This window comes from Gopherus evgoodei, unplaced genomic scaffold (assembly GCF_007399415.2).
Source record: "Gopherus evgoodei ecotype Sinaloan lineage unplaced genomic scaffold, rGopEvg1_v1.p scaffold_38_arrow_ctg1, whole genome shotgun sequence".
Classification (NCBI taxonomy): domain Eukaryota; kingdom Metazoa; phylum Chordata; order Testudines; family Testudinidae; genus Gopherus; species Gopherus evgoodei.
In genome coordinates, this window is record NW_022060059.1 from 425049 (window position 1) to 496208 (window position 71160).

A 71160-nucleotide genomic window follows, 5' to 3' on the forward strand; every position below is an offset into this window, starting at 1 on the left:
TGGTTTTGTGCTGCTCAAAGATTGGTGCTTAAGGCAACAATCAGGTTCCTGACTAGGGAACCTGCCAGCCCAGGATATACTCACACCATAGATTAGAGCAAGACATGCTCTATAGGGGGAGCAGTGGGCGTTTCCTTTGTTGCTTTTGCCTCACCCCTGGCATGACCCTGGTATGGAACCAGGAAGCTTATAACTGTGTCATCTGCCAGCTGAGTGGTCTGCTGCAGGCCTAGCTTGCTCCTGAGGCTGTCTCAGCTTTGGATAGTAGGACAAGTCTGTATCTTCCTGTATCTTTTAAAAGGATTTGGTGCCAGATGAATGGAGTCATCTATCCTTGGTGTACAGCACATTATTAATAAACATTTCTACTGTATAAGTGCCCAGAGGTCACCCATTCTGGGCCCCATCGTCGATCTCAAAGCACATGCAGAGGCAGGGATCAGCACCTCACAAGATGGAGCTTGAAGGTCCCCTCTGTTTACTTCCCTGAAGTTATGCTGATTCACAGCACCTGAGGATCTGGCCCCTGGCCTCCAGAGCTCTTTGTAGTCTCCATATTTTCAGGCTGAACATTTATTTTAGACAAATGATTGTTCCCCTGAGAAACTGTGCAGAGAGAGAGTGGGGATCTCCCGCTTCCAGCATGCTGCATGAGTTCTGCAATGCATCCTGGCAGACAGCAGAGCTAGAGAAATTTAAAGCCACAGTACACCAAAGTTGCATAGCTACAGATACCACAAAAAGTGTTCATTAGTAATCCCAAGCTCTCATGTAGGGCTTTTCACCCATAGATCTCAATGCACTTCACAAAGGAGGGCAGTATCACTATCCCTATTTTACAGATGGGAAAATTGAGGCAGAGAGGCAAAGTGACTTACCCAAGGACACTTGCAAATCAGTGGCAGAGCCAGAAGTAAAACCCAGATCTCCTGAGTCCCAGCCCAGTGCTTTATTCTCTTAATGTATACAGATGATCAGACCACCACACTCAGATAGCTAGGTATATGTAACATGTTTATTGTACATCAAGAATTATTTTAGAGGAACTTAAAAATAAATATATGTACATATACACATATACACACCCACATATATAGCTAATCAAAAGCATGCAAATCACTTTAAAGCACAAATTAGACCAACCACTGAATTCTAACAACTTGTGCAGGGACATTCAAGAACTTCTAGGGATCCTTAGTCTAGGACATTCCCAAAATCTCCTTCTCTGACCCCTCCTCTATAGATTCTGTGGCCCAAAGTTTTAGAAATGCTTTTGTTTTCCAAGGCACAATTTTTCACTTGCAAATCGTGGGTGCAAAAATCAGCTGTTAGAGAATAGGGCTTGTCTATGTGGAAGTTACTGCATGGCAAGTCAGGGGGCTGGTCTACACTACGGGGGAAAATCGATCTTAGATACGCAACTTCAGTTACGTGAATAACGTAGCTGAAGTCGAAGTATCTAAGATCGAATTACTCACCGTCCTCACGGCGCGGGATCAATGTCCGCGGCTCCCCCTGTCGATTCCACAACTCCGTTCGGGTTGGTGGAGTTACGGAATCGATATAAGCGCGTTCGGGGATCGATATATTGCATCTAGATGAGACATGATATATCGATCCCCGAGCAATCGATTGCTACCCCCCGATACGGCGGATAGTGAAGATGTACCCAGGGTGTGAATCCATGCACATTCTGGGATTTTTAATATGCTGTAGCAGTGTCCACATAGGGAGGCTGCACTGTGGCAAGCTAGTGTGCTGTAGAGTCACACCTCTCCTCGCCATGCCTTGCAGTAATGTTCCATGTGGACAAGACCTAAACATCCCTTTGCACCAACAAATCAAGTAGTTAGATGACTAGCTGCAGTCCTGGAGCACTGCAATTCCACCTCTCCTGCTGGAAGGGAGTAGTTTATCTTGTTGACAGGAACCCAATGCCACTCAATGGAATTCACCTGACAGGGCAAGATGCCCAGCAAGATGAATGGTATTTTAAGGGTTTAGTTGCCCAAATGTCCTCATTCGGGGATACGAAACTCTTGTAGACTTCAATTAGGGAGTAACACAAATTTCAGTGGTGGGGTGTGGGGAGAGGTTCTGTACTAACATGTGCATCCACAAAAACAAAAGCCTGGGTTGAAACCCAGCTGTGCATGAAGCCTTTCACCTGATGTTTTTCCTCTTCTTGAGCTGATTCATAGATTGTAAGCCCAGAAGGGACCATTAGACCTCCTGCATAGCATAGGCCAGATAATTCACCTAGGTACACCTGTGCTGACCCTAACAATTTGTGCTTGGCTAAGCCAAATCTTCCAGAAAGGCTTCCAGGCTTCTTGTGATGGCACTGAAAGCTGCAGAATCCACCACTTCCCTTCGGAAGTCTGCTTAGGCCTGACCCATTGGTACACAACCTCCATCATCAGAGCCTTGTGCCAAGTGGATTTTGCTGGGTTCTCGGTTTGAATTCTTGGCATTATCATTCTGTGCTCCCCCAGGGCACTCCTATTTAGCAGGTGTGACACACTACACCCCAGGGGAGCGCCTTATAACCTACATATTAATCATTTTGTATATAACTGTGATATTGCATATAAAACATGCCATGTAAGGTATCATGGGAAAGGTTATGATCTGCTGAAACCCACTGTTCCATCTATCTATCTATATCTCATTGGTGCATATGAAGTTATGAGAATTGTGTTGTATGATTGTCACTAAAATATGCTGTGGGTTTGGGAAGCTCCCAGATCCTAGCTCTCCAGAGACAATAACCAGGGTGATAACCAATGCCTGGGCGAGTGTTGAACAACCATCAACAGCCATTGTCTAGCAAGGGAGCTACAATGCAATGACTCACCTGCATAAGGCCATGTCAGTGGAATTGCTTAACTTTGTCAGGTGGTAACTCAGCAATGCCCACCAGACATGCCTGGACTTGTGTTCTCCAAGCACATGGACTAAGAGTATAAAACAGAACACAGGGCCACATGCTTGGCCTTTTCTCCTTCCCCCACCTATGCTGCAAGCAGCAAGGATGCTCAGAAGACTGAAGACTCCAACAGAAGAGACTGGCCAAGGTTTCAAGGGTGAAACCTGTGTACTGCAATATCCGGGGAGGGTGAGAAAAACTGCTTAATCTAGATAATACCCAGTCTAATAGAATTGAGAGTTCAGACTGCATGCTTATATTTATTTTATTTTGGTAACTAACGCTGACTTTTTGCTTATCACTTAAAATCTATTTTTTGTAGTCAATAAACTTCTTTTACTGTTTATCTTTACCAGTGAATTTGCTTGAAGTGTTTGGTAAATCTGCTCAGGTTTGCAAAGGCTGGTGTATATCCACTTTCCATTGATGAAGTGGCAAACCAATTAATAAACTTGCACTGCTGCCTTGAGCAGTGCAAGATGGTATATTCTTGAAGTACAGTGCTGGGAACTGGCTGCTTTTTTAAGTTTTGTAGAAATATTTATAATTGCTTTTTTTAATTTAGCTATTTTTAATTTAGGAATGAACGCACGGAAAAAGGAATGAAATTTTGTTTGCTTAGCAACTAAGGGATTTTTGGTGCGCTTGATTTTAGTTTTTATGGAGGGGGTAAAAAGCTTGTGAGAATAGCTTTTTAGGTTGAGGATTTGATTAGAATTTAACGTGGTGTTAATTTGCATATTAGGCAATACCCAGGCCACACCACACCGACCCCGCCAGCCGGGAGGGAGAGCTTTATAAGCGCTATGACTACAGATAAAATACAAGCCAGGGGTTTTTAAATAGAGGGTAAGGGTATTACCCGCAACTCGGTGGCGTTGGGTTACTAATACATTTTACTGCTGGGAAGTATTTACCATGCGGTTTTTGCACTTTTAATGGGAGATATTTAAGCGTTTTAGGGCATGGGTACCATTTAGGATGCCCCTACAATACATAACAGCAAACAAAGTAGCTGTAAAACTTGCAAGTGATTCTATGGGCTGTGGGCATTTTGACATTTTTTGAAGGGATGGGTGAGGCAACACAATGCCAGAATAAACATTTATATAAAAGTTATGAGTACTATTTACAGGGCCCAGCGGGAGAAACGAGGGGATCCATTTTTTTTTATAAAGAATGCTTGTTGCCTTTACAGTAAAGGCTCCATTTAGGAGGCAAGGGAGTTTTTGGGCGTTTTTAGAAATATTTATAGGGGGAAATGTTTTCGTTTTAATATTAAATTGAAGGGTTTGGTTACAGGCCTTAAGGGGAAGGTAGCTTATTTTTTTTTTAATTTTTTTAGTATTTTTTAAATAAAGGGGCAAGTTATACTTAATTTTAAGGATATTAAAAAGAGGGACTCTTTTAGCTTTTTAGCAATAGTACTAAATTTTAGATTTTTTTTGTATTTATTATATTGGTATTTTTTTGTTTAGGCCCGTTCAGTTTTTTGTACTACTTGCAAGGAGAGTACTTTAGAGAGATTTGCAGGAATAGCCCACAATTTTATTATTTTTTTAGAACGAGTTTGGTGGCACAGCCAGCAATTAGACAGGTGTTTTAATATAGCTAGTTGCTGCAAGGACTTAATTGCTGGGTGGGGATTGGCATGTATAAAGGGCAAACGGGAAGCAAGTAACTATTGTATTATTTTGTTAAATCAAACTTTAAAACTTAAACTCTCTAAACTGTGTGCTCAGACTGGGCTAAAATGGCTTCAAGCCTTGCCTCTGGCTCTTTTGGCAGTTCGCACTGCCCCCAAAGACTGGCTCCATCTCTCACCCTTTGAACTTTTATTTGGCAGGCCATACACCAAATTTGCTAATCCAGAACCTGTAACTAATTTAGCCACCTAAAATAATAAAAAACTAACCAAATATATTGTTTCCCTCCAAACTACTCTCACCTCTCTCAACAGGTATGCAGCTCAATTTCAGTCCCTACCCACTGATGTCCCTGCCCATCGGATCATTCCAAAAACAAAGTCTTTTGTACCAAAGTACAGGCTCTCCTTTTTCTGCAAAATAAAGCATTTTTCCTTATCCCTGTCAAGCTGTTAATTAGCTCTCAGCTAAGCAGACCCAATATTTCAGTAACATTACATAGCTAGAGAATTAGGGATTCGGGTCCTGCGGCTGGTGAGGCACAGACTGAAATGGGTTGCTTCACTTTCCATGTCACAGCACAGGAGCAGGGCCCAAAGTCATAAGCAAACCCTCACCAGGAGGTGGTCCCCAATCCGCAGCTTCTCTGTCTGGATCTCCCTCAGGTTCTTCTTCAGCAGGGTCTTGGTCATGGCGTTTTGGGCCATCATTCGGATGGCTGCATTCAGATCTTTCACCATCATGACAGACAGCACTGCATCCCACACTCGGAACTGGATATCAGCCCCCATGGAGATCACGGCTCCATCCTTAGAGGTCAGCTGTGAACAGCAGCATTAACAAAGAGGGCCTAGATTCTCCAAGATATTGATTCAATAGAAGTTAAGTGCCCTCATACCTTGGAAGAACTGGACTGCTATCCCCCAAATTCTGATTCCTGACCAGTGGGGCATCCCTGATTCATTTAAACAGGCAAAACAAAATGTAGGAAAACCCCACAAACCAACCTCCACAAATCTCAAACCAAACCTTATTTATAGAGTTACAAAAACCCAAATGAGTTAACTCCCTCTCCTTCATTTTATGCATCATGGCTAGGGCCCTACCAAATTCATGGCCATTAAAAATGTGTCATGGACCATGAAATCTGGTCTTTTGTGTGCTTTAATCCTATACTATACAGATTTCATGGGGGAGACCAGTGTTTCTCAAATTGAGGGGTCCTGACACAAAAGGGAGTTGCAAGGGGCTTACAAGGTTATTTCAGGTATTACCACCCTTACTTCTGGCTGCCTTCAGAACTGAGTGGCTGGAGAGCTGCAACTGTTGGCCAGGTACCCAGCTCTGAAGGCAGTGCCCTGCCAGCAGCAGCGCAGAAGTAGGGATGGCAATACCATACCATGCCACTCTTACTTCTGTGCTGCTGCCTTCAGAGCTGGGCGGCCGGAGAGTGGCCACTGTTGACTGGGGATCAGCTCTGCAGGCAGCAGCGCAGAAGTAAAGGTGGCAATACCATACCATGCCATCCTTACTTCTGTGCTGCTGCTGCTGGCAATGGCTCTGCCTTCAGAGCTTGGTACCTGGCCAACAGCTTCCGGCCAGCAGCCACCGCTCTACAGCGGCCCAGCTCTGAAGGCAGCGCCACCACCAGAAGTAGCATAGAAATAAGGGTAGCAGTACTGCAACCCCCCCTACAATAACCTTGTGACACCACCACCCCGAACTCCTTTTTGGGTCAGGACCCCTACAATTACAACACCGAGAAATTTCAGATTTAAATAGCTGAAATCATGAAATTTATGATTTTTTAAAATCCTATGGCCATGAAATTGACCAGAATGGACCGTGAATTTGGTAGCGCCTTACTGATGGCACTTCTCGGTCCTGCTGGAATCAGATGCCAATGCAACCAAGAGACTATGCTAAGGGCTCCTCCTCTTGTGTAGTTTCCACCCCAAGCAGACATCGGAAGTACTCAAGATTTCACCAGGCAACCTGACAGCGTGAGCCTTCTGGCTGAATTTTGCTGCCTTGGGTGAGTATCTGAATCAACTTTAAGGTACTTGTCCAGACCCAAACGCTACGCTCTCACAGGGTCACCCAGCACCAATGGGGGGAGGGGGGACACAAGTTCTACCCCCTCCCTCACCCTGTGTCTGTCTTGTCTATCTAAGATTGTAAGATCACAGATGCAGGGGCCATCTGGTACTCTGTGGTTGTCCACTTCTTGCACAATGGGGCCTCATTCTTGGCTGGCCTTTAGACACTGTCATAAAGAACATGATTATTATCATCAATGTAAGCATGGTCTGAATGAATTCTTCCCTGAATTCCCTAGCTGGGAGGGAAGGAGACTTTAAGTGTGTTCATGTAAATACAGTTTGCTCCTGCTCTGCTTAGATATCAAGCAGATAGAGAGGTGTGTTGCTCAAAGTAATCAACTTTGGCTGGTGTTGGGTTACAAATCATTTTAGTACTGAATGCAGGAGCAGTGAAATGCTGTTACCAATGTTGTCAGTATTGTATGAATAAAAGGGAACAGAAATTTCCGTAACCTGTCCCAAATGAGAGGGTCCCCCACAGCTGAAAGGACCTTGTTAAGCCAGGGGCTCGAAAGCCAGAGCCCTGTGACAGTAAGAGGGCTGGGGACAGCTGTTCCAGCTAGGAGATGTGGGCCCTCCCCAGGGTCCTCCTCAGACTGATTTAACCTGTTCCTCCACACTGTTAAAAGAAAGTGCTAAATAGGCTTCATTAGGAGCCTCTTTATTATTCTAAAGGCTCAATCAGAGCTGATATCAGTTGGGGTGGGGCTGTGTTCTGCACAGAGTTGAAAATTACTAAGAGACTGGTGTGCAGAGGACAGCAAAAGGTGACTGACGGTTGGTGAACAAGTGGTTGGTGAGGCAGTGAGCAGAACAAGTGGCTGGTGGGACGGCCAGTGCAGAGGAACCACGGCTGATAGAGTGGCCAGCTAAAGCAAGTGCTCAGATGGTGAAGCAAGCAAGGTGCCTTCTTCCCCAGGTGGGAGGTGAACTCACACAGATGCACCTCTGAACCCTGGATCTTCTCTGACCAAGGACAATCACTGTGAGTGGGGTATGGTGAGGCAGCAGAGAATGGCACAGAAAAGGAACTTTTGGTTGTAGAACCAAGAACATGAGGCGGAAAGCACTGCCCCACACATGCTGGGATGGGTGTCCTGCTCACAGTTTTATGATTATGAATCCCGCTTGTGGCATTTTCCCTAATTAATGTTGGGTGACTTCCCTCCTTTCATTAACACTCAAACTCTGTGCTTGCGAGTGGGAAACTATTGCCTCTCAGGTGTGCCTAGGGGTGATGTGTAATTTTCACAGGTTATGGGGTGGGGACTTGAGCTGGTTCTGGGTTGCATCAATGGAAAGGAACTCCTAGATATTGAACCCAGCCCTGGTTGCTGCTGGCTCCACATGGCAGAAGGGTTACATTAACAACATCATCTCAATTTCAGATCACATAGATTTGCAACTAATAATTTTTGTTGATGAGACATTTGTCTTTTGTCCATGGCTCAAATCCCTCCCCCCATTTCATTTTAAGTTGGAATAAACACCAGCCTGGCCCAAACCACCAACGTTGGGCTGGTCTAAATCACAGCCAAGTTCTGCAAGAGTAGTAGTTGGGAGTGCCTACCTGCAGAAACCTGAAAAGGACCCGGTTTTCACAGGTGGATGCTCAGCACTTTTGGAAAAGCAGATGTCACTTACCTTGGACACCCACAAATTCAGGCACCCAGAACCACTGGTTGCTTTTGAAAATCTTGGCTCAGCATGCCCCCTGGAAGGCTGTGTGGAAGGAAAACCTGGCCTGCGATCTCATGATATTTGGCCTCAGTTCATCTAAAAGGTTTGTGAATCTGTACTACAATTTTACAACTGGAATGAAAGCCCAAAGCATGCAAGATTCAACATGTGGCTTTCACTAGGAAGGTTTGCAAAGGTCTATACCCTGATCTCTTCAAGAGAGTTGCAATGGATAACCAGGCTCATTGGAGAAGCTGCCCCATCACACAGCAAATCCTCCACCTTAGAAATGGATGTAGCTCACCTTACGTGATGGCACATAAAAGGCTCTTGTCCTCAAGTCTACTAGTTGCCAGTGATCTATGAATGGCAACAGCAGGACCATGCCTGGCCCCTGGGGGGGGCTCGGATCCGGCCCAAGCGGAATACAGTCATTCGCTCGTAGGCAGGGACTATCTGGAAAGGGAACATTTAAATCAAATAGGCAGGAGGAAAAACACACATTGGGCAGTTTAAGAAAAGTCATTTCTCTGTCCCTACAATGCCTGGGCTTAATGCACAGTGCTCCCTCTAGTGGTTGGCTCTGGCAAACATAAGAGCCCCCCATAGCTAATGGAGCTCATCCTTCTGCACCAACAGTAAGGGTTTGTGCTTCTGGTGTGGAGCTCGTGGGTTCAATCCCCAAGGACAACCATGGTCTTTGCTGCATCTGACCATGATTAATTAATTCAAATCAACTGAGGAGAAAATGAAAAACTACTAAGATTTCTAAAAGTCATTTGGCCCCACCTGTGAGGTATACCCTTCTCTGACAGGTGACCCCAGATGTTTGCTTGTTAACTCAGTAAGCTGAGCAGAATCTCATGTCCAGATGATGCACACTACAGGCAAGCTGAGCTCCTCCAACTCCCACTGGAGTCAACAGGAGTCAAGGGTACGTGGCACCTCTCAAGACCAGGAGATCCCTAACTTTTAGATGCCACAGGCTGCACTGACAACTTGCCAGTAGCCTGCAGCTGCATTTGCCTTGAATATACATTTACACAAATTTTAATAGTAGAAAATAAAGACACTCCTCCCTTCCAGTCCCCCAAGAGAGCCTCTTGCACTCACACCTGGAGCATTGCCAGGCTTCATTCATGATGATTACAAAGCCCTTTCTGATCCTCAGGGGAAAGGTGCCCTAGAAATGCAGAGAGAGCACTGTGTGCACCAGTCGCAGCCTTTGCGCTACAGGAACTCCTGATGTTAGACTCGCTATAGACTAGCTGGTGGGTTGGCTCTAGTCTGGAGAGCTGGGTCTTCTCAACAGCTTAAAGGGGTTGGCCTGAGGTGGAGAGAATCCTGCCACTCCTGTCAGTTGGCTTTTATGCCATAGGTGCCCGCTGGAAAGGCTGCAGCAGTACACAATGCAGTGAGCATGCAACTTCTTAAGGACACTCCAAGCAGCAAAAAGGGCATCGTTGCCTTTCCTCAGACTTTCCCCCTCCCACCACCACCTGGATTTAGGGGGAAGGACCAGGCATTATTTCCCACTTACTTTCAAGACAAACCATCTGGAGATGGGGAAGGTGATGACCATCAGCAGGAAGGCCAAAGAGGTGACAATCCCATGGCAAATCCATGACAGACAGTCCTGGGAGGAACCTGTAGGAGAGAAAGAGAGGGGCAGGGAATGAATTTGGAGAGAGCAGCACCTCCCTAGTCCCTCAGCATTGCCCACAGCTTGGTCTCAGGCCCATGGCCTTTCCCTTGTTTCAAGACACACATGCAGCAAACCACAGAAGGCAATGCTGGGATCGCATAGGCAACTCATGGATCCACCCAATGACAGTGGTCACAGATCTCTGCCCTGGTGTCCTTCAGCAGCATTGTCCTTGAGGGGAATGCCATAAGCTGGAAACCACGCCAGAGACAGAAGGGGCTGCCTCAGCCTCTGTCTGCTCTGTTACACCAGCGTCAATCCACTGAAGTGAGTGCAGCGACTCCAGATTGATGCCAGCACAACACAGAGCAGCATCTGGCCTGGTGTCTCTTGCTCTTGGTCAGTGAACATCCATATGCCTAACAGCATTCACTGAAGGCCACAGGAGACAATCCCCAGACTGGACTCCGCCAGCGTGCCTCCATCTTGGACTCTTCCAACCCCTGAATCCCCAAATGAAACACCCATAGAGCCTTATTCTGCTCAGCCCAGTGCAAGTCAGGAGTAATGCCAGTGCAATCATAGAGCTGCACCCTGCATAAGGCTGGCGTGAGGGAGAGGCCAGTGTTTGCAGGGGCTATAACAACCAAGGTGAATGATGATGCTTGGGCCAGCAGAGAAGGAAACCTTGCTCCTCTGTCCTATACTTGCCTTTCATTTGCGGGACCTGGGCCCATGGGTCTTGCACGTGCCCAAAGGAAAATAAGCTCTTCTGAGATCCATAGACTCCAGTGCTGGACTGTGGGAAACGGTTATAGTCCCCCAGTGGAAGAGCTTGATATCCTGACCGGCTGAACATGGTCCAGTCTACCTCCTAAGACTTTCAATAATCTCTCCACCCCTTACCCCTGCACACCCTGCCGGTAAACTGGCTGGTGGGAGTCCCCAGGGCAGCATTCAGTTCCTAGTGCTTCAGACTGAGCAAACGATCAGCTCACTCCCCACAGACATCAATATTCAATTAGCTCAAAGCACAGCCACACAGTTCTGCTTGATTCTTTGAATCTTGCAAGTGGGTGCCATTCTTATCTGCAGGTTAATATAAAAATCCCTGCACACCCAAGCTGTTTAGGAGCAGGGAAAAAAAGATACCAAAAAATGCTTCAAGATGCTGCATAAAAAAGAAACAAACCTTTACAAGTGACTCTGAATCTGAGAAATCCAGTCACATGACGGCTCCTTCAGGGGGCCTTTGCAAGCCAGAGGGGTAACAGAATATAGTCCTTGCTTGCTTGCTTTCTACACTCAAACACAGTTTTTGCAGCTAGCCAGCAGGGCTTCTGGGTGATTTCCAAGCCCCATCAGCACCATAAATAAAGGCAAAACACCTGACAGTCAAATGCCAAACAGCAGCACCATAGCTTTTCAATACCAGGCCAAGGGCAATTCTTAAGCCTTAGATCAGAAATCATTGCTAATCTGAGGTGAGCCATCACAGAGCAACATTAAGGGTTCGCTCCCCACCACCCTGATCCAATTCCCTCCCCTGGCTGCTAAGAGACAATCAGAGGCGTAGCGAGTGCCCTTCGTACCATCCGACCCGAGGAGGCCCCGCAAGGAAGGGGGCCCCTAAAAGTGCCAAAAAAAATGTAAGGTATAATTAGGTAAGTGACATTTATTGATGCTATTGCACAATCCATGTCGGTTCTACTGACAAAACCGTGAAGTCATTATGACACATCATAATGCTATTGGCTACATCAGTTGTCTGTTGGTCAGTTTCGAATTTTAGTTGGACCCATTCAAAGAATGTGTATTTGCGTTCATAATGGCGGTCAGCGGATAAATGTTATTAATTTAGTTGTTAGTTTTTATCGTTTCTGCATTGTAAGGGGCCCCGGACATATGTTCGGAGGGGGCCACGTTCTTTGTTGTTACGGCCCTGGAGACAATCCTTCCTAGGCTGGAGCAGTGGGTGTCTCCATCTGCTTTGTGTCTCCTCTGTAACACCAGCAGATCCCTTTGTAGCCCTTGCCACCTGATCTGGTCTGCCTCCTTCCAGGCAGGGAGGCTGGCGCAGTAGCACTTCCTGCTTTTCTACTTCATGTGGGCACTGAGAACAGTACTGGCTGCAGAGCAGGGAAGGAGGAAGGTTTTCTTCCTAAGAAGGTTTGCTTCATCAGCTGCAGAACAGCTCCATCTGCCATGGGGAGGCCTCCATTCAACCTCCCCAGAGGCAGCAGCAGAATGGCATCTCTCCAGGAGCTCCCCTCTCGCTGTGCTGCAGGGACCCTTCCGAAAGCTGACACTGACCAGCAAGGATGGGGATTGGGGGGAAAGTCTTTGGGAGGGAGATTTCCCTTTGGGGTGATCATTGTCAACAAATCTAATGAGAATACTGTCGAGGGGATCTCCAAGGGCAGCCCCTGGGGTGTAGGGTGAGTAGCATTCACCAGGAGCCCAGCACAGGGGATTTAGGCTGTGGGTGGGGAAGGTTTTTCTCAGTTGCCAAATCATCCCCTGGGGTCACCCATGCCCCCCCCGACTATGGCTGACCCGCCCCACCCTCCATCCCCTGTTTCCTGAAACGGCCCTATGGGGAGAGACTCCAGCCCCAGGTTCTCAGCACTGGTGTGAGGCAGCAGCTGCTCCTCATCTGTCACTCTCTGCTTTTCCATGGGGTAAGGAGGCTGGGGTGGGGGGAAGCTGGGCCGTGGGAAGAGAATCAAAGAGTTTCTGTAGCATGGAAATGCAGGATTGCACTGGCAGAGGGTCCTGATTGGACAGTCAGGTGGTGGCTAGTTCTGACAATGGGATTGATACAAACCTATCAATCAAAAGACCCACTCACCCCCAGCCTGAACCCCATTGCAGAGAAGGGGTAAAATCCTATGGAAGCAAGGCCAACACCTGCCCAATAGGATCCCCAACCTGCTGCTTGTCATGGCTTCGTTCTGCTGGGATGCTGCTCCCAAGGCTCCCCCTGTATCCACACCTGCAGAGCACTGGGTGTGTATTAAGTCATCCCTCTTCTGGGACAGGCCCTAGCCTGAGCACACAGCAGGAGCAGTGCTCCAGGCAGAGGGCTGGCAGTGGGCCCAGCAAACAGCTCTTTTGGGGGTGCCCATCCTATGGCATGAGGCCAGAGGTCCAGCATGGGGGAAGGGTAATGGGCCTCATGTGGGGTTAGGGTGACCAGATGTCCGATTTTGGACCAGAACACCCAGTCAAAAAGGGATCCTGGCGATTCCAGTCAGCACCACTGACAGTGCCGTTGGCTGTTCAGTTGGCGGTGCCACTGTGCCGTATAGCAGGGCTGACATGCTCCCTGCTAGCTGCCGTGCTGTGCAGCTCCTGGGTCAGGAAGCAGCCAGCATGTCCGGCTCCTAGTCTTAGGGGCGGACAGGGGGTCCACATGCTCCCCCACCCCCTGCCTGCAGGCGCAGCTCCCATTGACTGGGTCAGGGCAAGGGAGGAACTCGCAAGTGCTTAGCAGGCAGCTGTTGAAGGGTCCCATGGCGCACGCCTCTCAGCCTCTCACTGCTGCCCGGCCCTCTTCTCCTCGCACTCCTCATGTGGCTAGGCTCGAGCTGCACGGTGTGCCCTGCGGCGAACCACGGTCTGTCTGTCACCCCATCACCGGTATCCAGGAGTTTGAGCTATGTATATCACCATCTCCAAGTGCTGGGAATGGGGCTGCACCCCCATCCCGCTCACTGCATCCCTCCCCGTCCTGTCCCCACACCCCCATCACTGCATCCCTCTCCATCCCAATCCCCCTGTACTCCCATCACTGCATCCCTCCCTGTCCCACCCACCCCTGCACCCCCATCCCCCATCATTGCATCCTTCCCTGTCCCCTCCCCACCCCCCTCACTGCATCCTTCCCCCTTCCCATCCTGTCCTGTCCCCAAAACCTACCTGTCTCAGGCCTGTACCCCTTACAGTGCTTTCCCACCCATCCTCTCCACCTCCCAGAGCTGCCACCCCCATGTTCCTCACCCCCCACAGCCCTGCACCCCATTCACTTCCATACACTGCTGCACTCCTATTATGTCCCATATACCACTGTGTCTCCCCACATCCTCATACACCTGTTGCCTTCTGCCTCCCCCTGCATCTCCATCCACCCCACATACCCACCCACTCCCCATCCTCTCTCCTTCACTGCCCCCTGTCACTCCCATCCTGCTTTCATCCTTGGCTTCTTTCTCTCCCCATCCTCTCTCCTCAACCTCACCCCCATCTTTTCCCCTCCAGCCCACCTTCCTCCCTTCCCAGCTGGGTGATTTAGGCAATGCCTGGAAAAGTGTATGAAAAAGTGTGTCTGTGTAGGCAAGTGTGTACATGCATGCATTATATGTGTGTAAGAGACTGTGTGTCTTTGTGTAGGGGAGGTATGTGTATTGCCACATGTGGGTATATGTGTGAATAAAATTTGCAGCCTAACTCTTTGACTTTTATTCTTTTTGCTGGCTTGCGCACAAAAAAATTGATGACATAAAATATGTGTGTATTCATTTTGTAAGTTTTTAAAAGAGACAGGAACTCTAGAAGAAATGTATTATTTCTTAAAAAGTGAATGTTGTTGACTAAGGAATTGCAGAAGGGCCAGTGTATCATACATTTCTCCCTACCTTTGTCTAGCTACATTATAGACTCTTTGTTGCACTCTTTCTTTTTATGTGTATGTCCAGTACATACCTACCACCCTGGAACCCTGATTTTAGTTGAGATCTCTAGGTGTGATGAACTGGGACTGTTCTTAATGTAGTCTGTGAATGCTGAGTGGGGAGGGTTGGCCTGGGAGGATGGTCTGCATTGAGGGATGGGAGACTGGCCTTGAGGAAAGATTCCTGAGCATGTAACTTGAGAACCTAGGAAGGGGTTTGAGGCCAGGTGACACCTCTGCCCAGGAAACTAAACAAAGGCTGGGAGGAGGAGATGTTGGGGAGAAAGAGTTTTTTCAGGAGGTGGCTGGGGAATGGAGGGAAGCGCAGATGGGGCTCTAATTTCCCAATGGGGCTGTGGTGCTGTCCTAGCAATCTTTCCCAAATCTGAACCTTAGAGTCCAGAAAATGAGATACTAGCATGAATTTCCCTAAGCTTAATTACCAGCTTAGATTTGATAGGCTGCCACCACTCAAAAATATAGTGTTTTGGGGCACTCTGACCTCCCCACCTTCCCTGGGGACCCCAAGAACCCAGATCCCTTGGTTTCTTAAAACAAGAAGAAATAAACCATTCCCCCACCTCTCCCCCTCCCAGAATTTCCCTCCCTGGGCTATTCTGAGATACTGATGTAATCTCTTAAATCACCATTCAGAGAAGCATCTCCCTTCCCTTCCTCAAAGAGGCAAACAGATTCAAGGAAAACAGAGAGAGATTTTATCACTCCCTATCTCCCCCACCGTCCTGGTGAGTTATCCCTATCCCCTGGGATAAAACAAGGGAAACAGACAAAAACCAATCAATCAGGTTCTCTAAAAAGAAATCTTTTAATAAAAGAAAGGAAAAGTAAAGAATTATCTCTGTAACTTCAAGATGTAAATATTACAGGGTCTTATAGCTTACAGACACCAGAAAGAGACTTTCCCACCAGTACCAATACAAATCAAAATATTCCCAGCAACTACACATATAAAAGTTAACCAGCCAGATCCACAATTGCAAATAGAGTTAAAACAATTAAAAAGCCTAAACCGCCTGTTTTACTTACTCTATGAAAAGAAACTTAGAGAGCCTGTAGTAATGTCTGGTCTCTCTCAGACCCTCGGAGAGAAGAACAAAGAACTCACACCCAAACTCCCCTCCACCCAGTTTTGAAAGTATTTTGTCTCCTGATTGGTCCTCTGGTCAGGTGTTTCAGGTCACTGTTTGTTAACCCTTTTATAGGTGAAAGAGACATTAACCCTTAGCTATCTGTTTATGACAGGTGCCCCTGGGACCCCAAGATGGACCTAATTGGGGAGGATCCTGTTGTCTGTGCCTGCAAGACCTGTCTTGGACTGTGTTCCTGTCGTCTAAATAAACCTTCTGCTTTACTGGTGGCTGAGAGTCCTGGTGAATTGCAGGAAGCTGGGGGTGCAGGGCCTTGTGTCCCCCCACAATCCGTGACACTAGGCACTAAACAACAATTGTAACATTAAATAATGTGGAAGTATATGTGTTAATGCATGCTAGATGTGTACATATGAATACACGTGTGTATCTGCAGGTAGGTGTGGGTGTCAGTTTCTACAGATTTATTTATCTAGGTATCTGGACAGATGTGCATTTCTATGGTTGTCCTCTATGGATTTGTATTTGGGCTTCAGGAGTGGGCTTTTAATAGACCCATTGCAGCTGTGATAATGTGTGGTCCTAATTTCACAGGTAAAATTACAATAACTTTAGTGAACAAAAAACATGGAGATGGTTACGAAAAATGGGAAGAGGGGAGGGAAAGAATCATGAAAACCTTTGTGAAATTTCATTTTTTTTAAAAATTACCCTTTTTGACTATTTTGCTGCCAGCTCTCGCATCCTGTAACAAATAAAACCTGAACTTAACATAATATATTCATCAAAACAATAAATATGCCTGATTCGGCCTTGCAGTGAAAATGAGCACATGAGAGAGGGTGATGGAGAGCAAGTGATGGAGGAAGGGAGTGTGGAGTGAATGGGGGATGGGGCCTCAGGAAGGGGCAGAGTGGGGCCTCAGGGTAGAGGTGGGGCAGTGGGCAGGGAGGGGAGTACAGTTTTCTGGAATTAGAAATTTGGCAACCCTATCTGGGGTTTGCCTTAATCTAGGCAGTGGTGCCCACTGAGATACCAAGGGTTGGCTGTCCTTAATAGTGAGATTTACAGCCTCAAAGAGTGAGAATTTACAGGGGTGTGTCAGGTCATTGCTTAGTACAGGGACTCTCTTTTTTGCTCCTTAGTGACATCCAATAGCCCAGGCTTTTAATCCAACCAGCGCTTAATAACTTTTTAAAATGTACACTGCTTAATATTGCTTCTGAAACACTTCAATGTCCTAGCTCATACTAAAGTCTAGGGCAGGTGAGACTTCTCCATGCAATAAGAACATAAGAAGAACATAAGAACGTCCATACTGGGTCAGACCAAAGGTCCATCAAGCCCAGTATCCAGTGACAGTGGACAATGACAGGTTATCATCAAGTGATCCATGCCCTATTACTCACTCCCAGCTTCTGGCAAACCAGAGGCTAAGGACACCATTTCTGCCCATCCTGGCTAATAGCCACTGATGGACCTATCTTCCATGAATCTATCTAGCTCGCTTTTGAACCCCATTATAGTATTGTCCTTCACAACACCCTCTGGCAAGGAGTTCCAGAGGTTGGCAGTGCGTTGCATGAAAAAATACTTTATTGTGTTTGTTTTAAACCTGCTACCTATTCATTTCATTTGGTGGCCCCTTGTTCTTGTATTATGAGAAGGAGTAAATAACACTTCCTTTTTTACTTCCTCTATACCACTCATGATTTTATAGACCTCTATCATATCCCCTCCTTAGTCGCCTCTTTTCCTAGCTGAAAAGTCTCAGTCTTATTCATCTCTGCTCATATGACAGCCGTTCTATACCCCTAATCATTTTTGTTGCCCTTTTTGAAACTTTTCCAATTCCAATACATCTTTTTTGAGATGGGGGCGATCACATCTGCACACAGTATTCAAGGTGTGAGCGTACCGTGGATTTATACAGAGGCAATGTGATATTTTTCTGTCTTATTATCTATCCCTTTCATGATGATTCCCAACATTCTGTTTGCTTTTTTGACTGCCGCTGCACATTGAGTGGATGATTTCAGAGAACTATTCACAATGACCCCAAGATCTCTTTCTTGAGTGGTAACAGCTAATTTAGACCCCTTCATTCTATATGTATAGTTAGGATTATGTTTTCTAATGTGCATTAATTTGCATTTATCAACATTAAATTTCATCTGCCATTTTGTTGCCCAGTCACCCAGTTTTGTGAGATCCTTTTGCAACTCTTCACAGTCTGCCTAGGACTTAACTATCTTGAGTAGTTTTGTATCATCTGCAAATTATGCCACCTCACTGTTTACCCCTTTTTCCCAGATTGTTTATGAATATGTTAAAAAGGACTGGGCCTAGTACAGATCCCTGGGGGACACCACTATTTACCTCTCTCCATTCTGAAAACTGACCATTTAGTCCTACTCTTTGTTTCCTATCTTTTAACCAGTTGCCAATCCATGAGAGAACATTCCCTCTTATCCCGTGACTGCTTATTTTGCTTAAGAGCCAATGCAAATCAGTGGGTTTTAACAATTATTTGCAGGTTGGAATAAAAACCTGGATGGTTTGGAGAGCCCAGAGAACATGAATTTGTCAGTGTGGCTTAAATTTTGAACTGTATTTTCAGAACCTGCAAACTTTCAAAAGCCCTGCTTGGTTTTTGGGCAAACTCGTTTTCTTGACTGTCAAATATTCATACACACACACACCCCTCCTGCATAGTCTCCTCTCAAGGCAGGCTTGTAGTCTCCATAGTTACCACAGTATGCAAGCTTGGAAAGCAGTTTTGCAAGCTCTAGGCCCAGTGCCTGACGCGGATGTATTGTTATTTATTGCAGCGCCTGAATAAAAACATTATGTATTTACTCAAAATGAATAAGATAAGCTTAGGAATGTGTGTGGAGAAAGAGATAGCATGCTAATGAGTGAGGCTTATACCCAATGAGTGAGACTTGGCATGTCTGTGCCCAGCATCCCCAACATATGGGATGGAGATTCAAGTGACTGAGCGCAGCATGACACTGGACAAACACAGACTCCTAGCATCCCCCTGGTGGATGGAGGAACCCTGATGGGCCACAGCAATCTGTTCTCATTGCCACACATGGGGCTTCCCAGCAGGGATGGGCACAGGTAGAGTTACATGTTTCACGTTCCAAAATAGAGGACACTACCAGGGGGAAGAGGGAAGGGGAACTGGAGGTGTATGTGTGTGTACTTGAAGGGAGGTATTTGGAAGGTGCATGTGTAGTGGGAGGGGTATTTGGGGATCCTGAGGGGGTACCTGCAGTCTCATTCTCAAGGTGGAGGGCATGCCCAGGACACAGCGCCAGTCCATCAGCGCCTCCCTGTAGGCCTCTCCGCTGGGTGTGGAGCCAGGGCCTGGCCCTTTCACCCCTCTTGGCTAGGCTCTGAGGCCCCAAGGCAGGACAGGCAGCCAAGCTAGAGGCAATGGCAACTCCGCTTGCCTGGCAGGCCAGGCTGGAGCAGGGTGCTCAGTACCACATAGACAGCAAATTCTGACAGGGAGCAATTTATGTTGCTGGCAGCTGCGGCTGTATGGGAGGGAACAATCGGGGCATGGAGACAGCTCTTTCTGAGCTGCAAGGTCTGCTCTGCAAGGAAAAGTCTCAGACATTGCCTCTTATTTGAAAATCCTCCCGGACACAGATGGGCAGATCAAAAAAAAGAAGTCATGTCCAGGAAAATCCAGACGTAAAGCAGGGCCCAGGCACAAGCCTGGCCCCCTACATACTGCAGGCTGAGGCAGGCAGCCTGCAAACGGAGAACTCGGCCTGTTCAGGCCCTGCAGTCAGCTGCTCCCTTCCCCCACCATTAGCCTGTGCCGCCTTCCTTGGCAGCAGTGGAAACTTCCTGCAGCTCCTCCTCCCTGCAGGTCACGCAGAGAAAATGAAACTATCTGTGGCGCTTGTGCTTTGCAGGAAACTCCTTGTTACTCTCCTTTGGCCACAGTAGCAGATAGACCGTCCCCAGAGCTGTGGCAGGAGCTGGCTGTGCATCCGCTCTCAATGCAGGTATTTTATCTTTCACTCATCTTTGGGTGTTAGAGTGCCATTTGTTTCCCAACTACACAGAGGGGGTGGGGGAATTCCTACATGAGACTACCCCAGCTCCCCACTGTTTGGAGGCCATTTCTGGGAGAGACCCACTTTGGGGTGCACGCTGTGCTCTGGATAGGATGGCGCAACAGTCATCAGCATTGTGGCACAGTCTCAGCACGTCACTGTCCTGTGATACCGTTGTGCCATGATGCGAGAGGGCAAAATGCTGTGATTTCATGCACCTCTGTATTTCTGGAGGGTCCCCTTAACTTCCTGCACATGAGGCAGGCAGGCCATGAATTTGGGACTATCCCAGAAATATTGAGAAGATTGGATCTAGTGCCCAGGATAGGACCATGGAGTTAGCTCTCAGAGCTGGCATCCTACTTGTGCATGTTCCTCTATTACCGGTCTGCCTCCCTCTCCAGCTGATATCCCAAAGACCCAACCTGACAAAGTTGCATTGTAATTCACTTCAACAGGAACTGGCTGCTAGATTTTTCAACAACCACAAGCTGAAATGAGTCTCAAAAGCAGCACACACCTCTGAAAACAAGCCCACACAACACTCCCTAGGCCATACTCCACTCACCTGGAGACCCACATCCCTAGGGCTAATATTCCCAGCAGGGGAGGGGCTGAAGTTTGCTCTGCAAACTTGCTGACAAGGAACGGAGACTAATTTTTTGTAACTACTGCTTTGCCAAGGTTGGAGCTTGACCCCCATCTCCCACCCATCTGCACACCAGTGTAAAATCCTTGTTGTTGTTGTTGTGTCTGTTCTATATTAATTCTTATGCTGCGCTCATTGCCATAGTATCTGAGCACCTTTCGGAAGTGCATTAAGTCACTAACGTATGTCATGTAGTGTTTGACGCTAACGCTGCCCTTCCAGCAGATCTTAATACAGAGGTGGAGAGACTCACACGTGGCATGACAGTATGCTCGTGCTGAAGGGTAGCATCACAGCCCTATCTGGACTGAGATTCCTTTCTGCTGGGAGAGATGGCTCTTCTCCATCTCTTACCACTAAGGGATAATTGGAGTCCTCCTCCAAACTTTGTCCAAGGCACAGAGTCCAGCCTCTGATTTAATAGCTGGTGACTAGTTGGCAGACAGAGTGGGGAAGAAGGGTGAGATGGTTTTGTGAGAGTTGGGGAGTTGTGAGATCTCTGCATATTAACCCCTGGGTGGCTTGGGCAAGTCACTGAACTGTGCTGTGTCTCAGTTCCCCATCTGCAAAATGGGGATAATAATATTGCCCTGGCTCCCAGGACTGGATAAAATAATCTTTCCATGGTGAGGTTTTATACTTGAGGAGTGGGGACAATGTAGACACCCAGGAGAGATAGGCGTGCAGCTTTGCTGCATGCAATGTCACTGTGAACTGTGTTCTGTAATAAGCCAGTTTGCATGATGCTGAGGGCCATGAATTTGCAATATGTAGGCACAGACATATGAGTGCAATATTCAGGGGCAGGATCCAGCAGCCTCCAATAGGCCTCTAGTCCTGGTCCACCCTATCACACAGGCCATATTCCACACAGCACAACACTTCATAGTTCCCTTTGTTCCCCTTCACCCTTCCTCAAAACACAGAAACAAGGGGATGCCTGGGGAAATTGAAAGGTGGCAAATTTAAAATGGATAGAAGGGATTTAAAAAAAAATACACTACATGGTTAGCTTGTAATATTATTACTGTTACACAGAGACATCTCTCCTCTCCCCCTGCTCTGCCCTCCATCACCCACTGGGGCTCTCAGCAGAGCAGCCCAGCATTGGTGACCCCCAGGGTCTCTCTCTCTCTCTCCCAAAGGTGATGGAGGAAGAATTTCAATTCCTGCTTTGCCAGGGGTGCCGGAAAGAACCCAGGAATCCCAAGCTCCTGTCCTGCCTTCACACTTTGTGCACCGACTGCCTGGAAGAGAACAAGCCCGTTGGCCAGTGCCCCATCTGCCAGGCTCCCATCCCACAAGTCAGCGGGATCCCAGACCAGGACAACCTGCTCTTCGCCAATCTGCAGGCCAAGCTGAGCACCTACCAGAAGATTGTCAACAGCAGCAACTTGGTCTGTGACCGCTGCAAGGATCTGGCTGAATTCTGGTGCTCTGAGTGTGAGGAATTCTTTTGCATCAGATGTTTTGAGGCCCATCAATGGTTCTTGAAGAAGAAAAGCCATGAAACCAAGAAGGTGGGAGATCTGAAGGCAGAATCTGCCAAACAGTTTCTGGAGGGAGCAAGGAAGTCCAGAATCCTCTTCTGTTCCAATCCCACCCACAATGACCAGAACTACATTACAAGGTAAGAACATCAAGCTATGATTTATTCCCACAAAGTTGTGAGCACATTGGAAAAGGGTATGGGAAGGGAGGGGCTGTGGTGAAGCCAGGTCTGGGAGTGTAGGGAATTTAGGACCCTTTCTTCTTGCACCAAGATATGAAGGTAACGCCCATTGACTTCCGCAGGAGCTACTTGAGTCATGTAGCAAGAATATGGCCCTTGGGTTCTATTCTCAGCTCTTCCACTGACCCACTATGTGATCTTGGGCAAGTCACAGCTGTGATGAGTTGGAACCCTCTTCTGGGATGCCACCTGATGTACTGGAGTTTCACTGAGCCCTCCTTCACCAGCCTGGATTCTCTCTCCCTGTTTTGTTGAATTAGGCTTTCCAGTCTCTTGCAGCACACACACACAGGTAAGGCCACACCCAGCTGCAGACACAGACTGAAGCCAGCTCTGTGTGAGAGAATTCACTCAGCACTCATGTATGTGCACACTCCATTTGGGGAATAAACCCAAAATAATATTGTCTTGCGCTGTATAGAAAGGTCTGCACAGCGCAAGCTCATAAAAATTCACCCTCTCCCTCAATGTGAAGAAAAATATGCACAACTTCTTGCCCTCCTCCCGCCCCCAGGTAGAAATTGCACAAACTGGGTTTAATAATAGACAAAACAAATGTATTAACTATAAAAGGCAGATTTTAAGTCATTATAAGGGATGGCAAACACAGCAAAGCATATTACTGAGCAAATAAAATACACATACTAAGCTAAGATCTTAAAAGAAAGTAGTTTCAAGAAGTAATTTCTCACTCTAAATGTTACTTTAGGTAAGTTGCAGAGTTTTTGTAGCTTACAGTTCCAGTTATTTCTTCTTACAGACTGGACCCCTGTCTCAGTCTGGACTCACCCTTGCCTTTCTCCTCAGGTTAGTTCCTTTGTCCCTTCAGGTACTTTCAGCAGTCTTTCTTCTTGGGTAGGCAATGGAGGGGAGTCAAGCTCAACCCCCTCCCCAGCCCTTAAAAAGGATTTACCTAAGGTCGGAATCCTTTGTTTGATCCCCATCCCACTACAGTGGAAAAGTACCAGCAGTGTCCAAGGGGGTATTTTTCATCAGGTGACATTATCACCTGATCTTGTAGTGTCAATGCAGCGTCCCAGGAAGCACCTCAGGAAGGTGGGAGATTAGTATCTTCAGAGTTCTATTGTCCTTCTTAAATGGGTCATTCAGGAGGATTGCCTACTGTCTGGTGGACGTTCCTCCCATGTACACACACAGATGTAATTGTTACATAGTCAATATTCCTAACTTTAGATACAGAAATGATACATGCATACAAATTGGATAATCACACTCAGTAAATCATAACCTTGTCAATGGTATCTTACATGAACCATCTTGCATAAAATATATCTTAGTTATGCCATATTCATATCATAACCATCTTTCTATGCAGAATATGGGGTGTAATGTCACAACAGCCTCGTCCTGTGCCTCAGTTTCCCCATCTGTAAAATGAGGCCAGCTCTTTTTCAAGTGGCCTCCGCACATTCCCACCCTTGCTTCAGGGTGTCAGCAGATCGCGATGGGGTCAGGCTAGAATTTGCATCCCCCTGCACCTCTAACAGTGCCCCAGGGCTGCTCTTCAGCAGGGACCTTAGTGGGGAGGAATGGCTCAGTGGTTTGAGCATTGGCCTGCTAAACCCAGGGTTGTGAGCTCATTCCTTGAGGGGACTATCTAGGGATCTGGGGCAAAAATCTGTCTGGGGATTGGTCCTGCTTTGGACTAGGTGACCTTCTGCTGATATTCTATTATTTAAATTCATGAACCCTTACTGCTTGAATTAAAAGACCAGGGTCTTTAGTCTGGAGGCAAGAGGAGACTCAAACTTCTACGTGTGGTACAGTAACAAGGGTGACAAAGTATTTGTCACACACCCCATTGAGCAATCAGCCAGGTACATTTTGGGATTTCCCTCCCACACACACTTCATCTGACACAGGGCGCATTGACCACTGCTGGAGGCACTGGCTTGAAACACCCTCTGGGTTAGTATGAGAAAGCCTCTATTCCTAAAGATTCCATGGAGTCTTACAAATTTCTTATGCATGTGTCACATGGAAAGGCATATAACCATGGGTGGCAGGTACAATAGGCCAGGAGGGACTAAGGCTCCTCATTGCAGCCGCTGCTGATCCTGCCACCAAAGGCCTGGGCCATGGTGGCTCCACCTCTTCCCCTCCCTCCTGGGAGTGGGCTTCTGCCGGAAGAGTTTGCTTATTTATTATGCACCATGCAAGTTCCCAGGCAGCTGTCTGCTTCCCAGGTCCCTGGGACTCTCCAGGGAGATTACTGATGAACCCAGGAAGCTGAATAGCAGATACTGCCTCCTCAGCTGTCCTGGAACTTGCATGGCTCATATAAAAGCTCAGCATTCTCCACCTAGCTGCTCCTCTCCAACACTCTCCACCCCGCCCCCTGCCACCACTCATCGGTTCCTCCTCTCTGTTCTGCTCAGCCCCTACCTCCGCCGCCACTCACCAGTCCCTCCTCTTCCTCCACTCAGCCTCCAATAGGAGGAGGGATGTGGCAGAGAGGTGGGTGGGAAGAAGAGGGGGGATGTGGTGAGGGGGTGAGTGGGGAGAGGAGAGGAGGGATGCACAAGGGGAGGGGGATGACAAGGGAAGAGGAAGGGAGGAGGGACCAGCGAACAGAGGTGGGGGGCCTAGTGGGAAGAGAACCAGTGGGACTGACTGGGGTGGAGAGGGGAAGGAGAAGAGGGTTGCATAGGGTGAGCAGGGGAGCCAAGAGGGGAGAGAAGAGACTGGTGAGCAGCGGCAGGGGCCCAAGTAGTGAGGAGGAGGGGGGATGGAGAGGAGGGACACCTGCAGCAGGGGAGGAGGAGGTGGGCCTGGGGCAGAGTAGGGGTGCAATGTGGGTGAGGCCACAGGCAGAAGAGACAGGACAGGGAGCTAGCCTCACCGAGGGGAAGCTTCACCTGCCAATCATGCATATAACACACGTGTAGTAATCTATTGCTGCCTGTACCAATCACTAATTAAATTCCTGGTTCTCTTAGAGAACAGTGGTTTGATTAGTCCTCCCATCTACCCAGCCCTGTTTCTTTGGTTGCCTGTAGCATTTTAAATCACACTTCGGGGTGGAATTAATTGGGATGCCGTCAAACTGAAAAGTGACAGACATGAAAAGAAACAAGAGCAAGAGGAGAGAGAATCTCACATCACATTTCTCTGCACATCTCAGATTTGCTCAGGCTCTAGGTGTCTGTATCCCAGACCCCACAGTTTTAACCTCAGAATGGGCCAGATTCGGATCCAATTTGCTCCATTATAAATGCAGAATGACTTCATTGTCACTGATGGGTTATGCTTGGCTTTATGCAACTCTAACGGAGATCAGAATCTGGCCCGGTGAGATTTCTGCAAATGAGAAGCATGTGTTGCATAGACATCCTGGATATTCTGTCTCGCTTTCTCGCTGGGTGTAGCTGGGCTAATGACTGCCAGAAACAGTGCAGCTGAAATCAGTGCTAAGATATTAGGGTAGATGGGACTAAAGCATTTTCACCACCAAGTCATGGAAATCTGCTCAGCATAACCTGCATGGTGAAAGTAGTGACTAAGCCCTGGGTATGCTGCAGCTGACACCATTAGTACCATTCCTGCAGCTGCACCAGTATATCCTTGCAAGGAGGGCTGGTCCAGTGCTTAGGGGACTAGGCTAGGGCCTGGGAGATTGGCAGTGGGTGTCAAATCCCTGCTTTACTACAAACTGTGTGTGACCTTGGGCAAGTCTCTTAGCCTTTCTGTGCCTTGGCTATTAATTTAGTTGGTACCTACCAGCAGTTGAGTGGGAGGAGAAATGGAATCAGAGAGGCAGGGACATACTGTTTCTCATCAAGAGCGAACTGCCAGCTTCTACAAACAGCTCCTAATGAATCACCTTATAGCCTCTGAGTGGCTATGCTGGGCTGCAGATTTTCTCCATTCGTCTTCTCTTTGCAGACTGTCCCTTTTCTGGACTCCCTGAAAAACAAAAGGCATCATCCTCAGCTGGTGTAAATCACCACTGATTTCAGCACAACTATTCCCATTAATACCAGCTGAGGAGGATCTGTCCCAGAGAATCTCTAAGGAATTCCCCAGAATGGGAAGGGAATTTCCACAGGATGCAGCTATTATCTCATTATCTCTCTGCCCTTTTTCTCTATGTGCCAGTAGAGAATGCTTTGTTAGGAATATGCCAGTGGCCAAATATTTGAATCAACCCTCATGAGTCTGGCTGCCAGTGAGAAACTTTGGAGATCTTATTTCTCCTTCTCCTCTCCTCCACTTTTCACCTTTTCCCCTGCATCTCACATCACAATAGTATTGGGTGGAAAACCACTAAAATCTTTGAGAGTTCAAAACTTTTTCCACATCTGAATCAGGACAAAAAGTCAAAATCTCAATGATTTTTCCAAATCAGAAAAGGTTTATGTTTGCGTAAATCAAAACATTTTGTTTAATTTTTGACCTTTTCTTCTTTTTATAAAGCTCTCTCTTTTTTGACTGCAATTAGCTTAATTTTTTTTTTAAGATTGTTTTGGACCAGAAAACCAGAATTTTTCATTTTGAAAATGTTGAAACTAACCCTTTTGAAATATTGCTTGACATTTTGTCGAGTCATGAAATTCGTTTACACCGATCCTGTTTGTGAACGGTTTCACTGGGGACTAATTGGCATTTTTGATGAAAAAAAATTTTATTTGAAAAAATCCCAACCAGCTCTAATCACAAGGCTCAGGATGTGGCTACAACCAAAGACCTTGCCCCAGCCCCAACTGTAGCCCAAGCAGTGGGTTGTGGAGAAGATGGATTTCTTAGTATGCATTCAAATGAAACTGTATTGTGTTTGCATCAGTAATATCTACTGCAGAGGATGTTTAAAGCCCCTCTGCTGTTCCTGCGCGCTCCTGGATAGTGAGCACTCAAAACTCTACTGCAACATCCAGACGGAAATCGAGCGGAGGCAGGAGGAGCTGGGGAGCCTGAGCGAAGAGCTGAAGAGGAAGAAGGCCCACTTTGAAGATGTCTATAAAAGCCTGAAGGGCAAAGCTGACCACATGGACCAAGTGAGGACTGAAAACCAGGAGCTGATCCAAAACAGAGTTGAACACATGGTGAAGCTGATCCGAGAGAAGGAGCAGGAGCTGCTGGAGATGGTGGACAGGCAGCACCGCCTAGGGAACGAGGACCTGGAGGGGAAGCTGAAGCAGATGGAAGCTGTGCTCAAAAGGATGGGGGCTGGTGAGCAGCTAGTGGAGAAGATGCATCTCTACGCATCGGACCAGGAGGTGATGGACATGCACCCCTTTATCAAGGAGTCCTTAGAGGAGCTCATGAAGCTGCAGCCTCTGGCAGTGGGAGCCAGTGTCCAGGGTGGAGACTTCACCAAGTGTAAAGCCAAACTCCAGGCTCTGTTTGAAAGAGTGACTTGGGAGAAAGGTAAGACGCTTTCAGAGACCTGATCTATGTGGCTCCTGCTGGAGTGAGATGGGGTGGTGCTGGGTGGGATGGAGGAATGGCTGCATGATGCCTTGTCTGATTGACATGCTAGATGGTCCTCAATGTACCACCTGCCCTGCCTTGCTAACTACTAATTACTATACCTTGAAAATGGTGCAAGCTATTTTCCCTCTTAAAAAAGGCTCCCTGTGAAATCGGAGGAAGATGTTACACTTTGGGGCAGCTACGTTAAAACCCACAAAATATCAGTGTCTCTCAAGTGTCCAGAAGTTCTTTCCTCTTTGCATGATTGGCCCTCATTCAGCTAATGGTGCTCTAACTTTCAGGGTTCAGCCTCAGTCCCATTCCCCGGATCCGCCATCTCCCCATGCCATGGGTCCGTCATTCCCACCAGTGCAAAGTGTGTGGCAACAGCTCCCTTTCTGATTCTCTAGCCTTTTGCACCTACTGATGTAAAGGATGGCCTGAGGTGCAGGACAATGGAGAATCCAGCCTGTGCGCTCCAGTTTTGGGATTGCAATCCATAGCGCTCCGACGCAACTGGCCCCACCTGTCAGCTAGTTGGATGACTTAAGAGCTAGGAGTTGCCCCTTCAGAATAGGAAGCTGTGTCCCAAAAGCAGGGCCTCAGTGTCTCAAAGGACTCAGAACCGCCTCCTCCAGTTGAGGCCATTCCCATATCAGTGCAAGCCAGGTGGCAACTCTCTGCTCTGTTCGAAAGCAGGCGGCCAGATTCACCCCTGATGTAACTCCACTGCAGTCAGTTCCACTAGCAATGAGTTTGGTCTACAGGTAGCATCACTCACTGGTTTCTGCCTCATCTCCCCATGCAGATATGAAGACTGTTAGTGAGGATTTTATGATATGCTGGTTTTACTGCTGTGGTTCTGCTTGCTGGACTCCTGACTAAGATAGCAGGCATCTACGTCCTTGGCTCATCCAGAACCTAGCAGTCATGCTTCTGATAAGAGATAGGGAATCAGAATGAGAAGCAAGCCAGTTCTTACTGTTACAAGCCCTTCGCAAAGGCCACTTCCAGCTCAGCTGCTTGCAGGGCATGGGGGCACTCTGCTGACACTGTATTTTCACTGTCTCTGAGAACAGCCCCACCCAACTCAATCTTTCTCCTTCGTAGATGCTGCCTCCTGCGCTGCCCCAGCAGCTCCAGTGACTGAGATGTCTTCAGCTAAGGACTGGGTGAGAGGAGCTATTTGCATTTGCCCTTATCAAAGGGGTAGGGAGAGCTCCTCCCGTGCCAAGGGCTGGGGCAGGCACTGATTTTGTAGTTGCTTTCACCTGCCACACTGGCTGAGTTTACATGCGTGATGGGTGGTAAGGAGTGCTGAGCAGGACTAGGAGTGTGAGGGGGACGTGATTCTGCAGTGATGGGAGCATGGCTGCTGCGTCCCTCCCACCAAGTGCTAGGAGGAGAAAGGCCGAAGGAGGAGAGCATGGCTCTCATTGTGCTGAAGCCTGTGGGTGAGATTCTGTCCAGACACCTAATAACAGAGATCCCCCGGGGATCTTCACCACCATGCAGTTCTACTCTATGACATTCTGTCCTTGTCCCCATCTCCCACTCTTAGGGACAGGTCTGTTTCATGCTGCTCCCTTCATCTGGAAGAGTGCCCCATTCTGCCCAAATTCAGAGACCTCTCCCTCTTTTCTTCCACATCCCTTCTTCCCACCCCATTCTGTCACCACCCGCCACTCGCTGGCCAGGTGCTGCTCTGCCTGCTGCACCTCTCACTGGTTGGTCTCTGTAATGGGGTCACACATCCTATACTGAGCCTAGACAGAAAGGAGAGGATAGTCTTTCCTGCTTACAGGCAATTAGCTTGATCACATACCTGCATAGCTGCCAGAACTGCCAACCGTGGAGACAGGCAGCCACACCTGTGACCAACAGAGAAAATGACCTGGTATAACAGGGAGAGAACAGAGAGGCAGAAAGAGGTAGAAAGGCCTGAGATAGCCAAGGGGCTACAGACCCACACCAGGCAGCTTCTGAGAAAGCATCCAGGAGACAGAAAGAGAGTGCATACCTTGGAGTAGAAGGGCTGATAGAGTCAGTTTAAGGAGGGAGTTCATGAACTGATCTGATTGAAAACAAACTGAAGAGGGTCTGTTAGGAGAAGCTGGGACCCCTAGAAAGGCCACACAAAGAGGTGGTGTGTAGCAGAGTGGGTCTCTGCTCCGGCCCTGAAGGGGTTAAAACAGCCCTGGCAAGGGGGCCGTAGCTGGAGCCAGAAGCCTGGGCTGTATAAGAAGGCCAAGGGAGCCAGAAGCACACAGAGTCTCTCTCTGGCAGGGAGAGAGAGACAGGCCTGGCTGCTCAGGGACTCACCCAGGGACCTAAAGGAAGGCTGGGCAGGGGAAAAGCCTTAGGAGCTGGGAAGCCCTAGGCCAGCAACTCCCCAGACTGCAGGGCCTAATTCTAGGCCTTCAAGGTACTGGGCTTGCAAAGGTGGGTAAAGGCAGCCAGGCCAAACCCCCTTTGCCTGTGATGAGTGGCTGATACTGCAGTCTGCCCCAGGGCAAGGGGCTAGACAATGACTGGGCAGTAGCCAATACTGAGGCAAAGTGGGGATAGTGGGGTGGGGTTCCCCTGGGACGGGGGAGACCCAGTTAAAGGGGTACTGAGGTCCAGGGAGGGACCTGGGGCCAGCAGAAGACAGGTGGATCAGTGGCCTGCAGAGGGCGCTCCCTGGCTGGAATTGAGCTAATTCCCTGAAGCAACCAGCAGGAGACGCCATGGGGGTGAGTCCACACGTTCACATGGTGACATCCCATAAAGGCTGTAACCTCTTTTGGACCAGAGCCTGGCCTGGCTTTGTGCTTCACAAAGCGCTGTAGCCCAATGGTGGCCCTATATAAACAATTAAAGAGACAGAGAAGCACATTTGGATGGGTGGTCCATGAGGTGACATCGTGCCTTCATAATGTCAAGGAGAGGTAGTGTGGCCTAGTGGATAGAGCACTGGATGGGGATTCAGGAGATTAGGATTCTATTCTTGGTTCTGCGGCTGGGTGACCTTGGATATGTCACTTTCTCCTTTCTGTGCCTCAGTTTCCCCATCTGTAAAATGGAGATAATGCTCCTCTGTAAAGAGCTTTGAGATCTATTGATGAAATGCATCACATAGCAGCTAGGTATTCTAGTGCCATTGACTTCAATGGGTCTAGAATGTCACCCATAGGATTAGAGACCATTGGATCATCTCATCTGACCTCCTGCACAGCCCTGGCCAGAGCATTGTTGGGGCCTGTGCCAGTTTGTTATTTCCAACCTCTCCAGGGCTGCTTGCCGCAGCACATGCTCCCCACAGTTGAACAGGTACTATGGCACATATGCCCCCTTTGTTCAGCCAATCACCATTTAGTCCTGTACCTGGTAGTTTCTCACTATGACTCTAGCCAACTCTTTAGTGGTTGCTCCCTCTAGGGGTGGTGAAATGTCTAGTGACGCAGGACGCTGGTAACTATAGAAAAGGGTCAGCCGTCTCCAGCCCCTTGGGATTCAGACCCCTTTAAACCACAGCATTTAACCCCTCTGCTGGGGTGTGTAGGGGAACCCAGACCCACCCTCTCCTCTTGTTTCCAGTCCATGGACCCTATACGAAGCAGTTAGAACTGGTTTCTCCCAGCTGGCTTCCAGAAATTAAAAGGAACAATCACAAGAGTGAAATGCCTTCAAGCTGCATGGATGCTATTTAAAAACACCATAAGAGAGGTTCAAACTAAATGTAGACCACAAATTAACAACAACAAAACAGTAAGAGGATCAAAAAAGTGCCACCACGGCTAAACAACACAGTAAAAAATGTGGTAAAAGTTTAATTGGACAGGCCAAAAAAGAAATTGAAGAGTAACTAGCAAAAGACACAAAAACTAATAGCAAAAAAGTCTTAAGTACAGGAAGACTGCCAAACAATCAGTGGGGCCACTGGATGATCAAGGTGGTACAGGAGCACTCCAGGAAGTCAAGCCCCGTGCGGAGAAGCTAAATGAATTATTTGTACCGGACTCCCACACCTGAGCCATTCTTTTTAGATTACCAATCTGAGGAACTGTCCCGGATTTCGGTATCAGTAGAGAAGGCTTTGGAACAAATTTTTAAATTTAAAGTAATAAATCACCAAAATCAGATGGTGTTCACTCAAGAGTTCTGAAAGAACTCAGATATGAAATTGAAGAATTTCTAACTGTGGTATGTAATCTAATGCTTAAATCAGCCTCTGTACCAGATCACAGGAGAATTGCTAATGTAACACTGATGTTTTTTTAAAGGTGCCAGAGGTGATCCTAGCAATTACAGGCCTTTCCTACGCTGGCAAGTTACTGCACAGTAAAGCAGCTTTCTGCGGTGTAACTCCCAAGGTGTACACACCGCCAAGCCACTTAGTGCACAGAAACTCCTCAGTTGCAGCGTTTCAAAAAACCCACCTTGATGAGGCTGTGTCTACACTGACACTTTCAGTGCTTAAACTTTAGTCGTTCAGGGATGTGAAAAAAAAACCCCTGAGCGACAAAAGTTTTAGTACTGAAAAGCACCAGTATAGACAGTGCTTTCTCACCAGGAGCCATGTTCAGGGTGGGTTTTTTTTATTACCAGGAGAGCTCTCCCCCTGGTGATAAAGCATGATAAAGCATTTCTACACATCCCATGTCACAGGGCTGCCTCGGCAATGTGGGTAGTGTAGACATATCCTGAGAGTCCTAAGCCTTAAAGCACAGAGGCCCCAGCATTGTATACGCAGTGTAAACACATTAGAGTGCAGAAAGCAATCAGTTGGCCTCTGGAAATGTCCCATAATCTCTCAAATGACCACTCTGCTCATTGTTTTGAACTTGGCTGCCCTGGAGACATGTGCCCCTCCCCTTTCAAAGCTCTGTTTCTGACAGCCATTGCATGCTGTGTTGATCTGCTCTGGGACACAAAGCAAACCATTGATGTGGAACACTTGTGCTGTTGAACACAGAGGCAGGTTGGGGTGTGTGGGTATGTCTACATCTAAAATTTTGCAGCGCTGGTTGTTACAGCTGTATTAGTACATCTGTATAGGGCCAGCGCTGCAGAGTGGCCACACTTACAGCAACCAGCGCTGCAAGTGGTGTTAGATGTGGCCATACTGCAGCGCTGTTGGGCGGCTTCAAGGGGGGTTCGGGGAACGTGAGAGCAAACCAGGGAAGGAGACCAGCTTCGCCGCGGTTTGCTCTCGCGTTCCCCGAACCCCCCTGCAAACCGCAGGGAAGGAGACCTGCTTGCACGGAGATTTGGGGAACGCGAGAGCAAACCGGGGAAGGAGACCAGCTTCGCCGCGGTTTGCTCTCGCGTTCCCCGAACCCCCCTGCAAACCGCAGGGAAGGAGACCTGCTTGCACAGGGGTTCGGGGAACGCGAGAGCAAACCGGGGAAGGAGACCAGCTTCGCTGCGGTTTGCTCTCGCGTTCCCCGAACCACCCTGCAAACCGCAGGGAAGGAGACCTGCTTGCTCGGGGAACGCGAGAGCAAACCGGGGAAGGAGACCAGCTTCGCCGCGGTTTGCTCTCGCGTTCCCCGAACCCCCCTGTAAACCGCAGGGAAGGAGACCTGCTTACTCGGGGTTCGGGGAACGCGAGAGCAAACCGGGGAAGGAGACCAGCTTGATTACCAGAGGCTTCCTCAGGTATGCTGGGATACCTGCTTATTCCACGGAGGTCAAGAAAAGCGCTGGTAAGTGTCTACACTTGATTACCAGCGCTGGATCACCAGCGCTGGATCCTCTACACCCGAGACAAAACGGGAGTACGGCCAGCGCTGCAAACAGGGAGTTGCAGCGCTGGTGATGCCCTGCAGATGTGTACACCTCCTAAGTTGCAGCGCTGTAACCCCCTCACCAGTGCTGCAACTTTGTGATGTGGACAAGCCCTGTGTGTGAGAGAGAGAGAGAGACAGAGACCGATTGCTGTGCGGAGGAAGGCAGGGGCTGATGGCGGGGGTTCCCCCTCGCCCTGCCTCAGAACTTGTTCCTTTCTGCCGCTGTCTGAACTTAGAAGACAGCAAGCTGACACACTCACTGTCCTCCAAAACACACTGTCTCTCCCCCCTCCATACACACATACACACACACACTCCCTGTCACACACTCTCCCACCCCACCCCCCACTTCAGTTGAAAAGCAATTGGCAGTGTTGTTGGATGCCCATGGAACAATGGGATTGGGAAACCTGCATCATGTGATGCTGTGTCTGCCCCATGAAGCATTGTGAACCCTTCCCAAAGCACTCTGCAGCTAGTTTACACAGTGGGATAGCTACAATAATGCACTGCTCTCTTTGCCATTGCAAGTGTTGCTAATGTGGATGTTCTCCACTGTCACAAGGAGCACAGTGTGGACACACAACAGCAGTTTAATTCCAATACTTTAATAAAAGTGGTATACCCTGTTGCGCAGAAACTTGCCATTGTAGAAATACCCACAGGCTTGTAAGCCTAACTTCAGTATCAAGCAAACTGGCTGAAACTATAGTAAAGGAGAGAATTATACATGAACGCAATATGTTGGGAAGAGTCAACCTGGCTTTTGCAAAGGGAAATCATTAGAATTCCTTACATGTATCAACAAGCATGTGGACAAAGGTAATCCAGCTGATATAGTATACTTGGACTTTCAGAAAGCCTTTGCCAAAGTCCCAAACCTAAAGCTCTTAAGCAAAGTAAACAGTCATGGGATAAGAGGGAAAGTCCTCTCATGGATCAGCAACTGGTTAAATGACAGACAACAAAGAGTAGGACTAAATGGTCAGTTTCAGGAGAGAGGTACATAGTGGGGGTCCCCTCAGGATTTGTACTAGGACTAATGCTGTTCAGCATATTTATAAATGATCTGGAAAAAGGGGTAAGCAGTGAAATGGCAAAGTTTGCACACAATACAAAATTACTCAAGAAAGTTAAATCCAAAACTGACTGTGAAGAGTTACAAAGGAATCTCACAAAGCTGGGTGACTGGACAACAAAATGGCAGATGAAATTCAATGTTGATAAATGCAAAGTAATGCACATTATAAAACATTGTCCCAACTGTACATACAAAATGAGGGGAACTAAATTAGCAGTTACCACTCAAGAAAGAGATCTTGGGGTCATTGTAGACAGTTTTCTGAAAACATTTGCTCAAGGTGCAGCAGCTGTCAAAAAAGCTAACAGAATTGTAGGAACCATTAGGAAAGGGATAGATGATAAGACAGAAAATATCATAATGCCGCTACATAAATCCATCTTGGTCACCCATCTCAAAAGGAGATTAAGAGCTAGGAACAGCTTCTGTATGAGAAGAGATTAAAAAGACAGTGAGTGGTTGCCTTAGAAAAGAGGTGACTAAGGAGGGATATGATCGAGGGCTGTAAAATCATGAATGGTGTGGAGAAAGTGAATAAGGAAATGTTATTTACTCTTTCACATAACACAAGAACCTGTGGTCACCCAATGAGATTAATAGGCAGCAGATTTAAAACAAACATAAGGAAGTACTTCTTCACACAATGCTCAATCAACCTGTATAACACGTTGCCAGGGGATGTTGTGAAGGCCACAAGTATAATGGTGTTCAAAAAAGAATTAGATGAGTTCTTGGGGGATAGGTTCATCAGAGACTCATAGACTTTAAGGTCAGAAGGGACCATTATGATCATCTAGTCTGACCTCCTGCACAATGCAGGCCACAGAATCTCACCATCCACCCCTGTAACAAACCCCTAACCTATGTCTGAGTTATTGAAGTCCTCAAATTGTGGTTTGAAGACCTCAAGCTGCAGAGAATCCTCCAGCAAGTGACCATGCCCCATGCTGCAGAGGAAGGCAAAAAACCTCCAGGGCCTCTGCCAATCTGCCCTGGAGGAAAATTCCTTCCCGACCCCAAATATGGCGATCAGTTAAACCCTGAGCATGTGGGCAAGCCTCACCAGCCAGCACCCAGGAAAGAATTCTCTGTAGTAACTCAGATCCCCCCCATCTAACATCCCATCACAGACCACTGGGCATACTTACCTGCTGATAATCAAAGATCAATTGCCAAATTAATTGCCAAAATTAGGCTATCCCATCATACCATCCCCTCCATAAACTTATCAAGCTTAGTCTTAAAGCCAGATATGTCTTTTGCCCCCACTACTCCCCTTGGAAGGCTGTTCCAGAACTTCATTCCTCTAATGGTTAGAAACCTTCATCTAATTTCAAGTTCAAACTTCCTAGTGTCCAGTTTATATCCATTTGTTCTTGTGTCCACATTGGTACTAAGCTTAAATAATTCCTCTCCCTCCCTAATATTTATCCCTCTGATATATTTATAAAGAGCAATCATATCCCCCCTCAACCTTCTTTTGGTTAGGCTAAACAAGCCAAGCTCTTTTGAGTCTCCTTTCATAAGACAGGTTTTCCATTCCTCTGATCATCCTAGTAGCCCTTGTTTGTACCTGTTAGCCAAGATGATCAGGGATGCAATCCCATGCTCAGGATATCCCTGGCCTCTGACTGCCAGACGCTGGGAGTGGATGACAGGGGTGGATCACTTGATAATTGTCCTGTTCTATTAATTTCCTCTAAAGCATCTAGCACCAGCCATTGTCAGAAGATAGGATACTAAGTGAGATGGACCATTGGTCTCCCCCAATCTGGCCATACTTATGTTTTTATTCCTTCCCTGGACCACTCCCTACCTTGCCACTCAAGTCAGCTGTTTCCCAGACTCATGTCCCGTGATCCTCTTCCTCTGGAGGTCCAACTACCTGGGCTGCCTCACACCCAGGCCCCTGCACTCAGTGGTTCCTCAGCCTCTCTCGCAGCAGCTTCTCCCTTTCTCTCTTCCCAGCTGTAGCAGGCCATCAGTCAGCCCAAGCTGAGGAAGCAGCTCCACAGAGTCTTTGGATCTGGCCCCTGTAATGTCCAGATTAGAACTCCGAAAAGCTGACCTCAGATACCCACTGGCCCTTATTAGCCCGAATGCCAAAGGCTCCTTTTAATTGTTCCTTTGTGCTTTCTCCAGCCAGGGGAGTTCACTCAGCTCAGGACTCGAGAGCAGCACCTGGTTCCCATGCTTACTGGCAACATCCAGGAGACGCACTTGGGCATGGTAAGTTTCCTGCTGATTATGGAAAATTGAGCTCTGGCTTGCCAATGACCCTCCCTCTCCGATCCGGACCTGAGTTCATGGGGGAGGAGCCTAGCGGCCAGCAGAGCAATTGGACCAAAAGGTACAGCAGATGGTTGGGCTATGCTGATTCCCACCAGCACGTTGTATCTATTTGATTGCCTCCCTGTAAGTCTCTGCCTTCTTGGCCTGTAATCTCTTTAGGGCAGGGATTGTGTCTCCCTAAGTCTATGTGCAGAACCAAGCATAAGGGAGCCTGTCCCTGGTATGATGAAGGTATTTTTCTCCTCCCTGAGGGGTATCAGGGTCTCTGCCCCTTACGCCACCTGCTGGAGGCATCCCCCAGGGCCCCTCCAAAAATTGGACAAACCCAACACTTCTGGTGGTCTCTGCAGGGCAAGGTGGGGTGCAAGTGGGGTGGAGGAAACTCGCACGACTGCCTCCTGCCCAGAGTCTGTCCTGTGGGTTGAGAGAGGCTGGCACTCAGGCCCCAGATTCACTACAGCGCTCCGTAAAGTGCACAGGGAAGAGAAGAGGGTGTCACTGGTTGTGGCGTGGCAGCTTCTAGGTCCCAGGCACAGCCCAGAATCCCATTGTGCTACACATGCACTGTACAAATGCAGCACAGAGACATGGCCACTGCCCCAAAGAGCTCACACTCAGTACTCTGACCATGTAGGGCTAGACTGCCCTTTGCACTCACCCTGAGCTTGTGGTCATGTGCGCAGGTTACTATCCCAGCAGTACCCCCGGGGCGTCACGGTCCCTCCCGTAGCCTCCTCTCTTTTACCACAGCCCTGAGTAAGGTGCAGTTTTCCTTCCCTACTGCCCTGGGAGCCCAGCCAGCGTCAACTGGAGCATGTGGAGTGGGGCAAAGAAGGGTCATAACTCTGCCCACTCCCTATGCACTCCACCCACCCCCTGCAGGCAGCATGTGGCATTGGAGCCCAAACCCAGGGAGATGGATGACAGAGCAGAGACCTCACTTCCCAATAACAGTCCAGCCCTTTATATTTTACCCTGGATCTTTTGAGCAGTAATTGGATTTTAAAGAGTCCCCCACAGCTGGGCTGGGTGTTCAGAGGACCGAGCAAACCTCTGGCCCAGCACACTGTCAGCCTGCCCCACAACACTCCCTGGATGGGTACCCATCCCCACATTGCTTAGGGGCTCTTCTCCCTCCCCAGGCTCCCCTGGGGAAGAGGAAACCAGGCCAAGTGGAAAAAGCCATCCAGACACCTCCCAAGGTGCTGAAGCTTGAATCTCAGCCCAAAGTGGTCGAGAGAACCCCCAGCAAGTGCAACCAGGGCTTGCTAGACTGGGACCTGCAGCCTGGGCCCAGCACCTCAACACCCAGCAGAAACTGCGGAGGGGCTCCTGCAGCGAGAGGTGCTGTGCTCTCACAGGAGCTGGGAAACACCCACTCTGAGCCTGGAGATCAAGGTAGGAAGGGCCAAGTGGGAGTCTTGTGGGGAGATCACAACGGTGCATCTGGAAAGGGGAGCTTGGGCCAAAGCAGCTAGACGTAGCCATGAGAAGGGTCCTGAAAGGAACGTAATGGTTATGAAGCAGAGGTCAAAGCCTCACCCTCCAGATTTCTGGCATTGTAATTTTCACCTTCCATGCTCATGTAAGGAGCAGGGCAAAGGCAGTACAGCCTAGTAGATAGAGCACAGGACTAGGACTCAGCTAGGGTTGCCAACATTGTAGTTCAAAACAAATATTTGGAACTGTTTTCTTAGCACTCCCATCTCACCTCTCCTACTGCTATTATTTATTATTATCAGTTAAGAAGAAGAAGAAGCGGGGATCCTAGAAATCTGTTTGCCAGGGGAAAACGTGGAATTTGTGTTTTTACAGAGAATCTCTCGTTTTTACATTTTGTTAAAAAATAAGAACATGTGCAGTGGAACTCCGATTCTCTGATCTAATTAGGACCGGGGACAGATCGGATAATCAAAAATTCGGATAATCTGGAGAACAGGCAGAGCTTCGGCTGTCAGCCCCAGACAGCAGGGCTCAGACTGCTAGCTTAAAAATTGTAAATAGATCAATCAAACATTGTGTTCAGTGGATACCTGTCTATACTGTGGCTCGGGAAACTACAGTTCAGCGTTTCCTTTTAATTGTGGAAAAACACAGATTTTTATGTCTTTTTATCAGAGAATTTTGTGGGAGGTTTTTATCATGGAAAACTAGAATCTCTGGAGGGGTATGAGAAAGGTCAAGTATCACACAACATCAGCAAGTATCACACTGGGGCCACTTAGCAGACTTGTGAGGCCACAGTGCTCGGCAAGGCAGGCACAGGCATAATCCAGCCAGGGATCAAGCTCTACCAGTCTAAAATGCAGCCACAGCCTTGCCCAGATAGTGCTGGGCCCTTCCCCAGCCCTCCAAGCCAGATCGGTGTCCCAGCCGACAGACAGACAGGGACTGCAGGGAGGACATCTGGTGGATACTTTTAAAAATGCAGCCTCCCATGTTTTCCATAGTGAAGTCCTGAGAAGAAGAGCTGAGAGATATAGCTACTGATCCAGGAAAGCTCCTCATTTGAGTCACAGTGTTTAAATTTAAGATCTTTGCTAGATCAGGGCCATAGGCCACAGAGACCTCTTTTGAGAGGTGAACCAACCCCCTCTGGGTGAACAGAGTGGCAAGGCTGAAAGATACAAAAAGGCTTTTTCCTGCTAGAAGGAGCTGTGGAGGAGAATGCTCTTGCACCAGCCCTGGGCAGAGAGCCAATGAATGGGAGGCACAAGAAGAGGGAATGGTGAGGGAAGGAGAAAAAACACAACATCCATCAGAGAGGATGGACCATATCCATGGAGGGAGGCAACTTCTCACTGGAACCTGGAATGCGGGGGAGCTGGTGGAGGAGCTGGAGAAGGCAGTGATGGGGCCACACTTCCAGGGTAGGGGTGAGCAGGCAGGTAACAGGCCCTGGGAGAGGAGTGGCATCCGTGGAGCCAGATGGGGAAACACAGCCTAGCAGCAGTAAGAGGTTTCAGCATTGGCATTGGCTGAGACTTGCTCACCCCATCACAGTTTAGTACCTCCACACGTACCCAGCCATCAGGTAAAATCACCTGGAAGGCCTGCAGGGGTCTGAATGGACTGTAGTGACATGTGCTTAGCCAAGACTCCTTATCCTAGGGTAAAGGGTTGGGTTCCCTAATTGTCACAGCAGCTCAATGAAAATCAAATGAGTTGGAGCTTCAACGTGTAAAACCAAACGGCCATTGATAGAGCCCTTACAGTCATTGCAGAGCAGCTGGCTTCTCAACCTCTTTCATGACATGACCCCATGTTACAACACAAAAGTTCAGAGACCATCCCCACTTCCAATAATTTTGGGACCTCTCCCGTATAGCCATAAAGAGAAGTCCCACCCACCACATCCCCAAATTGTTAATGAGCCCCTTGCCAGGGACCTGGACCACAGGTAGAGAATCCATGATTTATAGCAACATTTAGTAATCTGGGCTTTCCTGGTTTCATGTACAGACAAACAAGGAACTGTTCTGAAATGAGTGACTGAAAATAATGAGGGAGTTGAAAAGGTTGACTGAGGAGGAGATGGAAAAGGCTAAGTTCAATGTGGCTAGACAGTGATGCAGAGAGACACAACCACACAGCCTCAACACCAAGGGAAGGAAGAAAGGAACGGCAGCAGAAGGTCTCAGGAGTCGAAATGGGAATAAGGGAGGAAAATAAGAAAGCAAGGAATAGAAATGCCAGGCAGATTGGAGGCTATGATGCTGGAAATGATTCCCTGAAGCACTGGACTTCTTGTAGCAGAACAGGGCAGGAGGGCAGCACAGAGGTGAAATGTATCTCAGCTGGGGTGAAAAGGAAAATCGGCACATGCAGCAACAGAGGAAACTGCCTCTCTGTAGAAGCTCTCGCTGCTATGCCCCAGCCAGTGGAGAGGACTCTAATGCAACACTCATCAACCAGCCTACTATGTGGCCCTTACATGGCTTTGGCAAGCACTGTGTGGCTGGGGAGGGACCCACGTTGCTTTGCCAGTTTTTCCTCTGTCCTGTGCTCCTTTCTGCACAAGCCCTCGGTAGCTTTCACACTACACCTGTTCAAACTGGCACTTGACTCCCTGTCTTCTGTTTTCAGAAGACTCCAGCATCGTGATAAGCAGTTCTGAAGATACCGAAGAAGACACGATGGTGAGTGCAATAAGAGCCCAGGATCCACGGTAACTGGGATGCAATATCGATTGTGCCAAAATGCTAAGAGTTGCTGCCGCTCACGCTGCCTCTTGTAAGATCAACAGCAGTGAATGGAAACACAAGCACGCTATGGTTGGGACGTTCAGCCACCTGCCTTAGCATTACAATTCTCCCCACTTGGTTCAGTGAGGATTCTGAGACCATGCACTAAAGGTTTGGCATGTCCTAAGGATCCACATTAATCTGCCAGTCACATACCTTTTGAGATTCCTAGGTGTGGGCAAGAAAACCTCTCCTTAGTTGGATGAGAGTCATCAGGCAGGTATAAGTTTAACCTTCTCCTCCGGGACTCTTTCTGAATGAGTAACCACATTATCTGTTGGCTCCTCTCCCCATACCTTGGTCAGATTCCAGCTGAAGGAATCTGCTGAGATGTTTCAGAACATTCTTCCACCACCCTGATGTTTGTTCAGCAAGAGTTCTCATCATCTGCTCGCTCACTTTCTTCTCCTTCAGTGACTCTATGTTATTTCTCAATGCACCACAATGGGTTGCGCTCTTGCTTGTGTAATAGCAAGGATAGGTCCTTAGCTGCTTTCTGATTGCTTAACATCCCTTCCAAAATGAAGCCAATTGTGGATTTCCCCCCAGCTGATGTTCCCAGTGGTCTAGACACCCCTTCTCTCTTTCCCAGATAGGCACATGCCTCCCCTTCACCAATGGCATTATATGTTTGACATATCTACTTACTGCTCCTAGACAGTGTTTCCTAGTGGTAGGACACAGGACTAAGACTCAGAAGACATAGGTTCTATTCCCGGCTCTACCACTGGGCAAGTCACTTCAGCGCTCTGTGCCTCAGTTTCCCCACCTGTAAAATGGGAATAATGCTACTGCCGTCCTTTGTAAAGCACTCTACAGATGACTGTGCTAGCTGAGAACTGGGTATGGTTATTCTACAATGCCTCTCTCAGGAGACTGGTATCAGAGACTATCCTGAGTAGAAGTAGATGGCTGCTGACTGTACATCAAGTCACAGGGAAGCACGGGTGCAACTCACCCAACCACAATGCCGTAGACTGAGGGAGAAATGCGTTGCTTAATGCTACCAAAAGGAGACAAATTCATCCCTGCTGTAACCCCTTTGAAGCCCAGAGAGCCACACAAGTAATATTTGGTTCAAGGTGTTGTCCCATCTCAAACATGCCCTGTTCATTGACTATGGCTCTGAGCACGGAACAAGCAAATCAAGTCCCCTCTCCCTTCCCAGTACAACCAGCACTGGTAGCTCTCACCCGTTCTTTGGTGATCTCCAGCTGTTGGCAAACCCCATCTGGACTCATATCCTTTAGCCCAATTGCTGCAACTCCAATGTGGTGAGCTAAGTGGCTCCACCAGGGGCTGGATTTGCCACCATGTCTTGTGATGTCACTCACACCTGTGCAAAGAGGGCATGAACCAATAGCATTCGGATCTGCTGTGCTCATGCTGCCTAGGTGTAATTGACTATCCGGGGTGCAGGGCAGTGGGGAACCTGGACCCACATGTTTCATGAATGCTGCTGTAACTCTCAGGCATTTTCTCTTGCAGGAGATGTGCCAGCAAGTACTTTGAAATGGTCTCACATCACATGCAAATACAGCTTTGCAGATGGTGCTGCTGAAATGACCCTCTCAAGTCAATCTGTGTGAATGTTCCCCTCTCTCAGGGAGTTCATTTCCTCCTTTGTGGGTGTTTTCTTTTCCTGGCCTGTAAGAAACATAAGTGATCAGCGCTTAATTAGAGATGGCCCCAAAAAAGTAAAGATCTGGATTCAGGTCCAAACTTTGCATCTTTCCTGGGATTTCCAAAGGAGTCTAAGGGAACTGCTAAATATCCTAATAAAAATCCTTTTGCACATTTCTATACTTAATATTTCCAGTCGTGTCCAGCCCACAAATTCTGCCCAATTGGTATTTTTTCTGGAACTCAAGTACTTTCCTACATCATTCTCATTAAGATGTTCTGGTATTATTCTTTACTGATTGATGACACTGCTATAAAAATTAAATAGGAGGAAGTATCCTTTATAGAATTTGGCAGTATGATTCTGAACTAGTTTCTTCAAGCTTAACTTGGATAGTGGTGCTATGGTACATGACAGAATGAAATGCACAAAAAACATTTTTTATAATTGGTGCTGGTAGCATGTGATCTAGTTAAGACTGATTTCCAGCTTGCTCTTTCAGAGGCTCATAGAATCATAGAATATCAGGGTTGAAAGGGACCTCAGGAGGTCATCTAGTCCAACCCCCTGCTCAAAGCAGGACCAATTCCCAACTAAATCATCCCAGCCAGAGCTTTGTCAAGCCTGACTTTAAAAACCTCTAAGGAAGGAGCTTCCACCACCTCCCTAGGTAACCCATTCCGGTGCTTCACCACCCTCCTAGTGAAAAAGTTTTTCCTAATATCCAACCTAAACTTCCCCCACTGCAACTTGAGACCATTACTCCTTGTTCTGTCATCAGGTACCACTGAGAGCAGTCTAGATCCATCTTCTTTGGAACCCCATTTCAGGTAGTTGAAAGTAGCCATTATAATTTACACAGACAAATGCAGGCTTCAGTTTCATGTTTTTGTCTCAGCCCAAAGAAGAATTGTTTGAGCCACTTCATTTGAGCTATTTGTGAGTTATTGGAGAATGGGGGAGTGGGTGAAGAATAATTTCTGTTAGTCTCCATTAGAAAGTGCTCTCAGATGACTCAATGTAACTAAAATGTAGAGGTTCTAATTCTTCTGTCACTTTTACATTAGTTTCAGTGCACTCACTCTTGAGTTACACCAGAGTAGGTGAGAGGAGAATTGGGCCCAGGAACTTCGAACTTGTCTTGTTTTTAGATCTCACTCAGATTTAAACCACAGGCTATGTCTGCAGGCTGTCGGTTCAGATGGTTTGAAGTTTGCAATGTTGGAAGTCAGCAGTCTTGTGTATCGCCCATTAGAACTTTCCTGGTTTTTTACTCGTTTTAAGGATGACTTTGTCAATGATGCCACCATTGTCCATGACACGCCGCACTGTCAGAGTCAAAATATGAGTATCTCTGATTGAAGGAACTTACCTATTCTGCTCAAGAAATAGGCAGAGCTTTTAAGATCTTCAGACAAAATAGCTTCATATCAAGAAACTTACAAGATCAGTTAAGGATGACTGAATTAAGGATGTTATATTTAACGATATTTTAATTAAAGACTCTAGGGGCTGAAGCTTGTGGAATTTATAAACCTTACAGTGAAAAGAATTTTTAGTATAGGCCAAAAATAAAGCAATATGGCAGAGATTGTCTGTTCCAAACTGAATTGGGCCAGATCAGGGGCAAAGTTAGTGTGTGCTGCAAAGCAGTTGACATCAGTGGGAGTCTTTGCAGGGCCGGTGCAAGGATGTTTCGCACCCTAGGCAAAACTTCCACCTTGTGCCCCCCCACACGCCCTGAGGCCCCCCCCACACGCAGCAGCTCCCCCCTCCGCTCTGAGGCGCCCCTCCCCCCCACGGCAGCTACACTCCTCCGCCCTGAGGCGCCCCCCTTGCGGCAGCTCCCCACCCTCCACCCTGAGGCAACCTCCTGCCCCGGCTCACCCTGCTACAAGCACGAGCATGCCATGGTTGCTTCACTTCTCCCACCTCCCAGGCTTGTGGCGCCTAAGCTGATTGGCGCCGCAAGCCTGGGAGGCGGGAGAAGTGAAGCAACTCACCCCTGCCCCACCTCCTCCCCGAGCATGCCACCATTGCTTCACTTCTTCTGCCTCCCAGGCTTGCGGCGTCAGTCAGCTTAGGCGCCGCAAGCCTGGGAGGCGGGAGAAATGAAGCAACCACAGTGTGCTCGTGGAGGAGGCGGGGCAGGAGTGAGCTGGGGCAGGGGTGAGCTGGGGCAGGGAGTTCCCCTGCGTGCCGCCCCTCCTTACTTGCTGCAGGCGGCCCTCCCTGTGCTCCCCTGCCCCAGCTCCCTCCACCTAAGTGCCTGCGGCGACCGGGGTAGCTGAAGATCCGGCCGCTGTGGTCACTGCTGAAGAAAATGGCGCCCCCAAATCCCAGTGCCCGGGGCAACTGCCTAGGTCACCTAAATGGTTGCACCGGCCCTGAGTCTTTGCATTGCCTTCCTTGGGCTTTGGATCAGCCCTTGAAGCTTTGATGCATGGAAACATTAGCGAATGAGGTTTTCTGTAGTTTGTTTGTTACTGTTGTATCAGCATTAGCAATTATCTAGGGCTATAAAAATGGGACCATCTTTGATGCATGGGATAGGGGATAAACTGTTCAATGTGTAGAAACTTTAATAGTAGTTGTGTAGATAAAATTTCATGTAACACTTTGAAAAGGTACTGCCTGCCCCTTGCTTTGAAAACAATATTAAAAATCCACAGGATTGATGATATATTTAACCACATGGCAAATTCCAGTGGCCAATGTCCTTAGAAATAAAGAAGCAGTTGAATTGATGGGGTGGGAAGGGACCTGTTTTCAGTGGAAGGAGTTGGATATAAGATTGGGATGGGGGCCATGGTTTTGGGGAATGTAACATGGAGGTGCTTTTGTATGGGATAATAATGCAGGAATGTAAGTCACTCTTGTTACTCTCAATAAAACTATTTCCAAACTAAAAGCAACCCACTGACATCTTCCTTACCTGTTTTCTTTGCAATTTCTCTTTCCTTCTTCCAGTGGTAAACTGAGCCTAAATGGGAACTGGAACCAATCCAACCAAGGGACCTATTCTCATGCCATTCCTTCTTCCAATGCTGCCTCCTGCACCCCTGTCCCTCTGGTAAACCCTAACGCCTTCTGGCATTTTCTCCCACAGGCAGCATGGTCTGGAGGAACAAGCATGGAGTTTGGAGTCACAGAGGACTGGCTTCCAATCCTGGCTCTGCCACTGATTCACTGTGCGGCCTTGAGTGACTCACTTCACCTTTCATTCATGTTTCCCCACCTGTCAAATGGGGGTGATGATACTCACCCTTCCTGCCTCACAGGGGTGCTGGGAGGATTAATTAGAGTAGTGTCTGTTCAGTGCTTTGCACACACCTCCCAGGCCCACGTCTGCGTCCGTGAATCCTCCTTTTATCTGTCCTTCATCATAGCTTCAGTAGGTCAGAGTGTTTTGACTGACCGTAGAAGTCATTGAGCACCATTGCTCAGAGCCTGCTCTCACTGCACTCGTGGCTAAGAACATCCAGGAGCACGTTATGCTTTTCAGACATCTGACTCCCTCAGACTCCTTTGGAAATCCCAACTACCAGGTGTAGAGTGAATTGGGACAATTATTAATCTAGCTGCCCTTTTTGCCTTTTAAAGAGCTGCTGTCTGGCTGTATTGATGGGGGCCCCCCAGTGAGTATCTTCATGGAATGCCAATGTTAGCATGGAAAGGAAGAAGCAAGCTGCCCGAAGGACCAGGCACATGTGGCCACTACCCTGAGTCAGTTGATGCCATCAACAGCAGTGAAAAGGGTAGTAGATATAAGAGAATAGCAGAGCAAACCCAAGCCACAGGTAAGGATAAGCCTGCTCAAATAAATGGCACTCATCTCACCCTGTAAGCAGCTGGTGAAGGACTCCAACAGATGCCCTCTAGGTGAGTTTTACCACCAAGGACCCTCCACAGGGAAAGTCATGTCCCCAGCCCCATCCAGACTGAACCTAAGGACTAGGAATAGTTCTGCCTCCCATGAATAGCAACTGATAGGCAGAGACTTAGGTCAAGAGACCATTGCAAAAGTACTTACGAGTTTAGAGTCTTCTTCGAGTGGTGGTTCCTATATGTATTCCAAATGTGGGTGTACATGCACACCATGCGCCTGAGCTGGAAAGTTTTCCTAGCAGTGTCAATTGACCCACATGTCATCTTGTGCTCCCAGCTGAGGCTATATTATGCTGGATGAGTCAACGCAGCACCAGTTCCCTTTTACTGCTGCATGACTGGAGTCGAAACCCCTGCTCCTCTGGCATCTCAGTTTTTCACAAAGAGAGCCCTTTCGACTGTTGTATAGAGTTCTTGTTTGTTGTTTGCTTGTATAGCATGGTAAGTACACATAGTAGTTAGTGTAGTTAATTAGAGATTGTTTACCCTGCTCGCGGTATATTTTCCCTTCCCTGGGTACTATGCCCCACATTCCAGGGTTTAAAAACTGTGCTTTGTGCCCCCACTTGTTCTTGGTGAATGACAAGCACCAGCATTACCTTTACTGCCGTGGGGAGGCTCATATCATGACTCATTGCAAGATCTGTAAGTCCTTTCTGCCACGGACTTGGGAAGTGTGGGAACTTCGTCTCCGAAAGTTGCTTATGGAGGAGCCATGAGACCGCAGGCATGCTCTCATTCAGAACCGTCACTGCAGCTGTGGTCCATCACCAGTGGTGAGTGCTCCTCCCAGCACTTCCCACGCCTCCCATCTGACAGTACTGACAGTCAAGGACAAGCCAAGACATGAGGGTACAAAGCATTCTCATGGGCATCTGAGCAAGGCCCCCATTGAGGGCCACCGCCAAGCGCAGTGTTCCCTTCCTAGCCAAACCAGGTCAGGTGAAGAGTCGTGTGCCAACATTGCTGCACCAGTGCTAAGCTTCCCCATACCTAGAGTGAATTGAAGCACAAGAAGGATCTGGTGATACTGCTGGTTGTCCCAGCATTTGCCTGCCCTGACTGGTCTCCAGCTCATGTACCGCCCATCCACTCACTGCCTTTGCACCTACCGGTCTAACCATCCCCACGAACACCACCTCGGTTCTCCAGGGCTTCCAGAGACATCTCTCAGACTTCTAGCCACTTGGAGTCTCTTCTCCTGATGGAGCAACTGCAGCTGCCCTACCTGCCTTCTCCATTGCTTGCCTGTGAGCTACCCATGCCAGTGAATGAACAGGTTCCTACTGACACACCATGGCCTGCCTGATGAGATTCTCATTCCTCCCTTTCTATGGCCCCCAATGACCAAAAGCAATATCTGGTCCAGTTATAGCAGGTAGCTGAGGATCTGGGCATACCGTTAGAGGAGTCCAGGACCAGCACCATCAACTGCAGGACATCCTCCAACCACAGGGACCGTCATGGCTGGCACTGCCCATTAATGATGCTATCCTTCAGCCCACGTGAACAGTGTGGCACACTCCTGCTTCCTTTACCCCCACATCAAAATGTATGATGTGCCAGTACTAAGGGGACGTACTTTCTCTTCTCCCACCCATCCCCTAGCTCTCTGGTTATGCATGCAGGAATGGAACGAGTGCGCCAGCACACACAAGTCCAGTCCACCAGACTGGGCGGCCATGCACCTAGACCTTTTTGGGGAAAAGGGCTACTTGGCAGCATTGCAATACCAAATTGCAAATTACCAGATTCTGCTAGCTAAGTATGATTTCAACAACAACACTGCTCTAGCAAGAACCAACAGTTTAATACCGTGGTGGAAGAGAGGTGCCTGATGGCCAAAGTGGGCATCCAACTGGCAGTCGATGCCACCGGCAGGTCTTCGTGCTCCCTTGCCATGGGTGTCGTCATGTGACAAGACTCCTGGCTGCAGTCCTCCGGCTTTCCTCAGGAGGTCCAAACCTCTCCTTTGATGAGAACAAGTTGTTCTCTGCCAAAACAGACTAGTCCCTTCACTCTCTTAAAGACCCTAGAGCAACTTTGCACTCCATGGGGATCTATCCCCTAGCCCTCCAATGCAAACAGCAGCACCAATCACTCCACCCCCAGCCTACCTGGCCTAGTATCAGCGACACACACACACACGTAGGCGCCACCAACCCCAGTGACAGCCACCCACAGCATCTGTCATGGCCACCTCCTCCACCCTGGCCCACCAACAAACCAAGACACAGTTTTGACATCATAATTGAGAACTGTGAACCATCCCCGTTGCCACCTGTGGCCCCCAGGTCATCTTTGGGGGCCAGCTTGCCCTGTTTGCCCACAAATGGGGCAAGATCACGATGGACCGTTGGGTATTGGAGATCATCCACCAAGGATACTCCATAGAATTTCTTTCTTTTCCTCCCCACTGCCACTACCCCTACTTCCCGGGGATCCTTCCCAGCAATGCCTACTACAGCAAGAAGCAGATGCTGTTCTTGCAAAGGGCACAGTAGAGCCCATGAGATCTTTCTTCACAGGCAGGCAGTTTTACTCCCTGTACTTCCTCCTTTCATAGAAGGGCAGAGTGCACCTCCCCATACCTAATTTTCAGCTCCTGATGACACTGGCATCTATTATCTCCTCCCTTTCCCACAGGGCCTGGTTCACAGCTCTTGACACAAAGGACGCCTCTTTCCACATTGACAGTCACCCATCTACTTTAAAATTTCTCTGTTTCCAGGTGAGACGACACCAATAACAGTTTGGAATGCTCCCATTTGGCACTGTGATGGCAGTGGCAGCACCGATGTTCCACCTTGGCCGCTTAATGTACCCCTACCTGGGAGGAGAAATCCATGCTTGTACATACTCAGACAATCAATTTCAGTGGGGCCCAGCTCAAATCCATTGTGACATGGGCCTTCCTTCCAGCAGATGCTTTGGGATGTTGATAGCCATAGTTGTGGACTTACGCTGTAACCCTTGCACCATGCTCTGCCATTTACTCTCCCTCTGCTGTCACATGGCAGCCTGCACCTATGTGACACCACATGCATGTCTGCGCATGTGTTGACTCCAAATGTGGGTCCTTTCCATTTACAGACCCTACAAGGGACCAGCTGGATGCCAAAATCATTGTCCCGAAGATGGTTCTGGCCTTCCTTCACCTGGTGGACTGACCCTTCCAAGGTCCTGGTCTGTACCCCCTTCATCCAGCACCATGCCCCAGGACCTACTACTGAGCTAAATGTAAATGCTTCACCTCACGTCCTCATGATCATCACTATCACCTGAGACCAATACCCATACCCATACCTATCATCCTCAATTATCTCCTCAAACTCTAAATGTTGGGTCTTGCCCTCAGCTCTGTATGAGCCCACCTGGCCACACTTAGTGTCTTTCCCTGCTGTGGTTGGCAGCTCGGTGCTCACACACCCTACCACCATTCATTTCATAAAAGGTCTCCTCAACAGTTTCTTCACAGCACTTAAGCCCACGCCCCCAGGGGAGCTTACCCTTCTTCTGTCTGCCCTCACGAAGCTGCGCTTCAAGCCAATGGCGACATGCTTCCTCTCCCATCTCTCCATGAAAGCAATATTCCTAGTGGCTATTACCTCGGCTAGATGGGTCAGCGAACTAGCAGCCATAATCGCTGACACCCCCCCCCACACACAGAATTTCACAAGGATAAGATTTACTGACAGCTGCATGGTAAGTTCCTCTCATGGTTGGTTTTGCAGTTCCACCTCTATCAGTCTGTTCACCTCCTTGTCTTCCATCTCATACCAACATGCCGCTGCCTGACAGAGTTACGGTGCACTCTACGCAAGTGCAAGCAACCACATCTGCCTGCCTGATGGATATCTTCTGGCAAGTCACATGCTGAGCAGCGACATGGTGCTCCATGCACATATTCACATCCCATTACGCCATTGCCCAAGAGGGGGCTGACGATGCATCAGTGGGATGCACCATACTACGCACCGCACTGTCTCTCGCATTCTCACATCCCTCTCCACACTGATCACTGCTCAGTACTTACTCATGTTTGGAATAAATATTGGGACCATCACTCAAAGAAGAAGAGGAGGTTACTTACCTGTAACTGGAGGGTCTTCAAGAAGTGTGCTATCCATCTCCTCAGTTGTGGACTGCACTACTCAGTGGTAAGAACGTCACTGGACTGGCGTCAATCCACATGGCTTAATATAGCCTCAGCTGGGAGTACAAGACAATGCACGATGCATGTGTATGTCAATGGACACTGCTAGGAAAACCTTCCAGTGTATGGCAGGCATGCACACCCATGATTGGAATACAAATAGGGACCATACATCTCAAGGAACCTCCAATTACAGGTAAGTAACTTCCTCTTATGACTGTCCTGAATCTCCTCATTTACACCAGTGTAAATCAGGAGTAACTCCACCATTATCAGTGGGATTATGTCAGTGTAACAGTGTAAGAGGAGAAGCTAAGACCTAGAATTGTTGCCTTTAGTGTTTGGGCTAGCAACAGATTCCTGGTGTGCTGTGAATTCTCTAACTAGAGACAACTGGCCTCACATACAGACTGTGTAGTTCACAGATTACTCGATCTTAATTTCTGTCTTGGTCATTTGGTGATTCCTTCCCCCTTAACTCCCGTGCCCAAAATTATCAACAGCGGGTTGGTTTGGAAACAGGGGAACTGGACCCCCAAGTCAATGCCCCAGCTAGAACACGATCCAATGGCTGGAAGTTGAAGCTAGACAAATTCAGACTGGAAATAAGGTATACATTTTTAACAGTGAGAGAAATTAACCATTGGAATAGTTTACCAAGGGTCATGGTGGATTCTCCATCACTCATCATTTTAAAATCAAGATTAGATGTTTTTCTAAAAGATCTGTGTTAGGAATTATTTTGGGGGAGTTCTCTGGCCTGTGCTATACAGGAGGTCAGACTAGATGATTACAATGGTCCCTTCTGGCCATGGAATCTCTGAAACCCCACCCCCAAACTTTAGGAAAATTCAGATTCAGATCTTAATCCCAATCAGGGGTTGAATTTTCAAAAGTTGCCTAAATCCCATTTTCAGAAGTGACTTTTTGTCACTCAGGCCCAAATCCTCAAAAATATTTTGGCATCTAACTCTCATTGATTTCAATGGCAGGCACCTAAATATCATGGGGGACCTGGATTTAGGAGCCTATATCCCATTAACAATCAGTGGGGTTTAGGTTCTTAAGTCACTTTTGTAGATGGAATTTATGTTCCTAAGTCACATAGGCACTTTAGGAAATTTTCCCCCAAAATTTCACTCCATGTGTTACTACTCAGTAACAATGTGCAGATGTGCTTGGCTCAGCTGTAGCAGCAGTTAACAGTAAGAGAGTTTCCATGAGTGCTTTGTTGTTCCTGAAGACACTGGGGATACTGTGGCACTGACAGAAAATGTGACTGGTGGGGAGAGGGGCCAGCTGCTGGGTTTTTGTGCAAGGCCTCCTCCATATTCTGTCTGGCAGGGAGCTGAGTTCATGCTCCCTCACTGAGCAAACAATCTGTTCCACTAGTTAAAAAATGACACATCAGAAGCCACAATTTCCTGTGAGTCCTCCGATTTGGCAGGAGAATTCCAATCTCACAGAAGCCCCCCAGATTCCAATTCAAATTCAGTCAGCAGCAGCCACCATGGCAGTAATGAGGAGCACATTTCCGCTTCATAACACTGCACATATAGTACCTAAGTAACGTTCCCAGCAGCCCTGGGATATAGGCACAATTATGGCCTAGGGACTAGACCTGGAGATATAACTGGGCATTTTAGCACCTGAGGCGAGCAAGCATATTTGTGCCCCCTGCCAATTTTTTTCATCTTTTTTCCACTCACAAGCGACGGATTGGGGTGAGGGGCACACGGGATTGTTACCCCAAAAACAGAATTTGGGTATCCTGAGATGACTCATCTGTTCTCATTAGATATGGGTCTCCAGGATGGTTAAGGAAAAATCTTAGAGGGCATGGATACAAGCTGTGTTTTAAACAAGGCACTCTTTATTGATGTTATTCCTCACAACAAGCTAAAGATCACCCTTTCTTAATGTTAACACCTCTTATAGATGTTATAAACCCAATCCCTGGCACAAATCCCTTATTGATCTTATAAGACACAAATCCCTTCCACAAGTTAAAGAGCACCCCAAACCGTATTGCTTTACAGTACAAAGTGGTGCTAAGTGGTGCACCCTGATTTTGGAGATCAGTTGTTCACAGGTCACTGACACCAGTTTTTAAATACATTTTTAAGGTCCTACATGTATAAATTCCTTTTATAATTACCACATGCAAATAGATCTTTATAAACCCATCCACACACATATACACTGACACTTTACTATACCAGAACTAGAACTTTGACAGACTTTGCTGGACTGTCCTGCATGCTCTCTCTCTGCCTCTTCTCCTCAGGTCTCTGCTTCTTATCTCTCTCTCTGTCTCTGCACTCCAGTGGCAGGGCAGGGCTCCCTCTGCAGCTCTCCTCCTCTCTCTGCCAGCTCTCTCAACCGTCAGCTCTCGGCTCCCACCAGCTCTCAATCCAACTCAACTGACACACTGACCTTTATACCATTCTGTCAGAACTTCCCATACACTTCTGTTAATACCTTCCTGTCAGATCCTTCTTGAACACATGCCAACTGTCAACATTCTAAACTGTCAGATCTGTTTTTAAACTGGGATCATTTTTTACCTGACAGTGGTATGATCATCTTCTATTTTTAGCATTGTTGTTCACCACCTTTTCCCCACCAATTTGGTTTTCCCACCAATTCTGTTTTTCATGTTCTGTGACCTTCAGCTTCTAATGGTGCAGTCACTCTTGCTTATTCAAAATCGAAGCCAGGAATATAAAATGGAATCTGGGAGCCCCCCCAAATAAGGTGACCAGGTGTCCAGTTTTTGACCGGAACACCTGGTCATAAATGGACCCAGGCAGCTCTGGTCAGCACTGCTGACCGAGCAGTTAAAAGTCTGGTTGGCAGCGCTGCAGGGCTAAGGCAGGCTAGTCCCTACCTGTTCTGGCTCCGCACTCCCTATCCGTGCCCCGAGCACTGGCTCCGCACTCCCATTGGCCAGTAACCGCAGCCAATGAGAGCTGCAGGGGTGGTGCCTGTGGGCGAGAGCAGCGCACAGAGCTGCCTGCCGCACCTCCGCCTAGGAGCCAGACCTGCTACTGGCTGCTTCTGGGGCACAGCATGATCTGCGGTGCCAAGACAGGGAGGAAGCCTGCCTTAGCCCCCCGGTGCCCCAGCCCTGAGACCCCCCAACCCAGAGCCCCCTCCTGTACCTCAAAGCCCTCCTCCCCTACCTTACCCCAGGGCCTGCACCCCCAGCTGGAGTCCTCACCCCCCCACACACACTCCAACTCCCTGCCTGAGCCCAGAGACCCCTCCCACATCCTGAACCCTCCACCCCACCCCCCCAGCTTGGATCCCCCTCCTGCATCCCAAACCCCTCATCTACGGCCCCACCCCAGAGCCCTTACCCCCTCTGCACCAGCCCAGAACTCCCTCCCACACCCTGAACCCCTGTGCCCCAGCCCCACCCCAAAGCTGCACCACCAGCCAAAACCTTCATCCCCCCTGCTTCCCAACTCCCTGCCCCAACCCAGTGAAGTGAGTGAGGGTGGGAGAGAGTGAGCTACCAAGGGAGGGGAAATGTAATGAGTGGGGCGGGCCTCTGGGAAGGGGAAGGGCAGGGGCATGGCTAGGGTATTTGGATCTGTGGGATTAGAAAGTTGGCAACTCCAACCCCAAATGGAATTTCTCTGCTATCAGTCACATGCCCCCGAGATTTTTGCTACCCCACTCCCACAACACAGACAGGCTGGATGACCCACTGAGGAGAGTCAGGGGCTGGAGATGGCACTCTCTCCCTAACACTGGTGTGTGGGGCTGGCGTTCAAGCCTTGCCACCTGGGGCTTTACATGTCACCTCTGTTTCTGCTTCATTTTTCCTCCTCCACAGCTTTGTGGCCTGGGTGACTTCCCATTCGCCCTGCCTTGGTTACAGCTCTGGCTAGAGCACTGGACTGGGACTTAGACTCGTAGACTCAAAGGCGAGAACAGACCATTGCGATCATTTAGTCTGACGTCCTGCACACTGCAGGCCACAGAACCTCACTCACCCACTCCTGTAATAGACCCTGAATCTCTGGCTGAGCTACTGAAGTCCTCAAATCATGATTTAAAGATGTCAAGTTACAGAGAATCTGCCATTTGCACTAATTTAACTTGCAAGTGACTGCATGCTGCAGAGGAAAGCCAAAAACTCCATGGCTTCAACCAATGTGACCTGGGGGGGGGAGGGGCAGGAGTCCTTCCTGACCCAAAATATGACAGACTGTTGGACCCTAAGCATGTGTGCAGGACGCACCAGACAGACACCTGAGAACAAATTTGCTGTACTAACTCAGAGCTCTCCCCATCTACTGTCCCATCAGCAGCCATTGGGGATATTTACTACTAGCAGTTGCTGATGGGCCACTTGCTATTATAGGCAGTCTCATTATTCCAACCCTCCATAAACTTATAAAGCTCAGGCTTGAAACCAGTTAGATTATTTGCCCCCACTGCACCCCTTGGGAGGCTGCTCCAGAACGTCACTCCTCTGATTGTTAGAAACCTTGATCTAATTTCAAGCCTAAAATTGCTGATGACCATTTCATATTCATTTGTTTTTATGCCAACATTGGCCCTAAACTTAAATAACGCCTTTCCTTCCCTAGTATTTATCCCTTCTCCCCGTGTGAGAGATGGGTTCTGTTTGTGGCTCTGCCATTGGCCAGCTGTGTGACCTTGGGACCTCAGTTCCCCTTCTGTAGAAAGGTGGTGTCAATGATACTATATAGAGAGCAGAAGATCTCAACGGTCAATATCAGTGTCTCCATTGTACAGATGGGAGGGAAGTGGCTTGCCCAATGTCAGCTTGCAGTCCGATGGCAGAACCAGGAATTGAACCCACAATTCCTGCAGCACAGTAAAGTGCTTAAAGCCATCGCTGTCCGTTTGCAGGTGGGAAAACTGAGACACAGCAAGGGACAGCAGTTGTATCCCAACACACACAAGGCACCAGTGTCAGACCCGAGAGCTCTGGGTCTGACCCCTGGCCCACACCTCTGTCTAGATATGACGCAGCAAGGGCTAGTTTGCTGTGGGCAGTTCATGGCACAAACTCTGGGATCTTTCATACGCAGGATACCTTCTGTGGAAAAGTGGAAGCAGAACAACTGATTTCTCATTCCAGGGGAGTGGCAGCAAGACCTAGCCTCTCAACTGCTGTGAATAGAAAGGAAAAGTCAGCACAGTGCTTTTGAGCTTGAGTAATTCCATTGATTATGGACTTCCTTCCTTCCAGTGTAAGCTGGACAGCAGGCAATATTTCTGTAGTCTATTGGAAAAGGGGAGAGTCCCTTTAAAAAGCTGATGAGCCCTCCAGTGGCGTTCACCATGTTCTAGAAGCCACCAGAGCCCAACCAGCCAGCTGTGTGGAGCGTAGCCCTGCCTGTTAAGATATATTTAGTAACCACAATTATTTGGGACCTGACTTGACACGATGTTTTTGCAGATTGTGTTTACAAGACACAACAATTTCCTAAGCTGCAGATCTATTAAACTCCAGACTAGTCTCCCAAGCAGAATGGCAGAAGTGCAGGCACATCTGTAATGGAAAGAGAATTGCAGAATGTCATCTAGAAAGCAACCGTTCATTTGTCCAAGGAGTACAGAGCCTCACAGTGCTTAGTCTGAGTGCTTCATAAATACCAAGGGGGTGAGAGAGACAAAGAGAGAGGAGAAATTATCAGAAATGTCTCAAAATTCTCCCCAAAACATTTCTAATTTTGCTGAAAACCAAGAAAAAACAATAAATCATGGAGAATTTTTTCATTTCAAAATCTGTGCCCCCATTTTTCAACCAACTGCAAAGTAGGTCAACATATTTCACGTCAGATGAGATTTCAGAATTGTGTGGTGCTAGAGAAAACCTGGAGAAAAAGAATATGAAAAGGAAGTGTCATCCATTCCCATCTGCTTTTTTGTTTTTCATCTGGCTCCCACAGCATTAGAGATGAGCATCAAGAGATCAGACAAGACCATGGAACAAGACTTTTCTGCCTCCTCCTTCTCCTTGCCCTTTGGGGAGGGGGAACGGTCCCAAGCTCACACCACTGTCAAGGTGGTTACCTAGACAGGCATTAGAGCGCAGACTTTAAACTCAGCCACTCCTCTACCCCCCGGCTCGGCCACCTTTGCCTAGCCTCCTTTTCCACCTCTCAGCACATGCACAGGGCTCCCTCCTAGTGCAGGCGAACCCAGATGATTCTTGGCAGTAGTGGAGCATGGGGCATTCTCTCTGGTTTTCTGTTGCAGCTGTCCAGCATGCTAGAGGGCAGCAAGGACTCCTCCTCATACCTGCGGTTCGAATGGGAAAGCAGCGCACCAGGCTTTGGGGTTGTGGCCAGCGCTGGCTTTGGGGGAAGCACGCTGGTGTTCTTCGACATGAAGGTCAACAAAGACAGTGAGTCTGCTTTGCTCATTGAGAATCCCTATTAGCAGATAAGCTGTGTGGTATGGGCAGGGGATAGGAGCTTCTATAGTAGCTCCTGCTTCTGCTGTGCTATTAACCAATCCAGAGCAGATCTTCCTTCTGGAGTTCCTACAAACTCCCAGGGGTGGCTCCTGGCCCCAGCACACCAAGAGCGTCCTTGGGGCGGCATGCTGCGAGGGGCACTCTGCCAGTCGCTGGGAGGGCGGCAGGCAGGGTGCCTTTGGCGGCATGCCTGCGGAGGGTCTGCTGGTCCCACGACTCCAGTGGACCTCCCACAGATGTGTCTGCAGAGGGTCTGCTGGTCCCGCGGCTTCGGACTCTCCACAGGCACGCCTGAGGGAGGTCCACCAGAGCTGCGGGACCAGTGGGGACCCTTCGCAGGCACGCCTGCAGGACGTCCGCCGGAGCCGCGGGACCGGTGGACCCTCCGCAGACATGACTGCGGGAGGTCCACTGGAGCCGCAGGACCGGCGAGTGGCAGAGGGCCCCCCCCATGGCACGATGCCGTGCTTGGGGCGGTGAAATGTCTAGAGCCGCCCCTGCAAACTCCAAGGCCTGTTCAGGTTAGACATGTGCAGTCATACAGGGCTTCACACAAATCAGCCCCCAGCATCAAGAAAATCCTAGGCCCAGGTCCACTCCCTCTTTGTTTATCCTTCTACTCGTGATATTTCTATAGTGCCAATCACTAAGGGGACAAAGTGTTTTACACAGTAACCCAGTGACTATTGTAATGACCATAGCTGAGTCTTCACTGAATCTGAGCTGTCCAGCTCCAAAGGCCAAGCCCCTGCCACTTGCACTAAAGGACTAACTCCATTAGCAGGAGGCAGCAACAGGGCTGCTATCCTCTTATATTTGCCTGCCACTAGAGGGACAAAGAAGCACACTTTGCTAGTGTGTTACATCAGGTGAATAAATAATTGGAATCTAAGCCTTCTCTGAGCAGGACCTCGCTTAGCTCCAAGCACAAGCATTCTCATCTGCTTGGAAAAGAGACAGCAGGATGGACTAGCTGGGAACCTCCTCCCCCAACGCTGCCTTTACACCCAGTCATCACTTAGGGTACGTCTTCACTACCCGCCGTATCGGCGGGTAGCAGTCGATTGCTCGGGGATCGATATATTGCGTCTCATCTAGACGCGATATATCAATCCCCGAACGCGCTTATATCGATTCCGTAACTTCACCAACCAGAACAGAGTTGCGGAATCAACAGGGGGAGCCGCAGACATCGATCCCGCCCGTGAGGACGGTGAGTAATTCGATCTTAAATACTTCGACTTCAGCGATGTTATTCACGTAGCTGAAGTTGCGTATCTAAGATCGATTTTCTCCCGTAGTGTAGACCAGCCCTTACAGAAGGCAAAGATCTCCAGCTAGTAGGCAGGGCCTCCCTACAATACCAGAGTTTGACAAGAACTAAGAGATCACTTGGGCCCTCTGACCCCTTTCTCTCAGTTCCTCATATCCCAGTTCTCTCTGCATTACTGATGCTGAATGATGTCTCTAAAGTTCCTGATTCTGCCATTTTCCTACTCTAGCACAGATGATCACTCAGCTGGCTGCAGCGAATGGAGAAAACAGCTTTAAGATTGTGATACAAACCCCAGAGTCTGTGCTCAGTTTGATTTCACAAGGTGTCTCCCTTGAGACAGGGCTAGAGCACTTTCTCTGCTACCTCCGCTCTGTTCCCAAGCCCATCTTAGTTGTATATAACTTCTGGACATCAGAGCTCACCGTTCTCTTTAAAGCCTTGGATTCTTTTGCCAAGAAATGGGACTTCTGCACAAATGTCTGTGGTTATCTGGACACCCTGCCTTTAATTAAGGAAAAGATTCCCACGTTTGGTCTTTATAAAATGAAGAACCTGGTGAGAATGTACCTGCACAAGCCTCTGAACGACAGCAGCGCTCTGGCATCGGTGAAGGCCCTAAGAGATCTCTGTAAACTTCTGGAGATCCACACAGATCCAGATCCGAGGCTTGTACTTTCTCATTGCAACCTCGAATCTTACACTTCCCTCCAGCCTTTGCTGCAGGAGAAATTGCTCACCAGGTCTGCCACAAAGACTCTGGCAATGCGCAATATGGTCCTCTGTGAACTGCAGGAGTCGTAGCAGGAGAGAGGGCTGCCAGTGATTTCAGGTCTCCTGAGAGGAAGCTGCTAAACAGCTAAAAACAGCTCTCCCTTTTCCTAGCAATAGTGCAACAAACTGCTTGAGGCTGTTACTGAGCTACCTATCCTTAGGTGCTTTTAGCATGTCAGTCACCACCAGACTGTCCCAGTGCTCTATCTGTCACGTATGATTAAACTAGTTTTAAAACTAAGAGAGTCTTTAAGATGTTCTTGGTTGTAATCTAACCCATGTCACAACTGTAGAGGGGCCTATTTGCTACACACGCCTTTGGAAATCTGGCAGGATCAGCAAAAGCCATTTTCCCCCTAGACAGACTACCACTCAATTGAAATATTCATATAACTCCACTCCCCCTTTCTTCTCTTTAGTCGAAGGGAGTGATAGCATCTTCCTTTATCATCCAAAGAGACAGAGGAGGCATTACCTGGGAGGACAGTATGAGCCAGAGAGAGCTGTGATTACCTTTATTAAGCTCTCAGGCCCATTCCCAAATTTGGCATATTGGTGTCTGTCTTGTACAATTAGTCCCAGCCATTATCCTACCTCCCTACATACAGGATTCTCAGGACTTGTGTTTTGCATCATCTGCTGCACCTGGAATGAGCAAGCAGCTGATTGCAAAAATGTAAGCCTGCAGAACCTGCCTCACCCACAGCCAGGAGCCACAGGATGTGAGAATTCTTCTGGGAACCTTGGGAGACATTTACTCCACATGGGTGATGTGGCCTTGTAGGTCTCTTTCCCTCCCCTTTAGGCCTCACAGTGGCCACCAGCCTTCTGAGGGGGACCCTCCAGTAGGTCCTGCAATGTCCTGGCTAATGAGCATTTGCTGCTGTTACCCCCCATTGAATGGAATGGTAAATGAACACGGGTTCAAACCTTTTTCTCCATCCATCTTATAATGCCCATCAGCATGGTGCCTGGGTGCCTATCACATTGCATTCTGGTAGCAGGAGGCTCCTAGCTTTCATACACATGGAAACACTCCTTGAACTCCAGTGGCAGCCCTAGAGAGCTGGGATTTTATGCCCACAATCCCCCTGTGCATTTCACTAGGTCTGGAGTCGAGAAGTCACTGCAGACTGATGTCCAACTCTGGATGTGAACTCCAGACGACTGAGGAGGAGCATGACCTAGCTGGAGGGGAGTGTCACAAAGCACTGGCAGACACATGCCTCTGCCAGCTCAAACCCGGTCAAATGCTCAGCCTCTGAGGGCTAAACCTGCTGCGTTCTATGTTCTGTGCCACAGGCATGGGTAGGTCATAGCTGACATTGGCCATATCTCTACACAGAGTCTCTCCCATCGCACTGCATCAGCACTGCGCTGGTTTCTCCAGGATGAACATTTGATCTCATCTGCTCTTGGTTCAAATTCAAACCTGGCCCTAATCCTTCCATCCTACAGGGATATCATCACCTCTCTTCTCCTGTTCAGCTAAGGAAGAGCAGACAGGCTCACTCATTTATTGTTGATGCCTGGATGAATCTAGGGTGACCAGGTGTCCAATTTTTGATGGAAACACCCAGTTGAAAAGGGATCCTGGTGGCTCCAGTCAGCACCAGCACTGCGGCCAATGGGAGCTGCGGGGGTGGTGCCTGGAGACGGGGCAGCGTGCAGAGCCACCTGGCCGTGTCTCCACTTGGGAGCCAGAGAGGGAATATGCTGCTGCTTCCAGGAGCTGCTTGAGGTAAGCCCTGCCCAGAGCTAGGTTTTAGACTAGCACTGGTCATTTTTTAGTAAGCCCAATATGAAACAACAGGCTTTTTCAGCAAAACCATTGTTAACAAAAACAACTCTGTGAGTCAGTGGATCACAGAGGAGAAGGCCAGAACATAACAAGAAAGCCCTAGGCCTGCTTTTAAAAACTTTTTCTTAGTCAGGGTTTAGGCCAGAGGTGCTTCGGTGTGCTTTTTTAATTGAAACACTCCTGTAATTAAAGGGATGTGTCTTTGGGTACGTCCAGACTACCCGCCGTATCGGCGGGTTAAAATCGATTGCTCGGGGATCGATATATCACGTCTAATCTAGATGCGATATATCGATCCCCGAGCGTGCTTATATCGATTCCGGAACTCCATCAACCCGAACGGAGTTCCGGAATCGACACGGAGAGCCGCGGACATCGATCCCGCGCCATCTGGACGGGTGAGTAATCCGATCTTAGATATTCGACTTCAGCTACGTTATTCACGTAGCTGAAGTTGCGTATCTAAGATCGATTTCCCCCCCCTAGTCTAGACCTGCCCTTTAGGTAGGTTTGTCTTTTCAAGTGTTCATCAAGGCCTTTAAAAAACTTTCACCTCTGTTTATTAAACTAAATATTTTCCTTTTGTTATGTAAAGAAGGCATTACTTTGTAAGTAGTTTTATTTACAAGGTAAAATAAAAAAGAAATTACCTTAGGGTTAAAGCCACAGCCAGCTAGTTTATAAAAGTAATTTGTTAACAAATAGAGGTTAAAGTTTTGTAAAGGCCTTGTTGTTTCATATTGGGCTTACTAAAAAATGACCAATGCTAGCCTAAAACCTAGGGGAAACTTTTTTATCACTATAGATTACTTTTATAAACAGGCTTTCTGTATTTTTAACTAGGGGCTGTTTCTGCAAACTCATGTTACCAAAACACCTATGCCTAAGGGGCTAAATGAAAAAATTGTGTCTTCAGATAACCCCTTTGAAAAACAAGGCTTTCTTCTTTTCTAATTCACTACCTTCAAAAGGCTGTTTCAAGTTGTTCTCACTAAAATCCTTGGGGGAAAAAAAATTTCTTAGTCAGGGTTTAGGCCTGGGGTGCTTTTGTCTGCTTTTTTTATTACAACACATACAAAAGGGCTGTGTCTTCAGATAGGTTTGTCTTTTCAAGTGTTCATCAAGGCCTTTACAAAACTTTAACCTCTATTTGTTAACAAATTACTTTTATAAACTAGCTGGGTGTGGCTTTAACCCTAAGGTAATTTCTTTTTTATTTTACCATGTAATAAGATTACTTACAAAGCAATGCCTTCTTTACATAACAAAAGGAAAATGTTTAGTTTAACAAGTCTTTGGTATCATTTTGTTTTAAAAGCAGGCTAGGGCTTTCTTATTATGTTCTGGCCTTCTTATCTCTATCACAGCCTGGTCTACACTATGAGTTTATTTCGAATTTAGCAGTGTTAAACCGAATTAATGCTGCACCCATCCACACAACGAAGCCCTTTATTTCGATATAAAGGGCTCTTAATAGCGATATCTGTACTCCTCCCTGACGAGGGGAGTAGCACTGAAATCGGTATTGCCATTTCGGATTAGGGTTAGTGTGGCTGCAATTTGATGGTATTGGCCTCTGGGAGCTATCCCACAGTGCACCATTGTGACCGCTCTGGACAGCAATCTGAACTTGGATGCACTGGCCAGGTAGACAGGAAAAGCCCTGCAAACTTTTGAATTTCATTTCCTATTTGCCCAGCGTGGAGCGCTGATCAGCACAGGTGACCATGCAGTCCCAGAATCAAAAAAGAGCTCCAGCATGGACCATACGGGAGATACTGAATCTGATCTCTGTATGGGGAGATGAATCTGTTCTATCAGAACTCTGTTCCAATAGACGAAATGCCAAAACATTTGAAAAAATCTCCAAGGACAGAGGCCACAACAGGGACTTGACACAGTGCTGCGTGAAACTTAAGGGGCTGAGACAAGCGTGCCAGAAAGCCAAAGAATGAAATGGACGCTCATGGAGGGAGGGGCGACTGATGACTGTAGCTATCCCACAGTTCCCGCACTCTCTGAAAACCATTTAAATTCTTGGCTGAACACCCAAAGCCTGAAGGGTCAAAAACATTATTGCGGGTGGTTCAGGGTATATGTCATCCGCTCCCCTCCCCCCGCCCATGAAACCAAAGGGAAAAAAATAGTTTCTCACCTTTTTTCAGTGTCACCATATGTCTACTGGATGCTGCTGGCAGACACGGTGCTGCAGTGTACACAGCAACATCCTCTTCCCTTCCCGACGGCAGATGGTGCAGTGTGACTGATATCTGTCCGTTGTCCCATGAATGCTCCTGGCTGGCCTTGGTGAGGTCGGCCTGGGGCGCCTGGGTAAAAATGAGAATGACTCCTGGTCATTCTCTTCTTTTTTGTCTCCTGGAGATTCACTCCTGCCTGGAATATCATAGCAGCTGGAGGCTGCCGTCCCCTTCCCCCCTGCCACTTTGATCTCTTCTTGCAGAGGCAATAAAGTCAGTGTTGTTTCTTATTCATGCGATAACTGCCATGGTAGCCCAGGAGGGGTGGGGGAGAAGGGAAGCAACAGGTGGCATTGTTGCAGGGGCAGCCCCTAGAATGGCATACAACTCATCATTTCTGCAGGATGTCTAGGGCTCTGACCCGGAGGGGCCATTTGCCTCTCTGGCTCTTTAGTAGGCTTGCCTGATATTCTAGACAGGACTGACTCCATTAGACAAAACTTAAAAGAAGAGAATGATTTGGGGAGTCATTCCCATTTTTGTCCATGCACTCCCGGCTGATGTCACCAAGGCTGGCCAGGAGCACTCATGACAGCAGCAGACGGTACAGTATGACTGGTAACCGTCATTGTCAACTTGCAAGACAGCAGACAGTACAGTAAAGCTGGTAACTGTCTTTGCTAACTTGCAAAAGGCAAGGGGATGCTGCTGTGTAACGCTGCAGTACCGTGTCTGTTAGCAACATCCAGTAGACATACGGTGACAGTGAAAAAAGGCTGAATGGGCTCCATGGTTGTTGTGCTATGGTGTCTGCCTGGGCAATCCAGGGAAAAGGGCACGAAATGATTGTCTGCCGTTGCTTTCACGGAGGGAGGATTGTCTGACAACATTTACCCAGAATCACTCGCAACACTGTTTTTGCCCCATCATGCATTGGTATCTCAACCCAGAATTCCAATGGGTGGGAGAGACTGTGGGAACTATGGGATAGCTATGGGATAGCTACCCACAGTGCAATGCTCTGGAAATCGACACTAGCCCTGGTACATGGATGCATACCGCCAAATTAATGTGCTTAGTGTGGCCGCGTGCACTCGACTTTATACAATCTGTTTCCAAAAATCGGTTTCTGTAAAATTGGAATAATCCCATAGTGTAGACATACACACAGAGGCTGTTTTTGCTAACAATGGCTTTGCTGAAAAAACCTATTGTTTCATATTGGGCTTACAAAAAAATGACCAGTGCTAGTCTAAAACCTAGGGAATTTTTTTTTATCACTATACATTATTTTTATAAACAAGCTTTCTGTGTTTTTAAGCCTGCCTGCTCTTTTTTATTGAAACACTCCTATAAATAAAGGACTGCGTCTTTAGATAGACCTGTCTTTTCAGGTGTGTGTTCCTTTACAAAACTTTCACCTGTGTTTGTTAAAAAGTGGGGAAAGAAGCAGCCTTCTTCTCTCTAATCCACTGGTTTATAAAATAAGGGCTATATAAACTGTTACTAAAAACATGGGATTTTAAACCTGGGGTGCTTCTGCCTGCTCTTTTTTTATTACAACACATACAAAAGGGATGTGTCTTAGGTTTTTCTTTTCAAGTAATTATACCTTTGCAAAACTTAATGTAACATTCACTTGTATTTGTTAAAAAGCAGGTAAAGAAGCAAACTCCTTCTCTGCGATCCACTGACTCACAGAGGCTGCTTTGCTAACAGGAGCTTTGCTGCAAAAACCTGTTGTTTCATATTGTGCTTACTAAAAAATAACACGTTAGTCTAAAACCTAGGGGAAAACTTTAAAAATTGTGTGTTACTAAAAGCTTATGGTTTTAACTTTTATAAAAACCGCTATGTAAAAGGGCTATCTGGTGGGGGAAACGCTGGAGGTCTGTTTCTTTAGATAAGAATAACACAGTTAAGGGGGGGAGAGGAGGGGAAGGAAAAGAGGAGGGAGATGGCTCTTGTTTAAAATCTTGGGACCCTCTAGGATTGGTTCAGGAAAATGAATTCTATGATGCTGTTGTAGAACAAACTCTGGTCTGATCCAAAGGTGGTGATAACAAGTTTGAGAGGGTCTGAAACTGGGAAGTTGCCTCATTCTACAGAAAGACTGGAAAGGTAAGAATTCTCTCTCTCTCTCTCTCTTTCTGATTCAACCGTGTGCTCTCTATCTTTGCCCTTTGCAAAGGGGGCTCTCTTTTCCCTTTTTTTGCCCTGTTCTTTCTTTTAACCTCTCTTTTTTCTTAACCTACACTGGTATTGAATAGTTTAAATGCATTTTTATTTACTTTTTTACCATGTGCTTACCAAACAGGCTCTGCCTTAGTAAATTCCCTTTTTAAACCTAGTTTTCAATGTTTTTAAAACCTTTTTTCTTAACCTACATTGGTACTGAATAGTTTAAATGCATTTTTATTTACTTTTTTACCATGTGCTCACTAAACAGGCTTTGCCTTAGTAAATTCTCTCTTTAAACCTAGTTTTCAATATTATTTAACTTTTTTCTTAAACTAAATCTTTATGATCATCTGTCCTTACTCAGTCACCTCCAAATAACCTTTCTTTCCTTTCTTCCCTAAACCTTACCCAAACTTTTTTCATCTTTAAACTCTCTCACTCTATTCTTTTAACCTTTTTCTCTATATGTACCCAAGCACAAACACACACAACACTTCCCCTATTCAAACACACACCAAAAAAAATTTCAAAATGGCCGACGGCACCAAACTTCGGCACCAACGGAAATGGGTTGGGAAGGTGGGACATAAGCCCTAAATGGGGTGTGGAAACCTGTTAAAAATGAATGACAATGAACACTATCAAGCCATACTGCTCTCTAACAGAAGAAGAGGATGCTAGGCAGGATGGTCTGCAGAATTGCAGTCTGGGATCCCCTCCCTGGGAGAATATTGCACTGTAAAGAGATCACATCCAGTCAATATAGGGCAGGAGTAGCGGGGGGGCTGCAGGCTAGGTTGGAGGTGCATTTGGTAGAGCTGGGGGGTGGGGATGGGAAAATGTAGGCTGGGAATTGCAGGGGGGTTCCACCACTACTTCAGGGATAAAATTGTGGGCAGGAAAGGGATGGTTTTGACAAAAGTTTCAGAATAAAAACTCTAGTTTCAGTCTGAAATGGTTTTTCCAAAGATTAGTTAATTTACACTAAAAGGATAGGTCCATCAATAGCTATAAGCCAGGATGGGCAGGGATGGTGTCCCTAGCCTCTGTTTGACAGAAGCTGGGAATGAGCAACAGAGGATTGATCACTTGATCATTACCTGTTCTGTTCATTCCCTCTGTGCCCCAAGCAATTGGCCATGATTGGAATTGGTCTGACCCAGTATGGCTGTTGTGATGTTCTTTTAAAAGGCTAAAAATGTAAAAGATTGAAATCAAACCAAAACATTTCAAAAATGGTCAAAATGAAATGTTTTGATTGACCTGCCCTGAAGCTGTTGTCAGAACATCGGGTCATGGAAAAATGAGAGGTTTCAGCTTTTATCCCAATTTGGGATGGGAACGTTTGTTTTTTAAAATCTCAAAGAGAGCAATTTCCCACCCAATTCTAGAATGAGATGCACTGGCTGAGCTGGGGGCAGGGTTGAGTCCAGGACTGGGATAGCAGCCAGGTCTTCAGGTCAGCACTGAGGTGGAATGGCACAGCAGCGAGAGCACCTGGGGCTGGAATGGCAGGGAGATGCGGGTCAGGATTGAGTGGCAGCAGCAGAACTGTGTGTGGGGAGGGTGGAGTGGGCTAGAATAGCAGTGTTGAAGGTTAGAACTGATATGTACATGGAGAGTAGGGGCGGTGGAAAGGTGCAGCACATCAGCACTGGTGGAATATGAGTATTAACAAGAACTTTAAACAGAGTCGTGTAGAGAAATAAAACACTAAGGCAAACCAAGAAAGCCACTGCCCAGCTGCAGTGAGATGTCCTTCCTGGCTCCAAGCCACAGCCAATGACCCTGCCTTACTTCCTTCCATTGCACAGAGACAGGCACACTTGGTTGTTGGCTGCAACAGAGGTCACGAGAGAGCCAGCCTAGTTTTCCTGTTCAGTTCCCAGTGGCTCGGGAACAGGGAAGGAGATGGGGTAGCCCCATCTGAACCATCACGGATATTTTGGAGAAGTACCCCCAAGCGGAATACAGAACACAGCTCACAGCTGGGACGGCCCAAGTGCATCCAGCAGCCCCCATGTCATGCTGGAATCAATAGCAGTTGAAGGTTCTCAGGAGTTCAAGGATTGGGCCTGAGATCAGGGATGGGAAGGGCATGATAGGGGGAAGATGGCAGGTCTCATTTGCAATGCATTAATGCCCAAGATGAATCATTAGCAGGCCCAGTCTAGCCTTCCTGTGGCTGATTAAAATGAATATTGAACCAAAATCAAAGCTGTCAAGAGGCGCAGATAGGCCGGTAGGAGATTAATTATTGCTCCCCCTATCAATTTCACTCTTCTATTTCCCTCATCTTTTGTAGGTGTTGAAATCTCAGCACAGACAAAGACAGAGTTAACAACACATATCATAGACATTTGATAACCCCGACAACTTAATGTCAAGGTCATTGACTTGCAGAAAGGAATCATCCAGAACCATGTCACTGTGAGAGACAAATAAATACCCCTTCATTCATGACTGCCTGTGATAAATAAAGGGGGCATAGCTCCCTTTGATGGACACTCAGCCAGCCAGTTAGCTGTAAAATCCCTCTTGATAGCTGTTCTTTACTTGCTTTACCTATAAAGGGTTAAAAACGCCCCCAGGTAAAAAAAAAAAAAAGTGGGCACCTGACCAAAAGAGCCAATGGGAAGGCTAGAACTTTTTAAATGGGGAAAGAAACTTTCCCTTTGTTTGTTGTTCTCTGGGCTGCAGGAATGGAGCAGCAATGCTATAAGCAGAAATGCTGTGTAAGGTTTGAACCAGGTATGAAAAAGTATTTTCCGTAACTAGAAGGAATAATTTGGATAGGGAATGTTTAGTTAGATGCTATCAGGTTTATTTCTTATTTTGGCTTGGGATCTTCTCTGTGCTAACCTCTGATGCTTTTTTTTTTTTTTGCTTGTAATCTTTAAGATAAACCCCCAAGATAGTTAGTTTGGGCAGAGCCACCCAGAGGATTCAGGGGGCTTGGAGTCTTCGGCGGCAGGGTCCCCCCGCCATCAAATTACCACCAAAGACCCGGCACTCTGGCGGCAGGTCCTGGAGCAGAAGGACCCCGCCGCGGGTCTTCGGAGCACTTTGGTGGTGGGTCCTGGAGAGGCAGGAGCCCCTGCCACCGAATTGCTGCCAAAGACCCGGAGTGGAAGAAGCTCCCAGGGCCTGGGGCCCGTGAGAGTTTTCTGGGGCCCCCGGAACGAATGAAGGACCCTGCTGCAGGGGCCCCTAAAAACTCTCATGGAGGCCTGGGGCAAATGGCCCCACTTGCCCCTCCTGGGTGGCCCTGAGTTTGGATGCTTAATTTTTGGAATTGCTCCTTTAAAATATAGCAAATGCCTAAGTTCCAGATGTATTTTCTTTCTTTTGCTTTTAATAAAATTTACTTTTTTTAAGAACAGAATTAGCATGTGAAGAAGAAGTCACTTGTGGAAGTAGGCCACAAGAGAGGTATGAGACCTTTTGAAATCTCTATTGGGGTGTCGTCGGAGGACTGTCCGTGGGGCCTTCTGTCTCTGTTGGGCTCACGTCATCTGAACTTATTGACTGTGCAGCAAGATCAGATACAAAGTGGTATTGGGGAAAGGCCCCAATAAGGTTAGTTTATAGCAGTACTGGGATACTGCTGGGTTGGCCAACAAGGTAATGCATAGGTAAATGCATTAGGCATGCACCGCTGCTAAGGAGTTTTTACCGCCTCAAGAGGGGTTGTTATACCGCCTCATGGTATTGGGTCCAGACATAAGGTACAAATGCATCGTGGTATTTGAAAATAAGGCCTTGGTGTGTGTGTGTATACACTAGTGTAAGTGACTGTTACCGGAAAATGCCCAGAGTACCCTGTGAAGCAAAAGCTCGTGACCAGAACTACTCTAACGCAAGCCCGGTAACTAGTGGATCTTTAGGAAATCCGACCCATGGTGGGCTGACTTGGCCTGGCATCGTCTGGTGAGGAAGCTACCTGGGTCTAGGAGCGTGTAAACCCATCTTCCCTCCCCCTTTCCTTTCTGTGTGGGCTACTGACAGTCTAATCATTTCACTGGATGCAATCAGAGTAAGTGGGGCCCTCTCTCTGAGACTAGCCGACGCTCTTTGCTGAAGAAAAATGTAGGAGGGTCGTGGCCATCCTCGTTAGCCTTTCCTGTGTAAGTACCCTGTAGGGAAAAATTGTTAGTTTATGTGCCGCTAGCGCGGACAGGGCATCCCCCCTATGTGTGTGTAATTGAAAAATGGGTAGGGGACAGTTTAAGCATTCCAGCTCACGCCCTAAGGGTACCCCATCTTATTTCATGTATGTACATTATGAACCAACAACCTGCAGGTATTTAAAAAATTTAAATCTTTACACGCGTAAAAATCCATCTAAACAATGCCCACTAAAAGGTACCTTCAATCTAAATAAAATCATACATCTAAAAAAAGCTTTTAATTACCAAAAAGCCTCTAACAGTGTAAGCAATTTGTCTATTAAGAAAAAAAAAGGTTAATTTAAAATTCAACTTGGCCCAGAAATAAAAAAAAAGTTGCACTGCATTCAAGGTCAAAAATCAACGCAAATTATGCTAAGTACAAAAAAAAACTGCTTTCGACCCCAGCTGGCTGTAAAAAAACAATATAAACAAAGGCAAATCAAAGGCAATACAAGTTACAAAACTAAAATTACATTTGCAAAGCTTAACTGTCCAGTAAAATCCAACAGAGTGCCTTTGTAACTCCGGAGCTGGTGTGGCTTGGTAACACCGAAAAAGCCACAGGCAGTAAACCTGAACTGGAATCTCTAAAAAAAACGCCGCAGGAGATTCCAGGGTGTAAAAAAACAGCCCTCCCAAAAGCAAAAGCATATTAAAAATTCTGGACAAGTTGTATACAAAATAATTTCCCGTCCACCTCTCTCTCTTCTCTAAACGTTATACACAAACGTGGCCAGTCTGGACATGTGTAAGTATAAAAATGGCATAGGGCTTGGGGCACTAATGTTTTTCTTAAGTAATGTGAAAGCGTTCCCAACACTCTCCATTGTTGTTTTATTATTTTATTAATAAAGCTTTAAAATTCAGTTATATGGTGTGTTTTGTTTATCTTCCCCCAACGTCCTGCAGTGTCAGCCTAATCATCTGACACAAAAAATAAATTGATAACAAAAATTTATCACAATTTAATAAGCTATTAAGAAGGGGGGAGCCCTGCAAAATTTACACCATCTGTTTGTTTTGCCCTTGTTATTTTTATGTTTGCTTTGCTTGGTATTGTTAATGTTATATGTTGAAAATTGCATAATTAAAAAAGTGCCCACTCTCAGCCGCAGTAAGTCTAAAAATTAAAAAGGGGTTTAGCATTCCTCTCTCCACCCTGGTTGACTGGAAAGGGTGGCAGGTAAATCTACCTCAGTTGTAGCAGAACTGGGCAATGAAAAAGTTAAAAAAAAATGTGTATTTAATAACTAAAATTGAGCAATTAAAAGCATAAATCATAAACCAGGCAGCAACTCAAACCTACACCCAGGGCAAGTTGCAGACCTTAAAATAAAACTTCCAGGTTAAAAAAAAAGCCCTGGCTAGGCAAGTACTGGTCCTTCATTTGCGCTCAGCATATGCCATAGCAGTAGTGTTTGCCACAAAAAAAAATTAAATAGTTAAACGCCAGTGGGCCATGCGTTTCTGCTCAGGTGACAAGCCTCACAAGAAAAAACTCGGGTAGTCTTATACGTAAAAATGTTCTAAAAAAAAAAAAACCAAAAAGGGTAAGGGCCA

The 71160-nt window shown here is 47.6% G+C and overlaps 2 protein-coding genes and 1 long non-coding RNA gene across 5 annotated transcripts in view; 1 reads left to right on the forward strand and 2 right to left on the reverse strand.

Annotated features, from left to right (window-relative positions):
• Positions 1 to 4476: 4476 nt before the first annotated feature.
• Positions 4477 to 10861, reverse strand: STOML1 (stomatin like 1). The gene is given in 5 exon segments (XM_030545690.1): positions 4477 to 5396; positions 8662 to 8757; positions 8760 to 8813; positions 9898 to 10004; positions 10714 to 10861. Coding segments are annotated over 5 exon segments (627 nt in total). The 3' UTR covers positions 4477 to 5174.
• Positions 10862 to 19645: 8784 nt separating this feature from the next.
• Positions 19646 to 59489, forward strand: PML (promyelocytic leukemia). 3 transcript variants are annotated; one of them, XM_030545597.1, is made up of 9 exons: positions 19646 to 19811; positions 21657 to 22141; positions 27048 to 27631; positions 28787 to 28848; positions 36674 to 36760; positions 37966 to 38221; positions 40913 to 40962; positions 56982 to 57129; positions 58704 to 59489. In XM_030545597.1, exons 1-9 carry the CDS (start codon positions 19806 to 19808, stop codon positions 59276 to 59278), a joined length of 2253 nt encoding a protein of 750 aa, XP_030401457.1. In that variant the 5' UTR covers positions 19646 to 19805; the 3' UTR covers positions 59279 to 59489. The 3 variants fall into 3 exon arrangements, with proteins under 3 accessions (XP_030401457.1, XP_030401456.1, XP_030401458.1); XM_030545596.1 differs by having other exon boundaries at positions 19647 to 19811; positions 40910 to 40962; XM_030545598.1 differs by lacking the exons at positions 56982 to 57129; positions 58704 to 59489 and adding an exon at positions 45801 to 46256 and having other exon boundaries at positions 19647 to 19811; positions 40910 to 40962.
• A 10555-nt stretch (positions 59490 to 70044) lies between these two features.
• Positions 70045 to 71160, reverse strand: part of LOC115642164 — a 3994-nt gene continuing 2878 nt past the window's right edge. Inside the window, exon 3 of the long non-coding RNA XR_003998173.1 lies at positions 70045 to 70297. This is a non-coding gene — a long non-coding RNA (uncharacterized LOC115642164). The remainder of the gene's footprint in view (positions 70298 to 71160) is intronic.

Coding starts and splice junctions, on each gene's coding strand:
- PML (XM_030545596.1), top strand. Junction 40,963..56,981: donor ATACCGAAGAAGACACGATG/GTGAGTGCAATA, acceptor TTTCTGTTGCAG/CTGTCCAGCATGCTAGAGGG. Junction 57,130..58,703: donor CATGAAGGTCAACAAAGACA/GTGAGTCTGCTT, acceptor TTCCTACTCTAG/CACAGATGATCACTCAGCTG.